The sequence below is a fragment of the Trichomycterus rosablanca genome, chromosome 23, assembly GCF_030014385.1.
Source record: "Trichomycterus rosablanca isolate fTriRos1 chromosome 23, fTriRos1.hap1, whole genome shotgun sequence".
NCBI lineage: Eukaryota > Metazoa > Chordata > Actinopteri > Siluriformes > Trichomycteridae > Trichomycterus > Trichomycterus rosablanca.
Window position 1 is genome coordinate 2,101,370 of NC_086010.1, and position 59,051 is coordinate 2,160,420.

Consider the following 59,051-nt stretch of genomic DNA (forward strand, 5'->3'; position numbering starts at 1 on the left):
AGCATCCAGGCTCATCTGCATTTCAAGGATTAATCGTAGGAATTAAAAATAATAACAACATTGACACCAACATGTATTTAGGATGCTGATACGGGAGGTGGAGATGGTGGTGATGAGTGGGCTTGTTCATCTTGAAGACCTCAAGTTACGGTGTTGAGGTGATTTGCAATCTAGGCTACTGTTTTTTAATAAACCCCTTTAATGCTGCCATTAAGGCAACATCTTTTCCCTTAATGTTCATGGTTATTCCAGAAAGACGATTATATTCTTCCATTATCGTTCATTCCAGCAAGAATGGAGAAAAAATTCACTAGCAAAATTGCAACAATTAGTGTCCTCAGTTCCCAAAACAATAATAAGTCTCTTTAATAGGAAAGATGATAGAACACAACTTTTTTGGAGCGTGTAGAAGAAATCAAATTCTAAACGTGTTTATATTTACAAAGTACAGTGAAATTTAAACATTGGAAATCTTTTCTTTGTACTTTTGTCAGTTAATTAAAGATAGTTATTATTTTTGTAGTATTATGTATACACGATAAGACCAAATGTATTTGGACACGTGACTGTAAGCATGTTGGACACCCAGTTTAAAAAACAAATGGTATTAAAATAGAGTGACCTCTTTGTGAGAATGCTTTTCAGGCTTTGACGTATGTCTGTAGGAATTTGTGCCTATGCAGACAAAAGAGAACACCATTTGTATGTTTGGGCACTGTTCAGTGGGGGCCGATCAGGGCTCTGTGCAGGATATATATATATATATATATATATATATTTGTAGTTTACTGTAATATATATATATATATACATATATATATATATATATATATACAGTGTATCACAAAAGTGAGTACACCCCTCACATTTCTGCAGATATTTAAGTATATCTTTTCATGGGACAACACTGACAAAATGACACTTTGACACAATGAAAAGTAGTCTGTGTGCAGCTTATATAACAGTCTAAATTTATTCTTCCCTCAAAATAACTCAATATACAGCCATTAATGTCTAAACCACCGGCAACAAAAGTGAGTACACCCCTAAGAGACTACACCCCTAAATGTCCAAATTGAGCACTGCTTGTCATTTTCCCTCCAAAATGTCATGTGACTCGTTAGTGTTACTAGGTCTCAGGTGTGCATAGGGAGCAGGTGTGTTCAATTTAGTAGTACAGCTCTCACACTCTCTCATACTGGTCACTGAAAGTTCCAACATGGCACCTCATGGCAAAGAACTCTCTGAGGATCTTAAAAGACGAATTGTTGCGCTACATGAAGATGGCCAAGGCTACATGAAGATTGCCAACACCCTGAAACTGAGCTGCAGCACAGTGGCCAAGATCATCCAGCGTTTTAAAAGAGCAGGGTCCACTCAGAACAGACCTCGCGTTGGTCGTCCAAAGAAGCTGAGTGCACGTGCTCAGCGTCACATCCGACTGCTGTCTTTGAAAGATAGGCGCAGGAGTGCTGTCAGCATTGCTGCAGAGATTGAAAAGGTGGGGGGTCAGCCTGTCAGTGCTCAGACCATACGCCGCACACTACATCAAATTGGTCTGCATGGCTGTCACCCCAGAAGGAAGCCTCTTCTGAAGTCTCTACACAAGAAAGCCTGCAAACAGTTTGCTGAAGACATGTCAACAAAGGACATGGATTACTGGAACCATGTCCTATGGTCTGATGAGACCAAGATTAATTTGTTTGGTTCAGATGGTCTCAAGCATGTGTGGCGGCAATCAGGTGAGGAGTACAAAGATAAGTGTGTCATGCCTACAGTCAAGCATGGTGGTGGGAATGCCATGGTCTGGGGCTGCATGAGTGCAGCAGGTGTTGGGGAGTTACATTTCATTGAGGGACACATGAACTCCAATATGTACTGTGAAATACTGAAGCAGAGCATGATCCCCTCCCTCCGGAAACTGGGTCGCAGGGCAGTGTTCCAGCATGATAATGACCCCAAACACACCTCTAAGACGACCACTGCTTTATTGAAGAGGCTGAGGGTAAAGGTGATGGACTGGCCAAGCATGTCTCCAGACCTAAACCCAATAGAACATCTTTGGGGCATCCTCAAGCGGAAGGTGGAGGAGCGCAAAGTCTCGAATATCCGCCAGCTCCGTGATGTCGTCATGGAGGAGTGGAAAAGCATTCCAGTGGCAACCTGTGAAGCTCTGGTAAACTCCATGCCCAGGAGAGTTAAGGCAGTTCTGGGAAATAATGGTGGCCACACAAAATATTGACACTTCAGGAACTTTCACTAAGGGGTGTACTCACTTTTGTTGCCGGTGGTTTAGACATTAATGGCTGTATATTGAGTTATTTTGAGGGAAGAATAAATTTACACTGTTATATAAGCTGCACACAGACTACTTTTCATTGTGTCAAAGTGTCATTTTGTCAGTGTTGTCCCATGAAAAGATATACTTAAATATCTGCAGAAATGTGAGGGGTGTACTCACTTTTGTGATACACTGTATATACATATATACAGTATATATATATATATATATATATATATATATATATATATATATCAGGGCTCTGTGCAGGATATATATATATATATATATATATATATATATATATATATTTGTAGTTTACTGTAATATATATATATATATACATTAGGGCTGTCAAATGATTAAAATTTTTAATCGCGATTAATCTCAGAATTTCATATAGTTAATCGCGATTAATCGCATTAAAAAAAAACTGTGTAAATGTTATAGAAAACAAGGATTTTTAAGTGAAATGTTACAATTAAAATGGTGAACACATTTTATGCTAAATGTACTGATGTTAAAAACCGCTGGGACAAGAGAAAACTGTAAGGGAGTTTATTCACTCACATACTAGGCAGTAAATGTCAGATTGTAGGTTAGAATTTCTCCATCAGCAAACATTGTAGATCAGCGGTGCTTTAGGTGGGATAAGGTGTAATTATTGTAACAGACTTTTCTGTGCTTGTATCGTGACGATGGTTTGATGGACGTTTCTACACGAAGTGAGTGTGTTTTGACCCTTTGGGGCTTCCATAGTTCATGAACTAACGTGCTTGACTCAGCTTTCCGGTATTCGGTACAGAAGAAGAAGTTAATTAAGTGTAATAAAGTGTTCTGCTCCCGACAACTTGTGAATATAGCGTGTATTTATTTCTTTATTATGCAAGTGCATCACTACCACGATCGGTTACATTATGTTAACAAACCGCAAATGAAAAACGGTGGCAAGTCCGACATTAAAACGTTTGTTCTACCAGTCAAGTGTCAACATGAACTAATTTTTTTAATCGCGTTAAATTGAGGTCGCGTTAATGCGTTATTATCGCGTTAACTTCGACAGCCCTAATATACATATATATATATATATATATATATATATATATATACGTACATATGTGTGTATATATATGTATATATATACAGGATATATATATATATAAATATATAAATGTCCAGAGCACTGAAACACACAGCGATACCTCCAGCCAGAAATAAATCCATCAAGCCATGGAGGAATTTCATACAGGAGCTCTGAATCCGCTCGGTGAATCTGAGAGCCCATATTTAATAGCGTGGTGCTGACGGGATGGACGGGAGGAATGACGGGGTTGAGAGTCAGACAGGATGAAAACTGAGACGAAGAAGTCCGATTTAGTTCTGATAAGAGTCGGATCACAAAACGGTACTGAAAGAGCTCCTTAGGTTTAACTGTTGAGTAATAAAGGAACAAATGTGTGTAGTGTGAATCAAATGTAACACACTACTATTAAGTGTTATTGAACACAAATGCAAACATAAAGAAAATATTAACCCGTTACATTGAGGACATGATATTATGACAACTTATTAGGGCCGCTGTAAGTTTTGATTTTAAGAATTAAGTCGAAATGATTTATCACTGTGTTTCAGCTTCTATCCGGATGCAGTCAGACTGCTAAATTGTTCTGCCCCCCATATACTGACTATGCACCTTATATAAACATTATACATCCTAACAACCTTATATAAACACTATACACACTGCCATATACTGAACATAACTGTCACACTGTCACTTTAACCATCTTGTGATTTGTTGCTGCTTAGTCTTGCTGCTATACTTTTTGCAATTATGCACTTTAGATCCTCATAAGCTGCTGCAGTTCTTTGTGCAATACTTTAACATGCAAATACTTCTTACTTGTTCTTTTTTCCTAGTTTCTTAGCAATTTTATTTTTATACTTATCTTAGTTTATTCTATTTCATGTCGCACACACAGAGGCCTGGGTAACTGTATTTCGTTCTATCATGTATGTGGTTGAATGACAATAAAGCTGAGTCTGAGACATGATTTAGAGACTAAAGTCATGAGTTTAGCCGAAATATTATGGACACAGCTCCCTCCCTGTGTTGAAATGAGGGACGTTGAGGATTTGGTATGGCAGAAATAAAGAAATCCTCAATCTTCCGGCAAATCAACACTGGTTTGTTATTAGTGTAAGGACGATGAAATGGCTTTGCAAGCAACTGTGTTTATTTAGAACAGGGGTGTCCAAACTTTTCTCATTGGGGGCAGGAGGGGGTAAAAATATGCAAACACGAGCCACAGACTCTCTGTAATAAAACAAATTAAATATAATCAACCTACTCGATTACTAACAATCATATTTTCGTTTCTGAGTGACTATCTATCAATGACAGTGTTGGGTAAGGGCGGCACAGTGGCTCGGTGAGTAGCATTTTTTGTGTGCATGTTCTCCCCGTGTCTCTCCTGGGTTTCCTCCGGGTGCTCCGGTTTCCTTCCACAGTCCAAAGATGTGCAAGTGAGGTGAATTAGAGACATTAAATTGTCCATGATTGTGTGATATAACCTTGTGAACTGATGAATCTTGTGTAATAAATAACTACCGTTCCTGTCATGAATGTAACCAAAGTGTAAAACATGACGTTAAAATCCTAATAAACAAACAAACAAACTGTGTTGGGTCAATTTCACTTACCAGTTTATATTCTTAATGGGAAGATTATTATAATTCTTCAAATGAAACATACACATTTCCTTCTGAACTGTTAGAAAACCTAAGTAAACACGCCTAAAATCTGCAATTCAGTCTCTAGTTTTGGTGCATTTGGAGCCGCCATGTTAATACCGAGGCTCAGGGCGTTAATGGAAGTGTGAAGTAAATGTGCTGGGAAAACGAGATTAGAAGCGTTTCAAACTGGTTTTATGTGATAGTGACACCCAGAGTTCAAACAGGGAATTTCTTTTTTTAAAACCTTCTTAAAGAAATACTTTAACAATGTGTGAACTTCACGTCTTTACATTTGTTTACTTTCGGTTAGCGCCTGCTTAGCATCTAAACATAAGCAATCTGACCTGTTTCAATAGTTTCTGTCAATTCTGTATAGTGTTTATATATTCAAAGTTAATTCAGTGTATTTTATAGTGTTTGTTATCGTATTGAGTTTTTTTAGTTGTTCAGTTGTTCAGTTTTATTCTCAGAGTAACAGCGCTAACAGATAGCACACACCCTTTCTCCATAATAATCCGACTGTATTCTTGAAATCGAGACTTATACAGTAAAAAAGAAATGTAACAGTGGTCCTAATACTCCCTCATATGATTTAGATTATTTCCATCTCAAAGGACAAATTAAATTAAAAGGGTTTTTCCACTGAATGTTATGAAGGACCTCTCAAAACTCCCAAAAAAATCATTCGGATATGACACTTGTGTTTAAAAACCATAAACTGGATCAGGTTAATCACTTTTTACATTGGAAACTCGGTCTGTGATTGGTCTTATTTCACCAGTTTGGAGTTGATTCCTCTTAACTATCTAAACTTTTTCAAGCTGATAACACAAAACCCCCAACGACCCCCACCAACCCACACCGGCCCACGCCCTAAAACATATAAACAAAATGAAAACTACACCAACCCTCTCCAAAAACAAATCTGAATGACCTGCACTGTATACAAACATCATAATCTGCTTCCTCTCCAGATTGCTTAGGAGTTACTTCCTGTCGTCCTTCCTTTCTGCAGAAACGCTGGACACAAGGCAGGAACACACAGTTGTGACAAAGTTGAAAAGCATTTTCAGTGTGGCTGAAACACCTAAACTCAATAATTAGGAGGGGTGTCCACATACTTCTGGCCATACAGCATTAGTGTACGTCCATAGGATGAATTTTGAGCAGCTGAGACATGTGAAGAACATGCTAAACTCTTCACAGACTGGACCTGAGCTTTAAACACTGAAGCTTTATGGCGCCCACACAGGCTGCTATGCCACCATGCTACCTCAGCTCAGTCTTGCAAAGGTCTGTGTGTGTGTGTGTGTGTGTGTGTGTGTGTGTGTCTGTGTGTGTGGGCCCCCAGTTTTTCACCTGATGAACAACGGTTGAGTCAGATACATTTCTCAGACACCTTTTCTGTCACACACAGGTGTTGCGAGGCATGTCTGTCTGCAAGTGTGTGTGTGTGTGTGTTTGTGTGTGACTCAAACCTGGCTGAATGCGTTTATTATGGTTGTCTCATAACTTAACATTCTGAGCCGGTGGGATTTTTTTTTTCCGCAGGAGTGAGACGGCGTGACCAAACAAAAAACACACAAACACATCAAAGCGAAGATCATAGGAAGAAAAAGATACGATATTACGAGACGACAGACGGGCCGACACGTGCTTCACTTACAGAAAACACTAGTTTAGCTTGTGCATCTTTAATGTCTGCATTCCAGTTCAGCTAAACAAAAAAAAGCACATGCACAACACGTGTCCACGGAAGGGCGCCTAAGAGCAGAAGCAAAGAAATCTAGCAAAGCTCAAAGCTTTTATCGCTCAGGAGAACTGTGGGAGGTTCTTAGGTGTACGTCAAGCGAGGGGTGAGTAGTAAACATGCAGTGTCTGTGTTAACAGATGAATACACACCTTTTGTGACATGTTATAAACACTAAAACTAACCTAGCATGCTTTACATTACCGCTGGTTGCCCCACCATGCAGGACCAGTCCAAAAGTATCTTGGCACCTTACAATGAGCTTGTCAGACCCCCCCATTCCAAAACAACGGGCATCATTCACATTAATACAGCAGCACAACCATACTTTTTTAAGGCAATGATGGTCTTTTAAAGATTTTGGAGTGCGTCTGTGGGATTTAGGTGTATTTAGTCAAAAGAACACTTGCAAGGTCAGGTACCCGTGTCGAAATCAACATTCCAAATTCAAGTCATCACAGTGGTTTTCAGCAGAATTAAGATCAGGGCTCTGGAAGTTTCTCCACATCTAACTTAACATCAAACCAAAACCAAACCAAACTCTGTGCAGAGTGGGGCCAGTCGTACTGAAGGAAGGGGAAACGACCTGTCTCAAACCATTGGCACGTATTCGGAGGCATAATATTTATTTTACACCCTTAATTTTATACATGTGATTGGAATGGGTGTGTTTATGATATCTGAACTCAGTAACTAGCAGGGCTGTCTCAATACTTTTGTCCATATAAATAGATTATGAGGAATTAGAAGGAAATGTCACAAACATAAACAGGATAAATAAAGTTGGGTGTTTATCATTGATCCATAAGATTTTCCAAAACCCCAAATTAAAGCGTTTCCTTGTTTGACTGTGTGCATATAAAACGAGTTCCCAGCCACAAAAAAACAAACTTAATTGCTGAAATAAAGTTTATTAGGTTTTTAATTTGCAACAGAGTTTCTCATTAAATTAAAGAACAATATAGAACAACAGATTCAGCAAAACAGAGAAAAAAACAAAGCAAACAGCCGATAACAAATAAAACATTTTTAAATCTTTACACTCTCACGTTTTGGTTTGCTTGAATGTATCTTACATCCAGCTATACGTTAGAACTCTAAAATTTATTCATTCATTTCATTTTCAGTTGTTTCAGTGGGACAGTGGTAGCCTGGTGGGTAGAGCTGTGGGTTATAAACTGGAAGGTTGAGGGTTGTGCTGAACATTAGCTGTGTGATTGTCTGGAACGTGAATAGCGCCTGCAGTGCAAAATTCCCTGAAGTGTCACGCAGCGGTACGATTAGTACAAAGTATTAGGACGAAGATACACTGAGCGAGCGATCCGGATCTACAGAAGCCGTAAGATGTTATGCTTCTCATCGCATATCATTACATTGTTAGATTTGGGATGGACATTGTAAAAATGACCGCCGTGGTTTAGTCTTTGGTCTGTTCCGAGGCTCCTATCGACTGTATGCGGTGCGTCCGTCCCTGGCATCGCCTCGCGTCGTTGCCTAGTTGCTCTTGGTCATGCTTTTGCTCTTCAATTCAGCCAACTTACCGGTCACAAAGTTCCATTTAAAAGCGGGCGCGTCTTCACCGGCCCCGCCCAACGCAGCGTACCTGGAGAAGCTGTTGCCCTGGCCTCCTTCATCTGCTCCTGCTTGGTTTTCCGCTTCTAGCCGATTCCCTTCCTCTTGACTTCTGGGCTCCGGGCTGCTCTCGCCACCCGCCTCGGCTGCCTCGGCCTGTTTGGTGGCGGCCTCCTGATGCCACTTGGTGGCGAAGGTATCCCAGAATCCTGACATGCGCTTGTTGGGTCTTGGTGGTTCTTCAGGCTTTATCGCCAGAGGGCTGCGGAGAGATTGAGGACAAACAGTGGTTAAATACAAGGCAGGTAGACACCCAGGACATCATGCCAATTTATCTCGGGGCATCACATGCTCACACATTTAATTATTCACTCACTAAACACTTAGCACTTGTTTAGACTAGCCAATCCACCTCTTGTACAACAGAGGAACCCACACAGACACCCATGTTATCTGCTGCACCACCTTGCTGCCCTTCTACACCTTCTCTTATCCCTGTAGCGCATCACCCAGGGACCATCAAGAGCCAGAATGTCACTTACTGGTCTGGTACTGGCTGACTTTCAGTCTCAGACTCCAGCAGCTGGTGCTCGTCGTCTTTATTAAAGATGGCGGTAATGCTCCTCCAGCTCTTCGTCCCCACACCCTGCATCTGAAAGAAACAGAGAACGTTACTCTTCATCTAAAACACCGCCGTAGATACAGTCAAGTAAAAAAGGCAGCTAATTTCCCAATTGAACTAAGACTAGTTTGATTTCAGCAGCCGTGCTTTTATTAATGCAATTCACAAATGTAAGCAATTAAGGTTCCAATAAAAGGCCCAACAGTGGTATCTTGGTGGTGGTGGTGGGGCTTCAACCAATGACCTTCTGATCTCTAGTCCAGTATCTTAGCTAGCAACACCCTGATCTAAAGGAATCTCTAAAAAACACTTAAGATATAGATATTATAAAGCTGTTTGTTGGTCTTTGAGGAAACTTGGGACAGTCTACCCAGGGTGTCAGGCTGGCTAAAGATTTTCCAAGGGTTCAGTAACCACTTATCCATAAAGTCACAAAAGATTGAAGACAAACCATTCAAAGATGCACAGATGTGCTTTAGTGTATCTAAACAGTGGGGGTCTCATTATGTAAAAACAAATACATTCTTTTACACTACATTTTTAGCATACGCTTTTATCCAAAGCGACTTACACAGTGAGCGGAACACAATGAGCAATTGAGGGTTAAGGGCCTTGCTCAGGGACCCAACAGTGGCAACTTGGTGGTGGCGGGTCTTGAACCGGCAACCTTCTGTTTACTAGTCCAGTACCTTAACCACTGAGCTATCACTACACTAGGAAGATACGAAGAGTCAAGCATGGTGCTGGTAGTGTGATAGTGTTGGGATGCTTTGCTGCACCAGGACCATGACCAGGCTGACTTGCTGTTATTTAGCAGATGAGAGATTTACCTCACGTTTTGGAGCAGCCTTGTGAAAACTAGACCTGAACCGAGCAGTTCATGCCATCCAGATCACTAATTTACATACATTCATACACTACATGGCCAAAAATATTTGGACACCAGACCCTGAACATGTTGGACATCCCGTTATAATAGAGCGACCTTTATGTGATCTTTTCAACTATAACAAAAGCCGCTTTTCTGAGAAGGCTTCTCACAAGACTTTGAGGTATGTCTGTGGGAATTTGTGCCAGCATTTGTAAGAAAGCATCAGCTGATTGATCCATTTCATTCCAAAGCTGTTCAGAATTGGTAGGTTTGCTTTGTGCACAGGGGGGTAGTCATTCTAAAACAAGAAAAGGTCCTTTCCTAAACTGTTGCTGCGTGTAATTATCATAAAATACTTGATTTATTACACCTGTTAGCAACTGTTATGGCTGAAACAGGTGAATTCAGACATTAAAAAGGGCGTCCCAATACTTTTATCCATATACGTTGTGATCTTACTCTCTTAGCCAGTTGAGATACAGCACTGGGTCCTTCATCCTGCTGGACTGGAGGAATCTCCTCTACTGTCTCCATAACCTACAAAAACATCAGGCAGGAATGATTACACCAGTAAACGATCCTAATGTTACTAATGTTCAGTCTGTGTGGTGTGAATGTGGGTGTTGCTCTGCGCCCTATACAGGGTGAGCCCGTACCAAGGGACTGGTGTCTCCGGGTGATGTGAAGGTGAACAGCGCCATCTAGTGCTTCTACATGCAACATACACACTGAAGTGGAAGGAGGGTGTTGAAAGTTTGAGACGGTTTCACAATACTGCACCTAAACTAAACGGTGGTGTGGGTGCCGCTGTGGCCGGTTAGCTCAGTTGGTTAGAGCGTGGTGCTAATAACGCCAAGGTCGCGGGTTCGATCCCCGTACGGGCCACTTTCCCTTTAAATTATTGAAGGCCAAGTAAACCTGTGCTGCATTTTAGGACTTTAGGCCATTTTTAATAATAAGGCCAGTTGTAACCTACTGGTCAAGGATAAAGGTTGCTGGTTCAAGCCCCACCAGTTGTTTGTTTGTTTGTTTATTAGGATTTTAACTTCATGTTTTACACTTTAGGTTATATTTATGACAGGAACGGTAGTTACTCATTACACAAGATTCATCAGTTCACAAGGTTATATCGAACACAGTATTGGACAAGTTAGTGTCTCCAGTTCACCTCACTTGCATGTCTTTGGACTGTGGGAGGAAACTGGAGCTCCCAGAGGAAACCCACGCAGACACATGGAGAATATGCAAACTCCACACAGATAGGACCTGGACCGCCCCACCTGGGGATCGAAGCCAGGACCTTCTTACTTTGAGGCGACAGTGCTACCCACTAGCCATCGTACCACCCCACCACCTTAACCCTCAATTGTTTAGACAGTATACTGTCACCGTACTGGATAAAAGCAACTGCTAAATGCCGTAAATGTAAATGTTATAGACTCTGAGAGTCTCATGTTCCAAGTCCTTATCAATCCCCAAATGTAAACTAAAGTTACTCAATAAAGAAATTAAAACAATTACAACAACATTGAATTTTGCATGTTCTTGCATGTTTTCTCCAGGTACTTTAGTTTCCTCCCACCTCTAAAAACATCCAGTAGGTAGATTGGATTGGCGCCACCTTCACAATTTAGTCCCTGATTATTAGATTTTCCATCCACCCAACCCAAGCTGAATTCAGGATGTTAAATTGCATTCTAAAGCTTACAAACCCAAGACAAATTCCCAAACTCCCAGTTACCCATGGCTAAACTGGTAATTTAACCAGCATAGCTAAATTTCTAACCAAACTACAACCGTCACCAGGATGAAAATGAATGAATATATGAATGAATTGTCTTCATGGTAAACTAGGAAACCTTTAGGATTTTTACAAATGTAAGCAATTAAGGTTCCAATAAAGGGCCCAACAGTGGTCTCTTGGTGGTGGTGGTGGTGGTGGTGGGGCTTCAACCAATGATCTCTAGTCCAGTAGCTACCACTGCCCTGATTGAAAAAACTAAAGATTATTATAAGGCTGTTTGTTTGTCTTTGAGGAAACTTATAGCATTTAAATGTAAAACAATACGAGATGTCATGGAAATATTATTAACATTGTCTGGCTGAGCAGTGGGTTCATTTGGCAGAATTGGCCGAATGGGATTTAAAGCCGTGCTTCTGTTAGATATTGGGTATAGCAGGACCCAGACCACAGGAAACACAGGGTAGATGGTGGGTCACATCTTTCCATGTGCCCTGTTAAACCACAGCAAACAATTAGTACCTTTTGGATTCCCCTTCTCTTATTATTATTGTTATTATTAGTAGTATTTTATCAGACCTCTAAAATGCCCACTTTAAAAAAAGAAAGCACATCAAATAAAGGTAAAAAAAGAATATAATTGGATTTTATGGGACCCTAATTAAGCCCGAAGCAGAAGACGTGATGAATAAAGAGATGAAAAAGCTCCTCCTGTTCTTTATTATCTGTGTAAATTAAATGCCGTTTCCTTTTCAGAGGCCTCGTTCCACTTCATTCAGCACATAATGACCGCGCATAATGGAGCTACAGTGAACAGGCAGGGGTGTAAGTACCGGCAGTTCAGGAGGGCGGTCACACTGGGGGCAGTGGCACGGCTGGGTCCATGGTGACTGGGCTCTTTAACATCTTAAATGGGATTTTTACTCTGGTACTTGTGCAAATGAGCCCCTTTATGTTTAAGTACTTTCCATTAAAACATGATTCTATAAAAAATAGCCCAAACATTTATGCATGTGAATAAAACAGAACCCAACACCCAAATCCGCTCAGCCTTTCATCCAGGGCCGACAGTGTTTTCACATTTACATCTGTGGGTTTCATTTACAACTTGATAATAGATCACTGTTCCATGCATTTTTCATTCAATTGTTGTCAAACCAACCCTATTTATTTGGGCACAAATAGGTCACCTGGTGTCATTAAATGTTTACATATGAGGGATTAGAAGAATATTATGAAAAACCTCAAACTTTTTTGGACCAAACGTACATGTCCTAAGTGTGTGTAAAGTTTTGACTTTAACTTTATGTAGTAACAGGTGGAATGTAGGTCTAGACCCACCAAACCGGTCCGGGCAGCTTAAAATGCTGAATTTTTTTAGACTCACCTCTTCAGCCGGTTCATCCTCTGCGTCAGGGTTAAGTGTCTTCATCACCTTGCTTTTGTACACCTTTAACAACGGATTCATCTTCTCTCCTTCTGAAGGCCTTGCGAAGTGGACGTTGAGAAAGCGCAGCGCCTTAAAGTCCAGTCAAACTCTGGAGCTCTGGAGATCTTCAGGTCCGGAGGTCTTCAGTGTTGTGGTGTCTGGTCCATCTGTGAACTCTAGATCCAAAATTGTCGATCAGAGGTCCTTCATGTTCTCCATCTGTTTAGAAAATGCCGGGTCGGCCAGCAGAAGCCCTGGTCACTGTGTGGACTGCAGAACCAAACAGTCACAGTCCTGAACCCTCGGCTCGGTCGCTCCCCTCCGTCACGGCCGAGGAGCTCAGCATCGGTTACCTGGAAACAGGTGTGGGTTACAGCATGAATATTTAAGCCGCTCCTTTTGAAAGGGGAACTGCTATTGTTAGCCGGATGCAGAAGAGCGCGGGGCGCAACCCAAACCCTCCGTCACTGAACTTCAGGAAAACGCAGCAAATCGTGGATTTAATCAGAAGCTTGTGGTGAAAAATGGACCAATTATTTATAAATATTTATAATAAAGGATTTAATTCTATAGTATTTACTGTCTGCAAACTGCAAGGAGGTTGGTACACCAATTCTGTACCTAAACCATATGGCCAAAAGTATGTGAACACCTCTAATTATTAAGGAAAAACCTTTTTGGTGGCATTGTGCACAAAGCCAGGTCCATAAAGACATGGTTTGATGAGTAAGGTATGAACTTCAAGGCCTTCCCGCCACACTCACTGCTAACAAGTGCATTAAATCACTAATGTATTTTTAGAGGGGAGTTTGGGAAAGGCTTTTTGTGCCATTGTGCAAGCCAGGACCATAAAGACAAAACCCAGAACCCAACCTTACTGATCAGCTTTAAGATAAATTCCTGACCTCAGGAATGTTTTTTGACTGAATGGGCACAAATTCCTGTAGACATTGTCCAAAATACATACAGTATATAAAAATCTAATAATTCCACGTTTAAAAACAATAGATATTTGTTGATATTTAGAGTTATAAAGCTCAGGAACACCATGCAAAATGCCAGCTGTTGACTGGATTGGTGTACAGCATTCCACCTCTGGACCCTAGAGCAGGTAAAACACAAACACACACGACTCTTTGGAGAGATGCATCCTGCTTTAACATAGCAGCTTAACAGATGAGAACATTAATCTGTCACAAAGTTTGGTGGATGATGGACAGTCTGGGCTGTTTTTGATGGTTTGGGCCGGACATCGTTCAGGTTTTGGTTTCATCTTAGTAAGGACAAAGAAAATTCTTCACTTTGTTTAGTCAGAAGAACTTAAATTTTTTGACCTCAACCCCATTCGACTCCTTTGGTATGAGATGGAACACTGACTGTGAGCCAGGCTTTACTGTCAAACATCAGTGCCCCTGATTTATATCCAGGCTATAAATAAGCACATAGTCCAAACTCATTTGGGATGTGATCTTCAGATGCTCCACATTTCTGGTCGTGTTGTGTAGGTGTTGCTCTTTTATAACTGTAGTCAGTGTGGTCAGTCCAAATCACCTGGTGTTAAAGTTTATCCAACAAATGATCGTGCGGTTTGTTTCTGAGCAACCTGATCCTGAATAGCAGATTAGCGACGATGGGAACGGGTGTCATAAAAAATGCAAGAGCCACGAGGATTTGTTTACCTCCGCTAGCCAAACCTGTACATATACACTGATGTGAAAAAGTATTTGCCCCCTTTCTGTTTTTTTCTACTTTTGCGTATTTGTCATAATTAATTGTTTCCAATTTAGTATCCAACACAAACTGGCCCAGACTTGATTACTGCAGCCCTGTTGAATACAAAAATCAAATTAATTTGAAGTAGCTAAAATGGTCTCAAAGCAAATGGTTACGAAGCCATTCCTAAGGCTCTAGGACTCCAGTGAACTACAGTGAGAGCTGTTAACTACGAGTAGGAACAACAACTGTGAATCTTTTTAACAAAAATGGATCAGTAACTCATCCAGCTGGACATCTAAGGAGCTGCAGAGTAAAATCCACCATTAGAAAAAGGGTGGGCTGCAAAGTGGTCACCCTTACTAACCAAAAAATAACATGGAAATGTGTCCTACAATTGCCAAAAACACCTTAATGGTCACCAAATCTGTGGGAATAATGTCAAAAGTGCAACTTTTTCAGATGACCTGGTGCTGTTATATCTGGCGTAAAGCTCACACAGCATTCCACGATCTAAAAATCATACCAACATGATGGCGTAGGGATGCTTTGCTACGTCTGCTCTTTACCTAAATATCCTAAAGCAGGGTTTGTCCATGATCCACGATTTGTACCACAACCCGGGCAACACATACAATGCAATCAAAATGAACCACAAAAATTAATATAAATGATGGCAAGCTGGTCCCACTGTGGTTTACAACATATAAAGTAAAGCCTCCACATGGGGGCATATGTGTACAAGTTTATTTTGTATGCATGTGCCTGTTAAAATGTATTTCATTATAATATCTGCTCACCTGTCTGTGATTTTAAGCCTAAGCACAATCAGTTTATGCAACAAGACGACTATCTAAGGTAAAAGAGCGATGTATAATTAACATTAAAGAGTGGTCTAAGTCCAGACTTAATCTCCACTGAGATCATGTGGCAGGCCCTCAGTATGCACAGCTACAGGTAATTATGAGGGGGCAAATACATTTTACAAGGCCTGTATGGAAGGCTAGTTCACGTCTTATACACTCCTCGTTTTTGGCTGATTTCTGATCATGCTTTAAGCTCCAGCTGATTGAGACCCGTGTTAACCTTCAATTTGTGAACACGCTGTTCAGATGTAATTGCTGCCAGGTTTGGACGGACCGAGCGGGCAGTCATGCATCCCTCTTCTGATAGTGTGTGGTGCGTGATCCGGGGTGTTGAGTTTCACGCCTGCATTATTCAGAAGCCTTATTCGGTTTTGGGAATGTGACCCCATGAATCTTATATCCGACATCCACCAATCAAACATGCCTTTAGAGTCCCGGTGATGGGTCCGGGGTGTGGTACTGCACTGCGCCAAGTGATTCTGGGGATGCTGGACCCACTGCGACCCTGATCAAGATTTTTTTTTAAAAAGGAAATAAAATTAATATGGGTTCCAATCAGTCAGAAAGTTGCACACAAACTATACATTTGTGTACTATATTTTATAAACTACGTGTATTCTTTTTACACAAACTATATTTTTTTCAATAATTTTCAATAATATAATAAATTTCAATAATTTCCTTCGGGATAAATAAAGTATCTATCTATCTATCTATCTATCTATCTATCTATCTATCTATCTATCTATCTATCTATCTATCTATCTATCACTTTGGAGAAACACATAATTACTAGATATTTAATAAATATAAAGAAAATTGGTGGAATCATGCATAAATCACATAAAGAGCAAGTTTAATCTGCACATTTCTTGTCATTAGCAGCATTAAAATCTAGAATAGAATTTATTTTTGTGCGATTTTGAAATTGAATCAATTGTTTGACTCATTAAAGTGGCTTATTGTGCAGAAATAACATCTGAAAACATTCGAGACATTTTTCTACAATAGAAAGTAAACACTGATAGGAAAGTTCTTTCCAAAGCTGCTGCATCAGTTCCTACATGAGCTGGACTGGTAGCTAGCTTTGCTTCCACCCTTCAGTCCAGTTCATCCCAAAACCAGCTCGATGGACCTCTGGGAAGACCTTGAGGCCATTCCAAGAAGTGAATGGGTCTACATGGACATCTAAGCAATTGAGGGTTGAGGCCTTGCTCAGGGGCCCAACAGTGGCAACCTGGTGGTGAACGGGGTTGAACCAGCCCCATTCTAATTGAGCTAATCCAGTTCCTTAACATCTAAACTACCACTGCCATGTTGTCTGAAGATAGAAAGCACCACAAGATGGAGACAGAGAACCGAACATGGTAAAATGATCAGTACACGATGTTCCTAAGGTTCCTACCCCTTCAACCAGAACACACGTGTATGCCATGTGCGTGTACTAGTGCACGTGTGTGTGTGTGTGTGTGTGTGTGTGTGTGTGTGTGTGTGTGTGTGTGTGTACGTGCGGGTGGGTGTGTCCACGTCCATGTCCTTCAGATGTACGTGTTCCCAGTTCCACACATGCGCTCCTCTGTGGTGGAACACATGAGTAGAATTGCGCAGGAACGGAGCTACAGACGGATCGAATCAATAAATCAATTAATCACGATCATGAATCACTAAATTTCACTCGTAAATTTGTGTTTAAGTTATTATGAATAATAAAGTGAATGTTAGAGGACTGATGGAAAGAGGTCTGAGCTATCTAAACGATTGTAAATAGTCGATTAATAGGATGTGCATACAGTAATATGCAACTTCTTTCTTTCTATAATGCAAATAATACACAAATAAGGAAGAATTATGCAAATAAGTAAAAAGGTGGATGTTTTGGGTCAGCGCAGACATCTCAAGCTTCTATAGCTCTGCTAATAGTCGGTCAGTTTCGTACACAGACAATAATCGGCTTGTCTGGAAGAGGGAGGGCCGTAAGGATTCTTTATAACTGCTGCAATTCTGACCTCTGCTGGCTAATCGATGGCACTTGCACAATGTCGGTGAGTCGGTGTAGATCGGTGCATGACGCTGTGCGCGATACGGATCTCCATATGAACCCACCTCGTGCAGGTGAAAAGAAGTGGTCAGTACTGCACACATTTAGGAGCACGAAAAAATTAAGAGCATGTCTCATATACAGTATGTGCGTGTTTTGTTTACTAAAGTTCTGGTACAATTAGCGGCATTTAGTTTTGTGTCTTGTTACTGGAAGAGGTTTCTAGTTTATTTAGTTTATTTGTTTATTTCAGGAACTGGGTTACACGTGTTGGACTGGTAGCTTGCTGGGCTTTCAACCTTCAGTCCAGTTCATCCCAAGCTATATCGTCCACAGCTATTTACACTTGTTATTGAAAATAATGCAAGCAATTTTGGTTAACAGAACATTGCTTGGGGGTCCAATAGTGCCAGCTTGGTAGTGGTGGGGTTTGAATGTGGCTTGAACATTGTGAAATCAATATCTGATGTCTAATAATATCCAGTTAGTTATGTTTACATTTATTTACTGTTTTCTTACAGAATGAACAAATTATTCCTCCATTTATTTTCTCCGGAGTCTGATCTCCACTCATTCGTAACCTTACACAACCTCCAGAACCATCCCTTACATAACCACTTTCGCTAGCTGACACTGATGCTCAGCGCCCTGCTGTGCGATGGCTGCGTGGCCCGCCAAAACCTTTCGTGACCGTTATGATGGATGTACAGTATATGTATACATGCAGTACATGCAGAAGGCCTCATTGACTGCACAAAATGTCCTTTCCCAAAATATCCAGCCTTACAAACACTCAGAGAGACATAAATAATGTTAAACATAAATCAATAATTTAGTATTACTTGTTCTGGAGGTCCAAGGAGGTGGTCTTGTCTAGTGCTGTGTGCTCATTTAATTATGCTCTGGTTCCTGCTGCCTTCAGGACATATTATACAGTATTTTTTAAATCATTTATTTACATTTATAGAATTTAGCTTTTATCCACAGCGACTTACACTTGTAACTAAAACAGTACAAGCAATTTAGGCCCAATAGTGGCAACTTGGCAGTGGTGGAGCTCGAACCAAAGACCGTCTGATCACTAGTCCAGTACCACTTGATCATTAGTTTAAGCAAACGCTGTGAAACCTTGTGGGTTTTTAGTTTTTTTTTGTGGTTCTATCATCTTTTTATCAATGGAAGCGATTTTGATCTTTCTAACCAATGGTCCTTAATAATGCACAAAACCATAACCATATTAAACACCCCCATTACAAATACACATTTACAGTACACCAACTAATTCTGAGCACTGACAGGTGAAGTGAATAACACTGATTATCTCTTCATCACAGCACCTGTTAGTGGGGGGGGATATATTAGGCAGCGAGTGAACATTTTATTCTCAAAGTTGATGTTAGAAGCAGGAAAAATGGACCAAATTGTGACGGCTAGACGACTGGGTCAGAGCATTTCAAAAACTGCAGCTCTTGTGGGGTGTGTCCTGGTCTGCAGTGGTCAGAATCTATCAAAAGTGCTCCAAGGAAGGAACAGTGGTAAACCGGCGACAGGGTCATGGGCGGCCAAGGCTCATTAATGCACGTTGGGAGTGAAGGCTGCTGAAAAAGTTAATGCTGGTTCTGATAGAAAGGTGTCAGAATACATTGAGCATTACAGTTTGTTGCGTATGGGGCTGCAAAAGGGGGACCAACACAATGTTAGGAAGGTGGTCATAATGTGATTACTTTAGCATTTAGTGGAGGTTGCGTTTAGCAGTTTTTTTTTTAGCAGTTTAAGGTTCGTAGTTCTTGCTTAAGGGCCCAACAGTGACGTGAACCAGGGACCTTCTGATTACTAGTCTAGTATCGTAACCACTGAGCTACCCCTGCACACAAATGTCTCTCAATTATATTCCAACAATACAAAGCCAAAAGACGTACGATGAAAGGAACTCAATAAAAAATTTGTGTGTGTACTAGAGTAAGGGAATGTTTACTAAGGAAGCTCTTCTGTTTTTTAAGTTGTGTAACATTTGCTTTCAACAGGCACTTGTTTTGTTTTCCAGATTATTAATATTCTTCTCTTTTTGTGTGCAGAAGTGTCATCTCTCTTTAACTAGATGTCTAGGTGTGGTTGCTTGAGGTAAACCTGTATTTCTGGCAGCTACTCAAATGACTATTGCTGCTATTAGGATGATTATTATGTGTCATGACTGTTAAATTTAACAGCCTTGTGACAAGTGTGAAGGGATCATGGATACCAGCACTCGTGTTTAGTCTTGTACTGTAGAGCTTCCAACAGCTCTTGGATTGTATCCTACCCTTTGGGTAAAAGCGTCTGCCAAACGAATTCTCAAGAGCTGTTTGTAGAGACTGAAACGAACCTGATGGTACAACTGAAGACTTTGATGTACCGGAGCTAATGGAGTCAAGCAAGCTCCATAATAAACACCTTAAAGCTCAACCGAACCCGAGCTTTTTTTGCATGGTAGTCCATGTTGATGTAAAGCTCACCAATGGTCCAGCAGCTTCTAATTCAGGCCAGAGGTATTTCTGTAGATTCTTTAATAAAATCTGACCATTTGGACACATTGAATTGAAGAATAAGGTACGAGGGATCTTCAAAAAGTTTCCTCACTTTTATATTTTGGTTGGAAACTGAGACTGAGAGGCGCTTATAGTCCGGATTTAGCTCCATCTGATTTCCACCTTTTTGGACGCTCAAAGAAGCTTTAAGGGGAAGAAGATTTTCATGTGATGATGATGTGAAAGCAGCGATGCATCAGTGGCTACGAGCTCAACCAAAAACATTTTTTGCTGATGGCATTAAAAAGTTGGTACGTCGCTGGAAAAATGCATCAGAAGGCGACTGTAGAAAAGTGATGGAGTTTGTTTTTGAAATTATATATATATATTATGCATTTTCTCCCCTTGTGTGTCCAATTGCCCGATTGCATCATGCTTCCTCTCCAGTAATGCAGACCCCCGCTCCAATTTGAGGAGAATGAAGCTAACCCACGCCCCCTCTGACACGTGGGCAGCAGCCGTATGCATTTTGTCACCTACACTAGACGAGATCAGTTGCGGATCAGCACTGTGTACGGAGAGACACACCCTGATCAACGCACTCCTTCCCCGCCCCTGTGCAGGCGCCATCAATCAGCCAGCAGAGAGTCCCTATCCGGCTTAATACCCCACCCCTATATGAACAGGCCAATCGTTGTTCATGTGGCCCCTCAGCCCAGCCGGCAGGCAGAGCTGAGACTCGATACGATGTATTTGAGATCCTAGCTCTGATATTCCAGCTTGTGTTTTACCTCTGTGCCACCTAAGCGGCCTTGTTTTTGAAATTCTTAATACATTTTTGAAGAACTCCTGTAACAATCACCATGTTGTTAAAGGAAAATGAGATTAATGAGAGAAATTACTTGCTGAAGGGCCTAACAGTGACTGCATGGTAGATCCAAGGTAGATCAGTAGAGCTTTAACCACCGAAACAACCTGCAGTGGGACGTTGACCTACAAAGCTAGTGAGACATACTGAGCTGTTTACCACACTTTGTCATAAAGAACATAAAAGCTATTCTTTGAAAATGAAATAAACATAAAAAGGTTAAGCATGTGTGTGACAGGTTCTACATAAACTCCTATTACAACCTTTCCAACACACACACACACACACACACACACACACACGTCCCTGGAAGAATTGCTGGCGATTTCACCTCGGCCAGAATCGTAAACATTATTGGCTCCAGCGCTGGACTGACGACAAGACTATTTTATACATTGTCACATCATTAAAATACAACACAAACGTACACACAGTTGTTCCTGGAGCTTTAGTCCAGCTGTTTCTTTTGGTATTTGGTATGTTCTGGGTATTTAACGTGAGTATTAAATGTCAAACCTTGAAAATAATCAGTGTAAACACCAACACATCATACAGCATTGCATAAGAGAAATCTATAAATCACAGGGCTGCATTTCTTCCCCGTGAACTGTGATATTTATATTCCGATATGTATTTTGATATAGAGGATTACAGGCAGGTTTGGGTGACCCCACTGCTGTCAGGTCTAATGATATAAATCACACCGCAACGTCCATAGTAGCTTAGCCATCGGACACAGTCAGGTGTACGTGGAAATTTTAGAAATGGATTTCTTTGTTGTTATTGTTGCTAAAAATGGATGATGAAGAAGTGTTGCCATCCACACACCTCCATGTACCAACTGCTCCACAAACCCCCCTGTTATTAGGTGCTGTCTTTCAGAATGAAGATTTTAGCAAATTATATATAAACATAAGTGTGTATAGTACTAGAATTCTCACTCACTCACTCACTTTGGGGGGGGGGGCTGGGGGTTGGTGTTGCTGGAGCCTATCCCAGCTTATCAATGGGCACAAAGCACACAGTAATACCCTGGACGGGGTACCAGTCCATCGCAGGGCACCCCACCGCCCCACCTAATGATCAAACCCAGGACCTTCTTGCCGTGAGGCGACAGTGCTACCCACCTAGCCACCATGCCGCCTGTACTGGAATTCTTTACTTTGCAAATCCAAGCTTGTTTGCGCTGGACTCAGAGAACACGGTCAGTCAAGAGCCGAGAAGATTGGGATCCAACAGTGGCTGCTTGGCAGAGCTGTTAATCGAACCCTCAACCTTTCCCGTTACAAACCAGCATCTCAGCTTAACAAGCAGCCAAAACTATCTGACCGTCCTCTTACTACTGTTGTGGTCATCTCACGTTGCGTGTACACTGATCCATTTGCCGAATTTGGGTAGCGCTGTTGGCTCACAGCAAGAAGGTCCTGGGTTTGATTCCCAGTTGAAGCAGTCCTGGGCCTTTCTGTGAAGAGATTTTGCCCTGTGATGGCCTGGATACCTGTCCGGGTGCCTCCTACATTTCAACCAGTGAATCGGGACCCTGGATAAGATAAACCGGTGGTAAAACAGACAATGAATAAATAAAGCTACCAAACATAGAGGGTTAGGGCTCATACCCGTGCCTACCAAAACACTTGAAGCATCAGGTCTTTTAGAACCAGCGCTGATGTAATGTAAAGTATCACTACAACTTTATTATCAATAAAATACTACAGAACTCGGATATCTTCCATTCTTCCCGTTCCTCCAACATCCTAATATAAACAGAGCTGCATCAGTTACTAACTGATAATAAATTACGTTAGCGTCTTCATTTATTGGACCGCATTCTCAAGACACTGCAAGATGGAGACACATTGGTCCCCAGTGTCAAACCTTCGACAAGAACAGTTAGACAAAAGAACCGAGCCTTTCTGACCACTGAACACTGACCTCAGCAGAACGTATGTTATTAGCGCCTTCCTGTGGGAGATCACAACCCCAGCATGCCACCCCAGCCGTGTGGTATGTTTAGAAGATCATATTGCTGACAGCTGTCCCAAAAATCTGGCTACAACCAGGTTCACCAACAATACTCCCCCACAAAAGACTTTTTTATTTAACTAGTTTATTAATTTAAGCATTATGGAAGGTTGAAGAGAGTCCATCACCTTCATACCAGCCGACTAACAGACCTGTTGACTAAAAACAACATAAAAAAAAGTACAAACACGCAACAATTATAGAGCCTTGATTGTGTCTTTTAGGTTGTGTTCCTGCTTGACAGCTTTGGTTATATTAAAACGAACCCTGAAGCGATTACTCTGTTAGTGCGGCTCATTGAAGTAAGTGTGAACGCTTCCAAGCGCACCTGATAAGTGTACAAGACCGCCTGAGTGGGGGCGTCTCGGTCCATTTTTAAAGCATTCTGCTCCCACAATACAAATCAAAGACATCTAACGAACCAAACACTGGATGTGATGCCACAAGAATCTAAATGTCCAGAACTCACTATTGACTTTATCACAGACTGGACTGAATAATGTAGAACTCACTCACTCATTTTGTTAACCGCTTATCCAATTAGGGTCACAGGGGGGTGCTGGAGCTTATCCCAGCTTTTCAACGGGCGCAAGGCACACAATAACACCCTGGACGGGGCGCCAGTCCATCACAGGACAGACACACATACACACACCCATTCACCTATAGGGCAATTCAGTGTCTCCAATTAACCTGACCACATGTTTTTGGACTGTGGGAGGAAACCGGAGCTCCCGGAAAAAAACCCCACGCAGACACGGGGAGAACATGCACAGAAACTTCGCACAGAAAGGACCCAGACCACCTCACCTGTGGATCAAACCCTGGACCTTCTTGCTGTGAGACGACAGTGCTACCCACCGAGCCGCCCACGAAGAACTCCAGTTGTTTTTTCCTTCTTTTCAACATGTTATATTTATAAATGTTTATTGGTTTGATTGTAAATCAAACACTAAGCAAACCAGGACAAACGTGTAACGATGCATCGTTTTCTCGTTTGATTCAGTAGATGTGTTTAGTAGATAAACTCAGCACACGTGCTCAGATGTGCTTCTGATCTCTTCATGATTTATAGCAAGTCATAAAAACTGTTGTTCCAGTAAAATCTTCCACATGCTTAAACATTTTAACCCTAATAACTCTTGACAGACAATTAAACCGAGACGTAACAACATGCTCAGAATGCGTTTTGTTTACCGCACCCATCGGTGTGCGCCGCTCCGGGCCGCTGCGAACTCGCTTGACTCCGTAAGAAAAACACACGAGCTTTCATAACCAAGAACTGATTGTACACGTCCAAACGCTGTTTTTAACTTTTTATCTTTTTATACCTTCGCTGAACATAAACACAATGACGTTTATGTTCACTCTATATTAAAATAACTCTCATATATTTTAATATACAGTGGTGCAATGGGTAGCGCTGTCGCCTCACTGCATTAAAGGGTCCCACCCAGGGTCCTTTCTGTGTGGTTTGCATGTTCTCCCATCTGGTGCTCTAGTTTCCTCCCACAGGCTCAAAGACATGCAGTCAGGCCAACTGAAGCTACTAGAAATTGCTATAAGCGTGTGTGTGTGTGTGTGTGTGTGTGTGTGTGTGTGTGTGTGTTGAACTAGGGGTTGTTTCCTGCCTTTCGTCCAATGAATCAGACCCACCATGACCCTGACCAGGATAAAGCGGTGGTAAAATAGACAATGAATAACAGAATGAATGAATATATACAAGGTCTGGTCCCGAAACAACAAGAAGGCACTATACAGACTACTAGTCATCTAATGTCCAGTGTTTGAGAAACCTTAATCTATATAATGCACACAAAACAACCAATTCAAAGCACAAAAAGGAGAAGAGATGTAATTTTATAGACACCTGGTGTAGCAATGGTGTATTATTAACTTATTATGATCTTATTCACCCCTCAGTTACACTCCACGCTAAACTACAGTCCACTTTCTACAGGACGTCAGAATATCTCACTTACTGTATGTAAGTCATGTGACCCTAATAAACTGAAAATAGTTTTTAGTTTTTTATTTATTGCTGAGAGATTTTTCTTCCGTGACGCCGGCGTGATCCCTTCCCTTTGTCTCCATGGCTCAGAAACCGGCCGCTTCCTGACGCATCACTGAACCGACCAATAGGAGCGCAGCTTTTCTAGCTCTCGTGTCCAGAACTCGCTTTTCAAGCCAGTGTGTTTTTTTACCAAATCGACCAGTCATGTGTAAATATGAGAGAGATGCACATGTGAACCAGCATGATCCTGTCCAGTCACATCTGCCTTCAACTAATGGGAATTTAGCAGGGTGGGGCAGTGTGACATCAGAGCGCCCAGTACCGTGGCATGTTGTGCCTGGAGCAAGGCGGATATTAGGAGGACGAGGTGATCCCATGCAGATGTCCATTTTGAGGCTTCATCTCTGCTTCCTGTAGGACGGCAGACTAAAGGATTATGGGATTTAATATTAATTCTGCAGTCACGAACCTAATGGCTCAACAGACCTCAGCACAGACTAACAGGACAAACTTTAATATCCGCTGAATTTCCAGGCCAGACTCTCACGCTTCATTTTTTAACCCCATGTGCCTATCAGACCCTGGAAACACACAACCACAACCCTGTCAGAAATACACTATATGGGTATGTGGACACCCATCCTAATAATTACATTTAGTAGTTTCAGCTACATCTATTGTTGAAAGATGCATAAAATGATATAAGATCTCGACATTGATTATAATTTTAATTGCTTTGGCACTTCAATGCTTACAGAAGAAGCTCAATCTGTAAACTCAACCACTTCCGGTTTAGCACGGATAGAAAACGTCTGTGGGCATCTGGTTGCAGAACAGGAAGTCATTTTGCTGAGCCAGATTTTATAACAGTACATCAGTTCTGTACAGCTACAGTTCCTTGTTCAGTCTAGTATCTAGTACCAAGCGTGTTTTGTGAGAACATCTATAAAACATCTATTTTATCAGTATTTATGCGTCTGCAGCAAACGTTGGACCCTGAAGCTTTCACTGTTCATCAGAGCACTGTGAGCTTCTTCCTTATCAGTTCATCAAACTAGGTGAGAAACTGCGTCTACAAAGCCACGCTATTGTAGCACCAACAGAATGAGGCCTGGCATCATCTTGTTAAAATAACCATGGACTTACCATGAAAGGACATCACCCTGATGAAAGCATGCGTCTCTCTAAAAGCCCAATTTACGCCTTCACGTCAATGGTACCATCACACATATGCAGGTCATCTGAGCTGTGTGTTTGATACAAAGAACTCGATGTCCATTTTTCCAGTAAACATAGACTGAAACATGGACTCATTTGACCACAGCACACATTTCCACTGACATTCGGTCTACTGGAGACGAGTTGAACCAGAGACCTTCATAGTACTGATGTCTGGTATTTCTTGAGGCAGCGGTAGATTGTGTTCACTGACAACGGTTTTCTGCTTTGGTTTCAGTGACCTCCAAGCCTGCATTACTATATTTATCACATTAGCATGATGCTTTCTCACACAATGCCATCTGAGGGCTTGAAGGTCAGGTACATTTAACAGTGGTTGCCAACTATGCAACTATACAAACTGAGATTTGTCGGATTCCTTGAATCTTTTAACAATATTAAGTGCAGTAGATGGTGAAGGACCTAAATTATGTGCAATCATGCATCATAAATGTTTTTTTTTTTAGCTGTGTGCTTGTTTAAACACCCACGACTTAAAAAAAAAATCATCACAGCTTTATTTTAAATTCCAACATTCATGAAAAAGTGACACCATCACATATCAGGTTGTTTAAAACCTACACACACACACACACAGATTAGAAATTACATCAAATCTTAACCATTATAGATTCATTTACAGACACGAAACCACAACGTAAACAGAAAACAAAGTTAGTTACATTTCATTTCTAAATTTTTACATGTGACAAACAAAACTAACACCAAACAGACCTTATATTAGTCTCATATAGTTTGTTCTTGTTTCTCTGGCTCAGCGATTCCTCGTGTGCAGCATTAAAATCTTTCTTTCGCATTACAGTCACTAGTTGCATAACGTTGAGCACAGTTTGATTCATTTTAAACATCTATGTTTATAACACTTTTCTGAGGTAGTGATTGTGCAAACGCCAAGCAGCCATCAAATTAAACTCGTCCCGTCAGGACCCTAACACGCCCACAATATCTATTCTCAAGCTTATTGTAATCTAGCTAGTGTAAAGTGTTGGACAAGGTCTTCAATCGCTTAGACATTCCAGAATTCCACTCCGATTCGACTATCATCGACCCTCCGAGATTCAATCACCCGTGCGGTACAAGGTATATACACATATTCAGGACGCCGGGCCACGCTGCACCTTCTCGGTCATCTGTTTAGCGCTGTAGTAGGACAGACTGAGGCCCATGATGGCCAGCATCATGGCGATCTGGTTGAGGGAGCGATCCTGCGGCTGGGCCTGCACCTCGCCGGCGACCTGCCTCTGCAAAACCCACAGAAATTAAAGTAGGTGGGTCAGGCTGATGGGATCTGTTTCAAGTGACTGTATGACAGAAAGCAGTTGATGAAAAATTAAAAAAAATTTTCTGCATTTAGCAGATGCTTTAATCCAAAGCAACTCACAGTACTGTCACTAAACAATCCAAGCTATTGAAGGTTAAGGGTCTTGCTCAAGGGCCCAACAGTGGCAACCTGGCTGTGGTGAGGCTTGAACCGGCAACCTTCTGATTACTAATCTAGTACCTTAACCACTAAGCTACAACTGGGTTTTAACACCATGTTTAACACATATGTGTCATTTAACGACAGGACAGGTTTTATGTTTCTGTCTGCATATTTTATCTTATATTTATATTTTAAGGCCTATTATATTATATCCTTTTGTCTGGATGAATAATGCTATGTGGGACTTCTTTTTTTATACAGAGCAGCATCTAAGTCCATGTTAATGTAAAGCTCACTTGACTGTGGACACTGTGTTCCTGGAGCCTCTTATTCGTAGCAGACCTGTTTTTGAACCATTTTCTTTCAAATCATGTCCAATTCCCTGTTGCACTCACTAGCATTTACATTTTTGGCATGAGCCACATAGCATTAAATATTAAATTACAGTCTAAGCAATTGTGAGTTAAGGGCCTTGCTCAAGGGCCCAACAGTGGCAACCTGGTGGGGTTTGAACCAGCAACCTTTTGCTTACTAGTCCAGTACCTTAACCACAAGGCTACAACTAGCCACATCCCATCCTATGCAAAAGACTCGGTCGAGAAGGGGATGCCACTTGTGTTTACTGTCGAAAGGTGGATTCTTTAAAACAATACACTATGCTCTGTATATTCAGCATCATCATCATCTTTACAGGAAAGGACTAGTGCATTAAACCACTGAACCACCCAAACACTCTGGATTACAACTGACCATCATGATGTGGTGCTTTAAATAGTTAGGAAGAAACCAGTTAGTCAATTATAATCACTAATACAGAAGTACAAGGCCGTGCTAGAGCTTACACCTCCAAATCAATCATTCAAGTTACTGTATGTATCATTTATCTTGGTAAATTGTCAGAAAAACTGAAATTTACTTAAAAAAAAGACTCAAATTTGTTTGATAAACTGGCTCTTCTGGTGTGTATTTCATTTATCCAGTCACAGAAAAGGGACAGTTGTATAAATCACTGTATAAATGAGAACGTTTGACTTCATTGCACACGCATGATTTGACGTAGGCTGTATGAATCAGACAGGCCCAGACTGTGCCGCTCGTTTGCACTTTAACAAAAGCCAAAATGGCATCAAATCAGGCAGAAAAGTGAAGTTAATATGTAATGACAGGGTGTCAACACTAATAAGCTTTAACGAGTTCTCACCAAGTTCTAATAACTCTGCCAGATTAAAGCAGGGGTTTAAAAACAAGACCAAGAACCGTAAACTGTTTTAAAATTAATATGATTGCACACACACTCTTTATCATCAATATATAAATAAAAGACATTTTAACTTCAATCATATTATGTTATAGGTGAGACGTGCAAGTCACCTACCTGCAGGAGACGGAAGTATCCAGGAGTCAGGCGTCCCAGCCTAATGATCATCGTGTCTGTAGGTTTAATCTGTAGAGCTGAAATAAACCTGCGAAAAAAAAACAAGGCATCCAGTGAGTCTTAAAAACCTGAACCATCATCATATTTTATCCAATTACGCACTGCAAGCACGAGTACCTGACCTGCAAAAAACTTGAACGTTTTATTCTGTGAAACCACCAGTAGAACCAGTTTACTAAACATCAACACGCCCAGAACATTAAAGGACTCTTAAAACTGATCGACAGAGAAAGGGAACAAATGTATTGACTGTATCGAGCTGTTCCTGGTCTTGGACTCCTGCAGAGCGGAAGATCTGTGCAAATGCATGGCGCTGTGCTGTATGTGGTCTCGGTTTGGGCGTGACCCAAACTGGCCCTCGCCCACCATACTAAATATAAAGAGCAAGTTGTGTTATGTAAGAACATAAGCGCAGAGATCTGGATCAGACCAGATGTGGAAACACCACGGGTAACTGTACATGGCCGACGTATTTATATTCTTCTATTTTTCTTTTTTTTAACAAGAAAGCTGCTTTATTATGGTCACGATGGGTCAGGGCACCACTCAGGAACACACACCATCACCAGAAATCAAATCTTTCAATCATTCATTCACTGACTGTGTACTTCTAGTGTCCGTGTCCACTCGAAACCCAGAAGAAACCCACATGGGTGCATTTGTTATGGACATAAGTGACCAGAAAAAAATGCATCACCTTGCTGCTGCATTGTTGTACCACATATTTAAAATATCGACCAATCAAAAAACAGCAAAGAAATAGCAGATGTATAGATACCTGTATATGAACCTCAACAACCAAAAGAATAGGAAGGGGGGTAACTATCTGATACAGAAACTCCAAAAGCCGAAGGCTCAAAGCTGGTTATGAATTAGGGGTAGTAAAAGTGGACCTTAATTATAAATGGACACAAAGGGCGCTGCAAATGTGTTGGAAACTCTGTGATGTAACACAGGAAAACGGGGCAGGACGGGCGGGGAAACGACCGCATTACATATCCAGTGTTCCCAACCTTGGCTCAGTCAGAAGCAAAACAATCCAGCCAACGTCGTTAAAGTTTCCCCGAGACGGCAAAATCGATCCAGAACTGTAGCGTCATGACAGAAAAGCAGACGTGTAAGTAAAGTCAGTCCTCAGAGTCCGAGAGAACCGAGGAAGCTCTGTGCACAACTTCAAGCTTTTATGAAACCCAGTCCCAGCCAATCAGATGCAGGACTCACACCCTCTCAGCATTATACACCCACCCACCAAATGTCAAAACGCATCATGTACTCGGTGTTCGCCAAAGTGAAACACGGTACATACTGTTCAACTGCGGTTTTAATGGAGGAATTGTATTAACAAATGTGCAAGACACTGTATGGACAAAATGTGTGTGTTTCAGACACAACAGTTGCTAACAGCTGTAATAAATCAATAATCTAAAGGAAATCATACGCTTCCAACTTGCTTGGTTCAAAGTCTCCAGTGTCCTGCACAGATCCCTGACCTCAGTCCCACTGTACAGCTCTGGAATGAACTGGAACATCAACTGAGGCTTTTTTTTCTTCAAAGTCTAGTGAGAAGCCTTCTCAGAAGAATGGCTCTTCTTCTAGCTGAAAAGATCTCACAGAGGTCACTCCGTTTTCTATTTTAATGGTTCGTTTTTAAAATGGGACGTCCAACAAGCTCAGAGTCAGGCGTCCAAATACTTTTGGCCATTTAGTGTGTCTTTGTTTGTCTCTTTGTTGTCAGACTGAAGCAGGATCATGTTTTTAATCAGAACTGAGTTTCTGCCTCCATAGTTGAGGGTTAAATCCATATTTTCAGCAGGAGGGGGTCCACGTTTCATTTTACATTGAAAGCCAAGACCCTCCCTCAGTTCTCACATTCCTCCCTTGTACCCTCCCCTGTACCCTCCTTCGTTCCCGAGGCATGCTCGCTGGTACTGCCACGATTTACTCCGCTGACCGTTTCTTACAGGCTGCCTGTGCATCTGGGTGCTGTGATGTTTAAACACTCACCCGGCTTAAAAGTATTCAGTCCAGAAATCAGAACTGTCAAATAATTAAAGGTGTGTCCATCTGATACCACCAGTGTTCATTCACTGTCCGTTTTACCATCGTTTCATCCTGGTCAGGGTTGCAGTGGGTCTGATTCATTGGGCAAAAGGCAGGAAACAAATCAATTTAAGAGCTCCTGTTGACCTGAATGCATGTCTTAGTTCTGTGGGAGGAAACCCACACGGACCCAGGGAAAACATGCAAACTACACAGAAATCTTCTTATCTTATCTTAGGGAACTGTGAGTGAGCAAACAATCATTTCCAGGACAGATTTTTCTCACCCAGTTTACAACAAGCTTTATCAGTGTGGGGTTTTGACCATAAATACACATCCACTGTGTGTGTGTGTGTGTGTGTGTGTGTGTGTGTGTGTGTGTGTAGTTTTTAGCCAAAGCCATAAATATTCAACAATTTTCAAGTATTTAAAAGTTGTCAGTTGTCCGCTAATGTGAACAGAACCTCCACCGATGTGTGTAATATTATTTTAACGGGAAACTAAAAATTACACCAAACTAGGTTTGACTGAAACAAATAAAACCTTAAACACTAGACTAAAACTATCGTAAGACTAGAAGTTTTACACACCTGAACACAAAAATGAAAAGTATCTGTGATTTTTATAATTTTAAAACATTATATAACATAATAGTTCATTCTGATGGTTTTATTTGGCTGCATTATTGGATTATTGCATTGTCTGATGTTTATTTCATGCATTTCCTTTTTGTCCCTTGTGCCTCTGCCTCTCTTTTTTGTTACACGTCAGGTTAAACAGCAGGTTAAATAAAAAAGTAAAATTTAAACCCAATACAACCCAGAACTCGCAATTTTGTTTGTACACACTGTACCGCTAAATCCAAACAGAATAAATAAACACACTTACGTTTCTGTTTCTTGGTGTCGCATTAACCGTTCTCAGTTTTAATACTTACATACTATATTTTTTAATTATTTGAAATCAAAATCCAATATTATACATCAGTCCATACGCTATGCACTAAAATCTCATATCAGATTGTGTTTTGTGCTGAAAAGTTTGTCTTGGGTTTTCTTTTAACAAGTTCACTTATTATCTATAAGCCTCCATTCACATACATAAACTAGAACATTGAGTACTTTTACTTGAGACTCATCCAACCCCCATGGTCAAGTCCCCATAGGAGACGCTCCCAACCCCCAGAGTTAAGTCAACCATCAACCAATACAATGGGAATTTGTAAATGTGTGTGTGAGGAGGGGAGTCTTTTTCATTGTATACATTAATCCTCACATTTTTAACACAACATATAGAAATTACAGTCAGCACACTATTATTCCACTTAAACCTTATAAGGTAATTAACTGTAAAACAAAACTTTATTCTTATCCTGAAACATATAGTGGTTACAAATAAAGAAATATTCGAGGTTATTTAAATGAGATTCAAAATTAATAACACTTTAATTCACTAAATTTCGCAATACAAAATCAGTTTAGTTTTGTTTATTGCTTTCTTTATTAATACAAAGTCATAGATTTAAATTGGTCTGGTGTAATCCTAATATATCTTATAAATATAAATATACAGGATTTTTCCTAACATTAACCTTACATTCATTTATTTTGCATAATTTAAGGGACTTCTTAATATGACTTACAAGTCTAATTTGGGTATTTTGGCATCACCTAAACATTTTGGACGCACTGTGGTTAGATAATTACTGCACTTATCAGCACTTTTACCCAATATATATATATTGGAATTATTTTGAGCCCAAAATTGCAAATGCAATGACACATTAAATGCCACAAATGCATGCACACAGTTGTGACTTTGCATGAAAACACTCCAGAAAGCAAATTTTCAGTGTTGCATAACACCAAAACATGCGCAAAAATGAACAGACATGCGCTGATAAGGATTTACACTGATAAAGTTATAAAGAAAAATATTATAAAGACATTTTATTTGATCATTTCCAAACTTTGCGGACTTTTAATGCTTTTAAAGCAGATAATCAGGCAATACAGGAGTAGAACTGCATGAATGAATGAGTGAAAAGCAAACCGGAGACTGACTGGCGCAAAGCGGTTTTAGCACAAAAGAAGGTTTTGAAAGTTTGCGGCTTACCTACCAGTGGACGCTGCAGGACCAGACAGGACAGAGGTGTAAATGTGTGTAAATGTGCGGATAGGGGGTTGAACGCACACAATGCTCTGTAGTTTGTCTATATAGGATTCCCCCACTACCGCCCATATGCACACAGGGGGCGGAGCTACAAAATACCTGCATACCTAATGAGAAGGTGTGAGGAACACAAAATATACTGTATAATTATAGACTATATAACTCACTTTGATTATTATTTTTATTTGATTTGATATAATTATAATTCTGTATAAGTATTCATGAATATTTAATCTTAATAAACAATGTCAGTTTGTATAGATAATTTTGCACTGGTGAGGTTTACACAACTAACTAACTAACCACACAACCAGTTGCACTGGTTTACATTAAACTGCTTAAACGATTGCAAAAAGCTGCACATATCTGGAAAAACTCAGTCTCATTAGATTGAATAAACTGGAAAAACACTCAGCAGTGCTGGCTTGTTGTTATAAACACTCCCTCAGTTAAAAAAGAGAGAATGACTTGTTTACCTAGTAACCATCAGTAGTGATTATAAAAATCTGTACTTTATGGTACATTTGTATGTGTTTTTTTGACACAAAAATTTTCCTTTCTACGACTGACTGAGAATTCACATATATTTGATTGAACAAGCATGATTGGGATAAAGTGTCCCCCCACGCTTTATCCCAAACATTAATCAAATTTCCTTCTTTAATAAAATAAATAATTAGGTTTACAAAACCCTACATCAGTTGTGCATAAATTGACTGACCATTTCTATGTCACTGTTCATTTGTCAGGTCTTCTGTTATTTTCTGTTTAACTGCTATGAACTCCTCACCTACCCAACCACTAGTGCAGGTGCCCCAACCAGACAGCAGCCCCTTTTACCTGCTGGCCCTCAGGCACAGCCAATTGTGCCTGTTGGACACCCTGCCATGTTGATAGCACCGCCTTGAATTCAACCTTGAGAGCTTGTGATCTCAGCGGTGTTAAAGCAGTAGATACCAGTGGGCAACCCACAATGTACTATTACAATTGAGACTACAGAAAGAACAAAAACAATTGTGCTGATAAAGTATATATTTTCAGTTCATAGTGACATATAACCAAATAATAGGTTCTTGAATTAATATTTATGTCTTTGGTCATATTTTCAGAAAGCTGACTGATATGTCATACATGTTCTTCAAATGCGTATGTAAACTTTGGATTTCAGCTACTAGTATATGCATGGCTGTGGGAACACAGTGTGTCCTTGTCCAAGAAGCTTCACTTGGCATCGGCAATCTCGTCAAGTCAGAGGTTACTGGGTCTGTAAACCAGTTGTATCTTCAATAGCTTTATCTTAAACTGTAACGTTATGTAAAGTGTGATAGCTGAAAGTGACACCACAAACCACCCCACCGTGCCCATGACTTTCATGTCATAAATAAATGCACATTAAGAATAGCTGGGAAGGCACAGAGATTTATACACTGTTGCTGTTCTTTTTTTAACCACCTTGCTATATTTTCCCGGAGGGGGTCCAGAGCCTGGTTGCATAACCGATCCCTATATATATACTCCGTGTGTAGAGTGTAAACAGAGTCGTACTGTGTGAAAGGACACGGCCCGTCAAATGTCTTGTCAGCGCTCATACTGTCAAACTTACACAGGACTAATCTATGTTTATTTATTTACTCAATTTAATACATTTATTTCCTGGCTGAGTTTTGGCCACCCCTGTATTTAACAATGTACGACCTCTTTTTGCCCACATAACATTACTAAGTCTCTGCTATAATGCTTAATAAAAACACATTCAAAAGCAAGAGATCTGAGAGCGACTCCTCAGTTCAGAATCTCATCACATCCCTAAAGCGAGTAGGATCTCTCTTGTGAACCTCTGTGGATTAACACAAAGCTTATCACCAGGGTTTAAGTCAGTGGACTGAAATCGTCGTGGTTGATTCTGTGCTTATCAGTTTTCTAAAAAAAAATATTTATACCTATGTTTTGGATCACTGTCCTGCTAAAATATCCATTCATGACCCAGTTTTTGTCAGACCAAGCCAGTACCTCAGAGTCTAATTTTGAATTTGGAAACTTGGTGACTGTAAAATACTACTAATGCCCAACAATGATCCTTGGAGCCGTCCTCCTCCTCACTGTGCACTAAACAAACTAGCTTAATCTTCCATGTTTATTACAGCTTTGGTTGTTTTAAACTTTGTATTAAACATGCCTAGCTGTAGTTTAAAATCTTTGCCTGAATTCTAAGGGTTACACACCTTTGTTTATAAGAATTCCTACAGATGTCAATAATGTGATTTGCATGGTTTTAATATATGCTAGATGGACAAAAGTATCTCAGCACCCCTTCTGACTTTTTAATTGACGTGTTTCAGCCACATTAAATGCTAGCAGGTGTAATAAACCAGTTATATAAAGGAAATTATTTGCTTCAAACTGTTTAGGGAAGACCCCTGCTTGTTCCAGCATGACTGTGCCCCTGTGCACAAAGCAAACTCTATAAAGACATTTAAGGGACCTCCAGTGTCCTGCACAGAGCCCTGACCTCAGCCCCACTCAACAGCTCTGGAATGAACTGGAACACTATCATCTTTGCCCAGCCATACAAATGCTGTTCTGACTGAATGGGATGGGATGAAATATGATGTCCAACAAGTGCACGGTCATATATTTAGGGTTAGATTAACAATATGACGATTTATACCACATATTAAAAAACACTGCAACACCAGCATTCCAATGGTGAGTAAAAGTGCATTTGCTCAAATTAAAAGAGTTAAAAGGTCAGTGGTAAGGTCAGGACAAGAATTTCCTTTTAAGCCTAAAAAACATGCCAGAGAGGTGACACGAAATACCTAAGAGACCTGGCGAGTACATGCAAGAGAGGGGAAAGAAGTGCAAGTGGTCCGTGTCACCCCTTTTAATTATTGAGATTTGGTGTTTCAACCACTTCTATTGCTGTATGCTTCCAGCTATGTGGCGACACTTTGCAAAACATCCCAGGGCTTGTTGTCTAACTTTAAAGCCTTTAAAAACTTTAAGGTACGGGCGGCTTCATTAAAAATGGACATGAAGGCAAACAGCTAACTATAAACGATATTATTAATATAACCCTCTTTGGATTCAAACAATAACTTGGCTTTTCATTTGGCATCTCCTAAACGCACACGTTTTTTTAATTACAGAATGGGTGCCAGTTCCCACTGACACACTCCAAAATCTGTACAAGATGCAAGAGGTGGTCATCATATGAGGTGGTGCATATGGTTTGGACTTGGATGTCCGATATAGTGCTCAGTTGTCCACATACAATGCGTGATTAGATGCTTGCCGTTCGTGTTGCTTTATTAATGTTTTATTAATGTTTTCATCAGTAAAGTGTTCTTTTATAAAGTCTGAACAGTAAACACATGCACTCTGCTGGTCAGTGCTGGTCTATACCGGTGATATTGAAGGCTTTTTCACCTGTGGAATATTTAGAGTTGTGCTGCTCTCTAGTGGTGCAACCAAAAAGCATCAAACTACCCGACTACCAATCAAAAAGTTCAATAAAAGAAATGCAAGTATAAACGAAGCGAAACTTTAACACCAGTTTGTGAAAACTTTGTGGTGGGGATGTCAGGAAATCAGGTATATATTCTGCAGGGAGAGTTGCTGAGTTTTAAATTTGTGATGTGGGTTTAAAACCTGGATGTAAAATTTAACCCCCCCCCCAAACTTCATGACTAGTTGTGCCATATTTAGCAGGAGCTGCAACCAAATTTGATCTGCATTTAACCCATTTTTTTCCCAATCTCACTCACTGTCTTAACCGCTTATCCAATCAGGGTCGCGCTTAGGGTGCTGGAGCCTATCCCAGCTTTTCAATGGGCGCAAGGCACACAGTAACACCCAGGACGGTGCGCCAGTCCATCACAGGGCATCCAACCCAATCTAGTCATTTTACATTCCCTGATTGTAATCACTCCACTTGCTGCACCACCCCTGCCCTGACCAAGGATATGCCAGAGAGCCGTGACTATCCAGCAGAGCTCGCATTTGCAGCAGCGAACCTGGTTGACCTCTTTCTCTCAGACAGCCAATTGTGCCTGTTTGGACACTCAGCCAGGTCCATAGCACAGCTCAGGTTTGAACTCAAAAACTCAAGATCTCACCAGGTAGTCCATTAAGTCTCACTGAAACAAGCAGGCTGTTCTCTAGACAGAGCAGATGCTCCAAAATATGGATGTACCCCCTTAGTATTAATGGTGCCTTTACGAATGTGCAAGTTATCCATGCTATTGGCACCAACATGCCCTGTACAGATGCAGGACTTTTAACTTTGCATCCTTCTGAACATGACATCTATTATTTCTAAAAAATGTTCACTTCCCTCCACTTTGCATCAGTTATTCTCAGATTAGTTCAACCCCAGCAGTGGTGTTTCTGGATGATGTTGATAAAGGATTTTATTTTTTCCCCCAATGGTCCCAACTTGCATGTGTAGATGCTGTGATGAACTGTTTACTGACTAAGATTTTATCAAGTATCCACAAACCCATGCAGCTCTGCTCAGTACAGAACTATGTTGTTTTTCTAATGCTCTGCTGTCTGAGGGAACAGTGGTCCTGACAATGGGCTATAGATTGTAAAATCCCTACAATTCCTTTATGGACAAATTACAGGGAACAGTGGTCATGGGTATTTAATTCTGGTCTTCAACCTCGCTCTTTAAGCACCAATAAGTTCTGTAACATTGTGGACTGTAGATTGTAAAATCCCTGCAATTCCTTTATGGACAGATTACTTAGGAAATCCGCGGCTGTCCTCCTATTGGTAAACTTTAGACGAACCTTATTGTAGTGGTTAAATTGTAAGATTTTGCTCCATGAGTCCTGATTTAAATGGCAGCAGCACTGAATGGGCCACCGGTGAGCAGGTCACATTGTGTTCCAAAATCAGCTACCTTACGTTGAGCAATTTTCCATGCAAATGAGTTATTGCACCAACCTAAAGCAAACTAGAATTTAAACACACACTGGCTGTTTGTGGTGAATGAAACTCCAGCTTTACTTCCAACTTTAATTTGAAGCTTTGGTGTAAAGGACATACACTGTGTGTGAATTAGTTTTACAGTTTAGGTTGTGCCAATCATATATTAAAGAGAGGCCGTTAATTTTGTATTTTTAATAGTATATACCACCAAAACTGAGACTGGGGTTCTCAACCTGGTCTGGTACCCTGTTTAAAACATTCCCAGTGAAACCCACCCACTGATACCCTGACCAGGATAAAGCGATTGATGAAAACAACAAGAATGAACATAAAACGTTTTTTGAAATCTTTATTTATTCAAAACCATTTAGAACAAGTAATTTAAGATTCACAAATTATCTTTCCAATATTGAAGCATATAACTTAATAAAACATTTGACCATTTTGGAGAAGATTACACATTTCTCATCGTGAATTTATCCATGGTTGGTTCCCTATTCCGAATTTCTGCGATCGCTACTTTTTTAACTGCGTTAATTACAACATAATGCGAGATTTAAAATACAGTATTTCTGTAAGCACACAAGAACAGTTTAAAACACACTATAGCTGCCTTATGATAATGTTTGGTGTTTAAAAAATATCGAAAAGAACCAGAATGCAAGAAATAAAAATCTCACACATTTCATGAGTTCGGAACTAATTTTGCCAGGGCGGAAAATGTTTTAGCAAGGTACGGACGGCTTCATTAAAAATGGACATGAAGGCAAACAACTAACTATAAACGATATTCTTAATATAAAACTTGGTAAAAAATAGTTATTTCAAACTGTACAGTCACCAAGTACACAGAGGATTCAAACAATAACTTGGCTTTTCATTTGGCATCTCCTGTGGTTTCCACCTTCTGTGCCTGAAAGAATAGAACAATTACATTTATTGCATTTATCAGACACTCGCAATCGTGAGCAATTAATGGTTAAGGGTCTTGCTTAAAGGTGATGGTGGGGCCTCAACCAACAACCTTCTGATCACTAGCCAAGTCCCCATTAATGGCAGCAAAGAACTGACTGTGTATATTTGTTAATGTAATGTTCATACACTCTTACTATGCTAATAGGTCCATAGTTGTTCATGCAACATCATAGCCATAATGGACACCAATAACCAAAAGAGAAGTCATTCACCTGGCCACACTGGTGACCCAAAGACTTGATCTTGAGTGTTTTCCCCCTTATAAAATCTAATAATTGGGTTTTTTTTTCAGAGCTCTGGAGTTATAATGCCATCTCCCATTAGAAAGTAGCCAATTATAAACAAACCATAAAGACGAGCCATTGGCCACCACTTGAGGTAGATGTAGCTTTAAGATATATCTATACACATTAGCAAGGCCAAACCGTGATATTGGATTCTTGCAAAGTAAACGGCTTGATTAATGACTAGTATCCTTGGATGTTAGCCTGGTTAATGAAATGACATGCTACACTTGAATGAATGTGGACAGGCGACCATGAGGTTGTAGAACCCTGGTTTGTTTTAGGTCTGTTGTGCTTATCTCACCTGGTCAGACTTGGCCTCGCCATTCTCAGCGGGGTTGGCCTTCTTCCCCTTTCCTGGTTTCTGTAATTCCAATAGATGTATTAGTTAATAAACATGTAATTATTATGAATGTTAATCATAGACTTTGCTGTTGGCAGGTCTTAGGAAATTCCAGTAAGAGAAACATAAACAAATACATATAAATACCTTGGGGGCAGCCTTCTTAGGCTTGGGAGCTGGTTTCGGGGGAGCCGGTCTCTACAAATAACACAAGAGCGAAAATGACCAAACACAAACAGGCAACATTACGGATTAATTAATTCTCAATTACAAACATCGAAAAAGGTGAATGCTCAGGGACGTACGGCAGACAGTCTCGCAGAGCGTCTGGTTGGCTGTAAAAGAAAAAGAAGATGCTTTAGAATCACTTGTACCTTCAAATTATTAAACAACTAAATCAATTTAACTTTAATGCTTGAGTACGTAAAGATTTTAAAAGTTACTAACCTCTTCCTTGGCTTTGGCAGCCTTGTCTCCGTCAGCCTGTGAAACCATCCACAAAATGTAAAAGTTTAGATTTGTATGTGCACGCTTCACCTAAAGCACTTTCATCAAACTTGGACTTTTTCTTGTTTTTTAAGACTTTGGGATACATCACGTTTATCGGTGGATTTATTTCTGTGTTGAATTTGCTTGTGTGTAAGTTCATTGTTTAAGCAAGAGACAGGAAGCTTCAGCACACCTGGCACAACCGTCATGCCATCGTCGCTGAAAAGCTTCATCCAGCTAGCATAGCCGTATGTAAATTTCCCTTGTAGGCTACAAATGTGCTTTAAGGTTTCGTCAGCCACGTATTTCAGCATTTATAAATAAAAATCGTCAACAGAATCGAGTTCTATCATATAATCTAGTAGGGATAGCAAAGTGTTTTGCGATGAATCAGTGGAAATAAATACTAGATCTGCTTTTCTAGGAATTGCCCAAGGTAATTCTATTTGTTTTATGCAAATTATGTGTTAGAAATCTGATGTTTCATGTACATTGTGATTTACAAATGTATAATGTACTTTATTTATCTTTGAAATCCATACTTCAGTTGTACTAGTTCATCCTGTGTAAATATTCAAATGTTTATGTACATATTTTTCTTCTTTCTTTTTATCTTTTTTGGAGTGTCAAACTAAAATATAATAACAATCAAGGTTCTTCTTTCTTTATTGTATTTTTTTTTTTTTTTTTTTACAAGGAGGCATTTTGGGTGGCGACAAAAATGCTTTTAGATGCAAATATTGGCTGCAATATCAAAAAATACTTCAAAAATTGACTGTAAATCTGTTTTTTTGCAATGCAATTAACATACTTTTTATTCATTCAAGTACACAAAAATAAACCCATTTCTTTGGTTTAAAATATATGATTAAAACGTAATAAAATTAGCACAATTTAAGATTGACCAAAACAATGCTGTAACCACCATCTGCATCTTTCCATCTAAAATTCTGTATTATTTGTGGTTAGAATGTGTTATGTAGTAATAACAATATAATAAACACCCTCTAAAATGTAAAAATATATCATTAAAAGTACATATATTGCTTATTTTGTCTTTATTTCATGTCTGTAACCGCCTCATTATTCTTGTATCTGGATCATCTTTTGTGGTCGCTGTTGAGTTTCCCGCGCTTATTCAAATTCAAATTCGGCTGGGCGCGCGACGCTTCCTTTCAAACGGGCAGCCTTTGCGCGCCTAATAAATTTTAAACTTATCCGCGTGACGGTTTAAAATGTAACCGCTTTAACGGGCGTTTAAACGGCTGGATTTTTGATAGTGCGAATAAAGCGATGCGAGGTGGTTAAATTTATCATTTTATTACAGATATAAGCGTAGATAAACGAGACGAGGGCTGAGCTGGTTAGCCGGAGGGTGCTGACGGGTTGCTGACAGGTGTTCGGGCATCTTATAACATCTGAACGACGAGGAAGGTGAAAAATAAACGATAGAAGTCGGGACTATTTTCTTAAAAAGTACTTCGACGCGAATGAGGTGAAAGTTAGCAAAACGTCGAATAATAACATAATAATATACATCTTCACATCAACACATTGAAAATTATTTCTGAATTATATTTGCTTTAAAAACATTTATCATCTGTGTATAAAAATATTACGACTCATGTAACTAAAGGTGAATTATTTCGAGTGAAATGTTTCTGCCTCTCGAAGCCAGAAGTGACAGTTGACGCCTTTCTTCTCAGGGAAAAAAAACAATAAGAGTCCTCGACCATAAAACAACCCCATGGCTCACATAGAACTATTACTTTTGGTAAAATTCCAACGTTTATTAAAAAACAGTGCATTATTTAACACGTTTGCGGTTTATTATTAAGTCTGGGTTGATCATTTTTACACAAAAAGGCGAGATGAGGTTATAGGGTGCACATACTTTCGCTCGAGCTAGTATGGCGGCGAAGTACCAACAGCAATGGTTCAAAAATATTTGCGCGCCCATATGTACATACAATGTGCATGCGAATAAACACGGTAAATACACACAACTATGGCTTTTAATTAATATTGCATTAAATGTGCAAAGAATGCCTTTGTCCTTACCTTTCTCTTGGGCATGTCGAGTTTTAAAATAGGACAAAAAAAAGCGAAGAAAAAAAGCACTGTTTTGTTCTGTGCAGACAAAGATGGAGACGCGCTGCTGCTCGCACTGCTCTGACTCGATAATAACGGCGGGCTGTTTATTTAGTGTTTATATTGAAATATTAAGACAGGAACCGGTTCAAACCAGATTTCGCGTTCGCGACCCGGCCATTGGCTGCCAGCGCGGTCACGTGACGCCTGGGCGGTGCCTCGGTTTTAAAGTGGCACTGGCAAAACAAAAGCGGCGAGACGATTTAAACTTGAGGAGTGGCGCTGTGGCCCTTTGTACCAATGTGACGATAATAATGAGACCCCAGTAAGCATGTAACCCCTCTGAATCCTGTATTTAATTCAGATTTAGGAATTTATTGTGGGGTTTTTTTAATCAAGGTTTGCTAGTGATTATTCAGGCTCCTCCATATCATGTGAACATTTGATGAGGGAGGTCTAGTCAGTCACATAAACAGAAGAATGGGAGGACCTTCCCTCGTCTCTTTGACGTTTACTCAAACAAAGCATTCAGCAGGTCATGAAATTACGACGGCGTATTAGGACCACTGTAAAAAATATGTTTAAGTTTCGATTTCGAGAATAAAGTCGAAATATTTTGAGAATAAAGTCGAAATTATTTCGAGATTAAAGTCGAAAGCCGAAATGAAAGTATAACAAATCATGAACATCCCTCATTTTAACACAAGGAGGTCGCTATGGCCATAATATTTCGACTTTAATCTCGTAATTATTTCGACTTTAATCTCGTAATTATTTCGACTTTATCTCTTAATTATTTCGACTCATAATATTTTAACTTTAATCTCAAAATCGAAAATTATACGACTTTATTCACAAAATCGATGTGTATGGTAGTGAAATAGTAGTAATGCTATTAATGAAAATGTGCACCATGAGAATCCCCAAAGCAGTGGTACTTCTTCTTATTTCTAATGAGTGTGGCAGCAGGAAGGAGCTACAAGTGAAATCTGGTGAAGCTTAAAAACCTGTATGACGCCGCTCAGGTGGCGCAGCGGTAAAGTACGCTAGCGCACCAGAGTTGGGTTTCTAGATACATCGGGGCCAATGATAGCTCAGTGGTTAAGGTACTGGACTAGTAAACAGAAGGTTGCCGGTTCAAGCCCCGCCACCACCAAGTTGCCACTGTTGGGTCCCTGAGCAAGGCCCTTAACCCTCAATTGCTCATTGTGTTCCGCTCACTGTGTAAGTCGCTTTGGATAAAAGCGTCTGCTAAATGCTGAAAATGTAATGTATTGAAACTCGGCTCTGCCTTTCCGACTGGGTTGGGCGGCAGTATGAACAACGTTTGGCTGTTGTTCAGGGGCTTAGGGGTAGAGTCGGAGCACAGGTCCTCATAACTGGTGCGACTGCGGCACAGGGCTGCACAGGGCTGAGGAATGACATTGAGGGGGGTGTGACCCTCCGTGCGCAGTGTCTCTCGGTGTATGAACTCGGCTCGTGCGGGTGAAAAATGCAAGTCTGTACTGATTGCGTGCCGGAGGGGGCGCAAGTCAGTTGAGTGGCGTCCTCAGTCAGCGGCAAAAAGGGTCGAATCAGTATAGAGGAGCAATCAGGGTAATTGGACACGATTAGAATAGGGATAAAACCATCTTTGCTATAACCCTGTCATGAACCAGACACTGGTTGCTAGCTAAGCAAAGGGCAAAAATGTATTGATTGAAGCTCCAAAAAATATTATGTCTTCGCAAACTGCCTCTCACTTCATCATGCTACAACAATAATTCAGAATCCGATATTTAGTTCGGCATCATACAGATACAAGTACACCCCTGCTTTCATTTGTGATTTTAAGGAACAGCAATTCAATTCCTTAAAGCTCTGCTATTAAAATACAAGCCCAACCAACTTTAACCTACTGTATTAAACTACATCTCTATTATTTATACAGTGTTTAAACACTCGAGGGCATTTGTTATAATTATATGGTTTAAGTTTTACAATTGAGTCTCACTATTATTACACAATCACATATCCACAATGATCTCAAGCTAATTATGATTATTATGAATGAATAAATATCATTATCGTGTCCTACAGTCCTACATTTCATGCTTTAGAGACAACAGCACATCATATTTAAGTCATTACTGTCTATCAGACCTTTAAACTGTGGTCTTTTTGCAAATATGTTTGGCTGTTTTTTAACATTTTATAATTTGCTGGATTTTCTACGCAACATTTCTTCGCATCGATCTTTGTATTTTAGTTCAAATGATATAAAGTCAAATATTTCTATTATTACAGTGTTATATCATATCAATAAACATCGTCCAAGACAAAAGTCAAGACATCTCTGCCCTTTTTTGCTATAACCACGTCATGATCCAGACGTCGGATACTAGCTAAGCGAATGTCGGTTAAAAGTGTGAAAATGTATATTAGGGAGAAAGTTGAATGAATCTGTTACACTTTAAGTGGACACAAGTATCACCCTGATGACCCAAATTATGTTTGTAATGGTAGGAAATAACCCCAGATTCTACTCTCAAACTAGCACTGTTGGAGACCGTGCCCATTTCATTAACATGGCATTACCATACAGCTGTGTAAAAAATGCTTCACACCCCCAAATATCCTGAAAATTGTCAGAAAGGGCAGTGAGGGTAGCTACAAGGTAGGGAAAATCCATTGACTGGCAAATGAGTGTACATGTATAAGCAAAGGTCCGACTGGAATAATAGTAGTTGAGACTGGGATTGTGGTCCTCATGCAAATGTGCAGTCACCTGTGGTTAACAGGACGGCATCACTTCCTGCTCCTCCTAGGATTTGGTTTTAAAATATTAATAAAATAGGGAGGCTCCACACTGACATTTGGTCACATTATTATTTTAGTATTTATTCTATATATATTTATCAACACATAAACACACACAGGTAATAATGACACTATGCAGACAGTCAGTTCTGACAATAAATATGGCTACTCTTATGAATAAATGTTTGGTATCTGTATACAGATGCATTGATGTGCACTAATGTTGTGAGAAATAATCACTGGAAGATACGCTATATGGACAAAAGTAATGGGACACCCCTTCTAATGACTGAATTCACGTGTTTCAGCCACAACAGTTTCAGCCAATTATATAAAGGAAATGATTTGCTTTGCAGCAACAGTTCATGGAAGACCCTTTCTGTTCCTCCATGACTGTGCACATAGGAACCTCTATAAAAACAAGCTAAGAAAAGCTTAAATTGACTGAACGGGCACAAACGACCATAGGCACAGAGGTCAGTCTAGTAGCATTTAATAATAGCAAATAGCTAAATACTTTTGCACATATAGTGTATAATACATATAGTGCATCACTTTGCTCGCTCATTATTAACATGCCTTATTCTGTTGGCCTTTTATGAAATAAATAAATCATCACCTTTCACCTGAGCTGTTACACACCATTACACCATTCAAATTCTAGCCTTGAATATCTAGCTGTTTATGGCCACGCCTGATCTTAGCATTTCCTCGGCAGTAATTGAGTAGCCCTTTTTTTATTAGCGCAGTAGCTCATCAGTTAAGGTACTGGACTAGTAATTAGAAGCTGGTTGGTCTGATCCACTGTTGGGCCCCGGAGCAAGGCCCTTACCATCAGTTACATACATGGTATTTGGTCGTAACTGCAAGTTGCTTTGGATAAAAGTGTCAGATAAAAGCTGTAAATGTTAATGAGCACATCTGGGCTAATATTAATGACGGAGACTGTTTGTGTTTCTTGTTTTAATTCAATTTGCACTTTTAGACAACAAATATAAATAAATCATTGCCCCTTAAAACGGGGTACATCACCCATCTTAATTCAAGTATATACACATTATAAAAATTTCATTTCATTTTTGATGGCCTGAAGCGGCACGACGACGAGCTCGTAATGAGCGCTGAACTTGTTCGGTGACGTTTCGTGACCAGATCGGTTCTAAACAGAAGCCTAGGCGACGGCGGTCGGGCTGCACAGACGATGGAAGTAAGAGTCTCTTTTGTGCTGAAGTGCGCTGAGGAAGCGGTTCACTCTCTCTTCTCGCTGGGACGTGTAGTTAAGCAGCGCCGCTTGACGAGAGCGAGCGTCCATCAGCTTACCGTTCCCGCCCTGCTGGAGCTGCTCGACACACGCGCGGTCGGCCTCCAGCTGCTGCACGGCCTCGGCGTCCATGTGCAGCTCCCTGGCTTTCTGCAATACAACAGCAGGTGAGTGAAAGAGTTAAATATAAACAGTTACAAGTTCTTTAATGTTTTTTCCTGTGTGTGTGTATGATTGTGCTAGTGGCAATCAGTATCCGGTTCAAAAATGCTGTTGAATCTTTCACTACCTGTTCTAGCAAATTTCTGTTTGCACCCCGTTCCTCACAATTTAGTCATTTCCAATTCCCGACTGTATCGCTGCTGCTTGCACTACCTCCCATCTGGCCAATGAGTGCTGCGGACCATCCCGCACCCTCTCAGACACGTGGTCAGCCACCAGCCGCTCATCACCTTCCTGTGTTGGGTTCCTACACAGAGTCGTACCGCATAAAGAGAACCACGCTAAGCTCCATGTGACAGGCCCCCTTTGCATCGTAAAGGGACCCCATCCAGCCCTCCCTCCCTAAAACCTCGTGTTTGTTCGGACACCCGGCTTTCCAAAGTGGTGTGTTCTAGCAAACTGAACCAAACACAAGACTTTGCAACCAACGTAAATAAAAGGTCGTTATAACAAAATCCTTCTTTTGTTCTTAAACTGCTCCATTACTGACTGACTTTAAAGGTCAACGTCTTACCTGGATGGCCCGATAATTCAGCTGGTACTGTAAAACAGCCTCGCAGAGGTTCCAGAAAGTGTATTCTGGCCAGAGGACCGACTGGAACACGATACACGAGTGAGAGGTCTGTAAAACACACAACATGTATTGATGAACAAAAAAGCATTTGTAATCATGTAGTTACATTTACTGTCTTGAATTGCTGATGCTTTTTCTAGCAGATGCTCACTTACAATAATGGCTGAGGACAATGCAAGCATTTATGGTTTAAGGGCCTTGCTCAGGGGTCCAACACTGGCAAGACTTTCTAATCACCAGTCCTACACCCCAACCAGTAATCTGGTGTGGAATAATAATAAGAGCCGGGGGTTTGAATCCCAAATAAACGTATGTGAACCTACCCTGAAATATTAGAGGAATTACGGCAGAAAGGGCATCTGGGTTAAATCAAATATGCAAACGAATGATCCACTGTATCAACGTCAATGATCCACTAGAGAAGCCAAAAGGGATCGTTCATTCGGACCAGTATTTTACCACCAAGCTATATTGATAATAATTGTCATAATGCATAGTGATGCCATAAGGAGTTTTTAAAGTTCTGTGGTCCCTTACCTGCCAGAGCAGGAAGTCGCTGAGGCGCACCTCTCCGGATGTTCGGATGAGCAGGTCAGGGTCTGGAGAGCTGCTGGTGTACAGGCACTGACTCAACAGAGCTTCTGACACGTCACTAACAAGCACAGGAAAACAGAATTCATCAGAACTACACTACACGGGCAAAAGTATTTGGACACCCGAACAAGCTTGATGGACATCCCATTTCAAAAACGTCTGTGTGATCTTCTCAGCTGGAACAACAACCGCTCTTTTGAGAGGCTTCTCACAAGGCTTTCAAGTATGTCTGTGGGAATGTGTGGCAATTCGGTCAAAAGATGATGCTGATGTTCCCGTTTATTCCAAAACTGTCCAGTGGGGCTGAGGTCAGGGCTCCTTCCCTAAATTGATTTATCACACCTGTTAGCATTTGTTGTGGCTGAAACACGATTTCAAAACTTACATGGGGTGTCCCAATACTTATAACAATTTTTTTTACATTTATTAACTTTTATTCAAACTTTATAGAAGATTTATATGATTATAAGAATATCCAAACTGTCCACGAACACGAGGAGACAGTGATCCATGTCCCTGTACTACCTACTAAATGCAAATGAACTAAGGATCACAGACGCTGCCCTGAATTCCTGGATTTAATTAAGATTTAGTTAAGATAAGGATTTGGGTCAAACAAAAAATACCTGGACTTGATCAGGCCCTGTTCCGTCCCCCAAGCCATTTCTTTCACGGCATTAGCAATTTCATATCTGGATGTATACGCAAAGCACACGTTCAAAAAGCACCTGGAAGCAGAAAAAAAGACCAAAAACACGGTAAAGGAAAAGCACCAGAACCAGCAACAGGACCAATCTGATTTAGGCTTTCAAAAATATCGATTATTGACTAATTAAATATATATGAACATTTGACTCTAAATGTAGTTGATTAGCCAAGTTTCAAGACAGGCGCTCGAATGGCACATTGGTCTGTCGGGCATCTACAAAAGCACGTTTTGGTACATCTGAGGGAGGGAAAGTGAGGCCGAAGCCCTGCGATGAGACCTGGACCCACCGGAAACCCAGCGGTTAATGTAAACGAAATGTAAAATATTAAGCCCGTACTTGTTATGCACTCTAGTCGCCACCACGGCTTTGGCGATCTGGCGCTGAAGATCCTCGGGCAGCAGCGTGAGGTCTCCCAGCACTCGGATACAAACGCCGTGCTTTTCCAGGTTCTCACTTAAAATAAAAGACGCATGTTGAGTCACGCCGAGTCAAAGAAGCTTCACTGTGAACTGAAGAATTTTCTATCCGCGGGACTCACTGTTCACTGAGCAGACGGGCAAACTTCTCTTCAGCAAGCTCCATCAGACCGTCCACCTCCTCCTTGGAACGTTTGAAGTTCTCGATGCTGAAGGCGTACACCGTCACCTCGTGGATGCCCAGGTTCAGACACCAGCGCAGCGTCTGAGGAAGGAAAATAGAAAATATCATAATAATTAAGGAAACCAATGTGTCTTTAACATGAGGGATGGCAGTTTCTACTCTATTAGAAAAGCAGATTATTTTTGGTCTTGCTCGTCCTCTAAGCCCTTCCACGAGTCCGGTCATATCACTGCCTTCAATGTTGACATGTGGGCGCCTCATCACATGCTTAAAGGAATGTAACTTATGGGACATAATGTGGTTCAGTGTGGTCATTTTCTATTCCGGCCATCTCGTACACTCGCTCAGTGGTCATTATCTTCCTCCATGAGATTTTCTGACGCACTTGTTCTCAAAGGCCCTGCATCTGATACACCTATACCTATACAACACATACTACAATCTCATTCCCCAATTAATATTTGGTTGGTGAAGGTTCTACGGAGTACATTTTGATTGATGAATGTGGTACAGAGGGTGACAAACTTTACAGAGAAACAGATTGGCTACAAGCAGTAATTGTATTCCCACAAAGTTAATCTAATGGTAGGTGTAGCTTATACCAGGGTTTGAGCCAAAAATGGGTCACAGAAAAACATAATAATAATTAAATAAACGAATTTTAACAGGCACATAAAAAAAGAAATGAACTTGTACACAAACACTCTCTTCTACACTGTAAGCCCGGATAAGTTCAATCTACTTAAAAAATTTGAGGAAACCGGTTGCCTTAAAAAAGTTAAGTAATGTATAATGAAAACTTGAGTTAGCATAACTTAAAACATTAAGTTATTACACCTAAAAGGCAAGTTGATTAAACTTTCTTTTTTTGTTATACCAACTGCTTTTCCCAATAATTCTACTATTTATCTTGAGCTCAATGGAAAAAACTATTGATTTCTTCTTAGTTTTCATGTTAATTACATTTTAAATATGAATTACAAATGTTTATAGAGAAACAGACACAATTATAAAATTATTTTTCTTTATTTCACTTCAGAAGTATTTACTTAAAATACAACATGTCAAGAAAACATCTTTAAAACTGTACAAACTGTATATAAAGTTCTGATGAAACACAAACAGCTCCTCACAGTAACATGAACCTGTAAAACAACAAAAAGAAACAACAGAAGTATTAAAATCAACATTAACAGCATTAATTTAAGGATTAAAATAAAGCAAGCCAGCACACTATTTGCTTCGTATGAAGGCTAGCATGCTAACATGTAGCCTAAATACGGCAAATAAAGCAGCGCTGTTTGATTATTTATTTAGTGTCAACATTAAGATCATTTATTTTAAACAAAATTGTTAAGTAAAGTACAACACTTACCAAAATTAGACGGAAGATGAAAAAGCCCCATCAGACTGGTGTACATGCTACTCAAAAATAGCATCATGAGGAAGAAAATGTTTGTCCACTTAGTTTAACAAAGGTTCCACTTTACAAAAGACATTTCAGGAAGACAAGTTTACTTTTGCAAAAAGCCTTAAATGAAAAGTAAAAAGTAATTTGCAACAACAGGTTTCAAAAGTTAAAACAAATGGCTGCCTGATTCACCAACAGCAAGCTGAAAAAAGGCGACTTACATGTAAATGGTGGCGTTTTTCTGTTTAATTACCTTAACTTAACTTCTTTAAGTTAATCTGATAGAAAAGTAATTTTTTTTGTTTAGTAAACTTAAATCTTTTAGCACATTTAAAAGTGTACTCAAATTAGTACAATGTACTCTGCATTTTATAGTAGAGCAAAAAAACTTAAATAATTTATGTATGTTGTACTAAAAATGTTTGATTAAATGTAAAGTCCGGGCTTACAGTGTAGAGGCTTTACGTTACACATTGTAAACCGCAGTGGGACCAGATTGCCACAAGTATAATTCGTTTAGTGTTTTGTTTTGATGAATTTGATGTAAAAATCATGGACAAAATGTGGGTCACTTGAAAAAAAAAAACCTGGCCTATACAATACACAGTGAACATACAGATCAGGTAGGTGTTTGTAGAGTTGGGTGAGTTGCCAGTTCTTCTGTAAATCTTCTTGCTTTCTCTTTCCATTCTTTTCCATTCTATTTTAATGTTTATTAATCGTTTACAAGCTGGTGCTAGCTGTAGTTGCTCTTCACTGCCCCCTCGTTTCATTCACACTAGCTTTTTCTTTGTACTTGTTTGTTTGTGAAGCTGCTTGGAGAGGATTTGAAATGTAAATGGTTCTATACAAATAAGTTGATTTGGCTGGAGTCCTAATTTGCCTTTTCTGTATTTCTTAACCCTTTGTGTTTGTCAATTTAAAATGCATTTTCACTATATGGCACTATATGGCCAAAGGTATGCAGACACCCCTACTAATGATTGTTTGATGATTGTTTTAGCCACATCCAATGTTAACAGGTGTATAAAATAAGGTAAATTACATGTTTTCAACATTGTGACAACAGTTTAGGGAATGCCTTTTCTCTTTCATCATGATTATGCGCCTGAGCACAAAGCGAGCTCTATAAAGACAGGTCAACCCAACTCAACACTCAGCTGGATTAAACTTGGATTGCAAGCAGGGGCGTAACTACCGGGTGGGCAGGTGCACTGGGGCCCATGGCTGGGGGGTCTTCACGACATGAACTCAACCCCCCAACGCACTGCCTCCCCATTGGCTGCATTCGCCAGGTCGTTATTATTATATTACAATATTGTAGCGACGATATGTGAGTGACATTCAGCTCAGCCAATCAGAATGCAGCACCCGGTTTATACATGTGAGTTCGGACATCCTGCAGTTAGTAAGTTTTGTATATGAGACTCACCGTATGGCCCCAGCATTGAAGTTCGGGCATGAAGTCTAAAGTGCTGTAATGCTCATTGTCCTGACTAAACAGTTAAAGTGAACTCCACCTTGTCGTGTGCCTTTATTCCCACAACTCCACCACCGCACGCAGCAAAATATATATATATAAATTAGGGCTGTCGAAGTTAACGCGATAATAACGCAATCTCAATTTAACGCGATTTAAAAAAAGTGGCGTTAACGCAAATTCTATACAGAAAAAATTTACCTATACAGGCAGTGAGTGCCATGTAGAATTACATCACGAAGACCCGCATTGTTATGTTTTGTACTTAACCACTAAATACAAATGACACTAGTTATGTGGAGAACGAGTTTGTCTTTATTGCTTAATCCACAACTTGGAGCATCACACTTAAACATAACACGCCGTTACCCGCTGCTCACCTGATACACATATCGGCTCAGTGACGTACAGTGGTAACGTGATACGCAGATCACGTAAATGATATATATCACACGCATGATAATAATAAGCTTTTTTCTCTCTTAATTTTCCCTGACAAGTGAAAAACCAAAATATAGCAACCTTAACATTACGAGGAAGAATTTCAAAGATATTCCTTTGCAATACTTTATCATTTCAAGAATATGATACAGACTGACCAACACTATTAAGCCAAATCAGCATTGAAAATTGACTTTACTTTTAATAGCCTTCTACAATGCTGGTGCTTCTTAAAACTGAATATTTTCTTTTAAACAGAAGTGTTATTTAAATGCTATTAAATTGTTTTCCAACAAAATCCGCCCAATTTGGCGGATAACCGCCCAATCTGGCAACACTGGAACGCGTTATTATTATCGCGTTAACTTCGACAGCCCTAATAAAAACGTATTCTGATATCCAGTTAGCAGCGTAGGGTTTATATAGCAGCAGGTAGAATAAGGTGCAAAAACAATCCAATATTGTGCAAAGATGCAAGTAATATAGTCGCTAGTATGAGTTGTCAGAACCCAGGGAACAAGACTGTGTTGATTGTGAATGAGTTTTTGTGTATGTTAGTGTATGTACACCGATCAGCCATAACAATAAAACCACCTCCTTTAAAAAAAACCAAAATGCGATTAATCGCGATTAACTATATGAAATTCTGAGATTAATCGCGATTAAAAATTGTAATCGTTTGACAGCCCTAATATAAATATATAAATATATGAAATTTGTTGAGTGGGGCCCAACATTTTTTTTTGCACTGGGACCCATGAGCTCCTAGTTACACCACCAAAAAAAAGCCAGGTCTTTTCTTCTCTTCTCCTCTGTTCCAATATCATCGCCTGACCTCACTGACTATTGACTAAATGGGCACAGATTTCCACAAACACACTACAGTGGATGATATTAAAACTACAAAAGAAAAAGGAAGATTCAATACAAATGAACAAGCTAATAGTCAGGTGTCCCAATACTTTTGTTCCTATAGTGTAACTCATAACTATCTTCAATTGTGAGCATAAATAAGCAGGCTGATAATCTGTCGTGGCGTTACTGTGGAGCTCCGTGGAGCTACTGGTGTAACCGGTATTTTGTAACGCATTCCTTCACACCCGCCAATTCTGCTTTCCCCCCTTTTTTCTCTTTGAAAACTTTGCTTTGAGAAATTCACGAGCCTCCCGGGTCAAACGAGCCCGACGTCAACACAAATATGCACAAACAGGTTGGACGTGTGGGTTTTGTGCCTTCTGTCATTGCTCCAATTATGAGGATCATGTGGTCATTGTTAGGACTAGGGTCAGCATGGACACTTTGACCACTACTATCTGTAGCTAAAGTAGTTCTTCTGTGCACCAGCGTGCATTATTCCGAGTCACAGGTTGTCCAGAAACACCCTGTAAGACCTGATATTTTGGAGAGGATCTGACCCATTCGTCTAGCTATCACAATTTGACCCTTGTTGGAGTTCACTTGCTGCCACCTCTTGCCAGGTCCAAACTGGATTTTGACAGTAATATTGGGGGAGAAATGTCCACAGAACTCTTAAGCACTTACTTCAGCCAGTTTGTCAAAGCCCTGTGTGTGTCCTTCTTGTCTTTCCACGTGTTTCTTACGAGCAAAACGCCGGTTACCGTCCATGATGAAGGCCACATGCTTGGGCATGGGTCCAGCCTGCAGAAAGACAAGACATCCAGATTACGAAGCACATCGTTATACGTCAGACGTCTCTTGGTGTCACTGTTCCAAGTATGGGAGATAATATGAGACTTTATTGATCCCGAAGGAAATTAGTGTCACAGTACTTTATATAATACACAAGAGAAAACAGACATTATCAACACTAGTAAACATATTAAGACATAGGTAAAAGACAAGACAGCAGCAGCATAGGTACAGAACTTAAGAACTTAACTCAAAAAAGCTGCATAAAAATGTCCATAAACATGACAAAAAAACAGCCGAAAAAGACACAGAAACACGGAGCGACTGTGACTGGCAGCCGCACGGTGCAGTATGTATGTTCCTGTAATCAGTAATGAAGCATCACTATATTTGTAAACAAAACCTATTTTATTCTACATGGTCCTAATGATTTATTGTTAATTGTCACCCCAAAGGTCAACAGCTTGGGAGAGTCAAAGCTAGTGCAAATGAAATCAACTTTGCTGACATGCTCAGCGAAAAGTCTTCTGCTTTTTGCTTTCTTTGCCACAAGTACAGGCACGAACTTTTATTTTGTTGTTCATTTCAGAACTCAGAGGGGAAAAAAGACCAAAAAACATACTTCTTAATGTAATAACAATCCATCATCCCTTGTACAAAATAATTTCACTCTGACATTTGTATTTAGGCCATATTTGAGTGTGTTGCCTGTAGAGAATGATTTAAATAATAATAAATAATAAATAAACTCTGACTACAGTTAAAAAACACAAAAACTGGTTATTCCAAAAAGCTATGGGTTAGGACATGGTCGCTGAAGGGCTGGGAGAATATTGCTGTTGTTTTGTTATTATACAGAATAGGTTATATTTTAAGGAAATGCAGAAAAGATACATTTATAATCCTAAAAAAAACAATACAGACAACAATATTATTCTATATTAAAATATATTCTATTCTATATTCTATATAAATGCTGATTACAGCCCACAGAGACATCACTTCATACAAACAGGGACAATGAGGAAATATATCTGATTATAACATATAGCATCATCTGTATACATCCAATCTGTATGTGTTTTGTGTGGGGTAAAAAGGGGAATGATCTACCTTCAGGATGTTGGCTGTGAGCCTCTCAAGGAGGCTTAGTTCTCCTTCCCGGATCCAAGACATCTGAGAGAGAGAGAGAGAGAGAGAGAGAGAGAGAGAGAGAGATGTTTTAAATGCCAGTCCGCCCTCCTTAATTCTTCCAACCTAGTCATTTCCAATTCGCCATCGTACGCTGCCCTGCCACTTGCACTACCTCTGTTCTGGCCGAGGAGCCCTGTACACCCCCTAGCAGCCAGCAGCTTCACATCACCTTCGTCTAGACCTTTTCTTGTATACATTTACATTTTCAGCATTTAGCAGACGCTTTTATCCAAAGTTACAGTTACAGTATACAGTCTGAGCAACCGAGGGTTAAGGGCCTTGCTCAAGGGCCCAACAGCAGCAACCTAGCAGTGGTGGGGCTTGAACCAGCAACCTTTGGATCACTAGTCCTGTGCCTTAACCACTAGGCTACGGTATACGGTAAAGGTCCCGTAAGATATAGTGGTGTTAAGAAACTTGGCCTGAAGTGGCCGGCAAAAAAAGCCCCGAGCCCAACCCCTGCAAACTTCTTTGGGGTGAATTGGAATGTCGGTTGCAAGCCTTACATTATCATACAATATAGGTGCCTTACCTTAAAATGCTCTTTTAATTGAATGGGCACAAATTCCCACAGACACACTATAAAAACTTTACCAGAGGAGTGCAGGCTGTTACAGCTGCCAATGGTTTTAATATGGAATGTCCTATAAGATTATGGTCAAGTGTCCACATACTTTTGGCCATAGTGTGTACAACATCTACTCAAGATCCAAGCCAACAGGTAGCTTCGTGTTCCAACCTGCATACTACAGTACTAACTAGTATGTTAAACCGGTACTGCACCGACTGGATCAATACTAGTATCACATACTAGTTAGTACAGAAGTATGCAGATTAGTACGCAGCCCATTTTAGCCAGTTAGCCAAAAGCTACCAGCCTGAAGAGGCCGACAAGCTTTCTTTAACCCCCCAGATTAATAAAACAAGTTGCTAATATAACAGAACACAAGGGTGTGGAATAAAATCACCACTTTAATTCAAACAAACACAAATCAGCTCAAATCTCTTGATTACATTACAGCTCGTATATAGAGAAAAGCTCCAACTCACTGATCTGTCTCTACGGTGACGGCGGCTCTGCTGACAGGAAGCGGCGTAGAAAGGAGCCTCAATGGGGACGCGCTTCAATCTGAGGTGATTATCACTACACCCTAACCCCTACGAAGGGTACACACTCTGTACTGTAGAATGGTTCACTCTGAATCAAAACAAAACATCAAGCATCGTAGCACACCTCAAAGCCTTAAAGTTAGCTGAAGTTAATATTATAAACGCAGCGGGATAAATATGACTTATAATATGACGGATTGATAAACGGGGGTCTAATTCGGTCATCCTCCCTACGAAGGGAGCTTGAAAGTGAGGCGCCAACAGCAGCCATTTGTATGGTGGTTCCAATTAGTGGTGTGCGATACTGCACAATTTGGTATCGATCCGATACCAAGTAAATACAGGGCCAGAATAGCCGATATCGATCCGATACCGATACTTTTTAATAATTAAGGTAGATGCATCATCAAATTGCTAAATCTGAATGAATGTTCATGACCTTTCGGTGTATTATTGTAATACATAATTTTTTTGTAAGTAGCTGCTCTCAGTAGGGTTGTAGATAAATTCAGTTGTTTAAAGCAATTCCGATTTCTTGTTTCTGTTGCTTTACTTTCTCACAACGTTACCATCATGGCGTATCACCACCAAGCGGCTAACTCATACCACGTAGTTGTGTTTGCTGTGTGAATACATTTGTAAATTTTTAATAGTGACCGAATACAGACATCCCAAGTTGCAAAAACTCATTTCAGGGAGGTACCCCCGGACCTCGACCCCGACCCCCCAAGCCCAAAAAAAAAAGAAGCTAAAAAACCTCTCGCACACACCAAAGGATATGGGTGATAACAGAACTTTTAGGAGCTGCTAACTGAGCTACTAAGCTAACTTTTCGCGTCACAAACACATTAATGTGTACTACATAGTGCACTAGATAGTGTGAAAGATAATAGATTTATGTTCCCTACATAGTGCACTAGATAGTGTGAAAGATTGATTGTTCCCTACATAGTGCACTAGATTGTATATTAGAAAAGAATTTATGTTCCTTACTTAGTGCACTAGATAGTGCACTAGATAATAGACTTTTGTTTCTTACATAATGCTTTAGGTAGCGTATTAGTTAACAGGTTTAGGTTCCCTACATAGTGCACTAAATTGTATATCAGATAACGCATTCATGTTCCCTACATAGTGCACTAGAAAGTATAACTAGATGATGATTTGTGTTCCTTACATAGTGCACTAGATAGTGTATTACATAATTATTTATGTTCCCTACATAGTGCGCTAGATTGCATATCAGATCACGGATTTAATACGCGATCGGAGGAAAAAAGTCTGTGTCGCGTGTGTGTGTGTGTGTGTGTGTCGCGCGCGTGTGTGTGTGTGTGTTGCTCTTGGCCGCTCGTTCGAGATTCCGGGAGATTTTATCTGACTTGCGGGCATCAGGGAGCCGCTATGTATATGCGGGAGACTCCCGGAACTTCCGGGACACTTGGGATGTCATACATGTGTCCTTGTTAATTTAAAATAAAAAATCTATGCTATTCTGTTTACATTTATAAGCACAAAGTCAAAAGAAAAGAGCTCTCATTCACCAAAACACGGAATAACAGCCTCACTACATGCGCCGATTCATGTGCGTAGTGTGAGCAAAGTGCATCCGTACTTTATGTACGTATAGTTTACACTATTATTTCCATAAAATATCGATAATATCGATATTTGGATCGATCCGCCCACCACTAGTTCTAATGTGAACCCAAAGAGGTCTCGCTTCGATACTGATGTACACTTCAGGATTCAAACTTCTGAGATTCTTTTTGATGTTTTCACTCCAAATGAAATCTAACCAGTGGCTTTACTTACAAGTGCAGTCCAACTCGCAAACATGTCAGAAATGACTTTATTAGATACACCTGTCCGATACCTACATTTGGGTACTTGACAAATGACAAATGGTACTCACTCACCACTTTCTTAACCGCTGGAGCCTATCCCAGCTTTTCAATGGGTGCAAGGCACACAGTTACACCCTGGATGGGGTGCCAGTCCATCGCAGGGCAGACACACACACACACACACACACACATTCTCCTATAGGGCAATTCAGTGTCTCCAATTAACCTGACTGCATGTTTTTGTAATGTGGTAGGAAAACGAAGCTCCCAGAGGAAACCCACGCAGACACGAGGAGAACATGCAAACTCCTCACAGGAAGGACCCGGGCCGCCCCACCTGGGGATCGAACCCAGGACCTTCTTGCTGTGAGGCGACAGTGCTACCCACCGAGCCACCGTGCCACCCGAAAGTGAAACAGAATTTTTTTTAAACAAAACAAACGACTCATTTTCATGAAGATTTTATGAAATTCTGATGTTCAAAAGTCTAAATTGTCCTTAACTGCTGGTGTTCACCAGATATCTCTTCTTTTTTCGACCATTTTACAGCTTTTCTTACAGAGAGGAACACAGATGGATAGAAATGATTGACATAAATTGTCCTGCGGTGTGACTTCACATTACACTAAAATAAAATGAATATGTAATAATAATTTTAAATATAGATTGGTTGTATTCAAGATTCAAGAGTCCCTATAATTTCCT

At 40.3% G+C, this 59,051-nt stretch overlaps 4 protein-coding genes and 1 non-coding gene across 8 annotated transcripts; 1 reads left to right on the plus strand and 4 right to left on the minus strand.

Moving 5' to 3' along the window:
* Positions 1-8,261: 8,261 nt before the first annotated feature.
* On the minus strand, positions 8,262-13,041 carry LOC134301328 (uncharacterized protein C1orf232). Its single transcript, XM_062985992.1, has 4 exons — positions 12,961-13,041; positions 10,292-10,369; positions 8,882-8,991; positions 8,262-8,601 (listed from the first exon to the last, which is right to left on the minus strand). The coding sequence occupies exons 1-4, from the start codon at positions 13,039-13,041 to the stop codon at positions 8,262-8,264; spliced, it is 609 nt and encodes a 202-aa protein (XP_062842062.1).
* Positions 10,644-10,717, plus strand: trnai-aau (transfer RNA isoleucine (anticodon AAU)). Its single transcript has one exon. It is a non-coding gene; the product is annotated as a tRNA-Ile (tRNA).
* Positions 13,042-26,739: 13,698 nt separating the features above from the next.
* LOC134301323 (putative transmembrane protein ZNF593OS) lies at positions 26,740-33,332 on the minus strand. 3 transcript variants are annotated; one of them, XM_062985981.1, is made up of 3 exons: positions 33,284-33,332; positions 29,065-29,152; positions 26,740-27,507 (listed from the first exon to the last, which is right to left on the minus strand). In XM_062985981.1, exons 2-3 carry the CDS (start codon positions 29,113-29,115, stop codon positions 27,361-27,363), a joined length of 198 nt encoding a protein of 65 aa, XP_062842051.1. In that variant the 5' UTR covers positions 29,116-29,152; positions 33,284-33,332; the 3' UTR covers positions 26,740-27,360. The 3 variants fall into 3 exon arrangements, with proteins under 3 accessions (XP_062842051.1, XP_062842052.1, XP_062842054.1); XM_062985982.1 differs by having other exon boundaries at positions 33,280-33,327; XM_062985984.1 differs by lacking the exon at positions 33,284-33,332 and adding an exon at positions 29,903-29,965.
* Positions 33,333-38,608: 5,276 nt separating this feature from the next.
* Positions 38,609-42,574, minus strand: hmgn2 (high mobility group nucleosomal binding domain 2). Its single transcript, XM_062985744.1, has 6 exons — positions 42,427-42,574; positions 40,324-40,359; positions 40,182-40,211; positions 40,024-40,074; positions 39,838-39,897; positions 38,609-39,187 (listed from the first exon to the last, which is right to left on the minus strand). Exons 1-6 carry the CDS (start codon positions 42,439-42,441, stop codon positions 39,152-39,154), a joined length of 228 nt encoding a protein of 75 aa, XP_062841814.1. The 5' UTR covers positions 42,442-42,574; the 3' UTR covers positions 38,609-39,151.
* A 3,629-nt stretch (positions 42,575-46,203) lies between these two features.
* Positions 46,204-56,479, minus strand: dhdds (dehydrodolichyl diphosphate synthase). Of its 2 annotated transcripts, XM_062985611.1 has the most exons (9): positions 56,443-56,479; positions 55,312-55,374; positions 54,091-54,207; positions 49,155-49,297; positions 48,953-49,069; positions 48,533-48,634; positions 47,850-47,964; positions 47,253-47,360; positions 46,204-46,666 (listed from the first exon to the last, which is right to left on the minus strand). In XM_062985611.1, exons 2-9 carry the CDS (start codon positions 55,372-55,374, stop codon positions 46,427-46,429), a joined length of 1,005 nt encoding a protein of 334 aa, XP_062841681.1. In that variant the 5' UTR covers positions 56,443-56,479; the 3' UTR covers positions 46,204-46,426. The 2 variants fall into 2 exon arrangements, with proteins under 2 accessions (XP_062841681.1, XP_062841682.1); XM_062985612.1 differs by lacking the exon at positions 48,953-49,069.
* Between the last annotated feature and the right edge of the window lie 2,572 nt (positions 56,480-59,051).

Bases quoted from the DNA above. Each gene is read 5' to 3' on its own strand.
- dhdds (XM_062985611.1), bottom strand. From the start codon at position 55,374: ATGTCTTGGATCCGGGAAGGAGAACTAAGCCTCCTTGAGAGGCTCACA. The intron at 47,361-47,849 runs GTAAGGGACCAC...TGTGTTTTACAG, and splicing joins GCGACTTCCTGCTCTGGCAG to ACCTCTCACTCGTGTATCGT. The intron at 46,667-47,252 runs GTAAGACGTTGA...GTTGTATTGCAG, and splicing joins TGAATTATCGGGCCATCCAG to AAAGCCAGGGAGCTGCACAT.
- hmgn2 (XM_062985744.1), bottom strand. The intron at 40,075-40,181 runs GTACGTCCCTGA...TGTTATTTGTAG, and splicing joins GCTCTGCGAGACTGTCTGCC to AGACCGGCTCCCCCGAAACC. The intron at 39,188-39,837 runs GTGAGATAAGCA...CTATTCTTTCAG, and splicing joins GCGAGGCCAAGTCTGACCAG to GCACAGAAGGTGGAAACCAC.
- LOC134301328 (XM_062985992.1), bottom strand. From the start codon at position 13,041: ATGAATCCGTTGTTAAAGGTGTACAAAAGCAAGGTGATGAAGACACTT. The intron at 10,370-12,960 runs GTGAGTCTAAAA...ATGTTTTTGTAG, and splicing joins AGGATGAACCGGCTGAAGAG to GTTATGGAGACAGTAGAGGA. The intron at 8,992-10,291 runs GTAAGATCACAA...TGTTTCTTTCAG, and splicing joins TATCTCAACTGGCTAAGAGA to ATGCAGGGTGTGGGGACGAA.
- LOC134301323 (XM_062985981.1), bottom strand. From the start codon at position 29,115: ATGATCATTAGGCTGGGACGCCTGACTCCTGGATACTTCCGTCTCCTG. The intron at 27,508-29,064 runs GTAGGTGACTTG...TGGGTTTTGCAG, and splicing joins GATACTTCCGTCTCCTGCAG to AGGCAGGTCGCCGGCGAGGT.